Here is a 72089-nt window from a genome sequence, read left to right as displayed (position 1 = left end):
ACTAAATCTAAACAAAATAAGGCTAATTAATCAAGGGTGGCCGAAATATTGGAGGCCCAACCCATTAACAAAGCAAAAACACACAAAATAAGCTAACTAGCTTCCTTCGCGAGCGCGAGCTTCACATACGCGAGCGCGACCACACCTCGCGAGCGCGATTCTACCGTGCGCGAGCGCGAGAAGCGCAAAGGAGAGGCAGAGAGTTAGGCAGCGCAAGTCGCGAGCGCGATTCCAACATGCGCGAGCGCGAGCGACACTTCGCGAGCGCGAACCTTCACTGCGCGAGCGCGAGAAGCGCAAAGGAGAGGCAGTGAGTTAGGCAGCGCAAATCGCGAGCGCGATTCCAACATGCGCGAGCGCGAGCGACACTCGCGAGCGCGAACCTTCACTGCGCGAGCGCGAGAAGCGCAAAGGAGAGGCAGTGAGTGTCTAGGCATGCCATAGGCTGGAAATTCAGGTTCCAACTCCGCATGTGCTTCCATCAATGTGAGAAACTTAGGTGTTCCCCATGCTTCCTCGAGCTCTATGTTTGAGTGGTAGCCATTCCGTATCACCTTGCACAGGCGTGCTTCATGCAACTTGATCTTCCTCGGCAAGTCAGTGGCTTGCACGATCTGGGGCGTGCTAGTTGGCACGGGCGTGCTAACTAAGCATGGTCTAGGCATGACATATGTTGGAAATTCAGGTCCCAACTCAACATGTGCTTCCATTAATGTGAGAAACTTAGATGCCCTCCATGCTTCCTTGAGCTTTATGGTTGAGTGGTCTCGATTTCGTATCAAATACCTTGAATGGGAAAGAAAGGTAGAACAAATCTTTGAATGCCATAATTATTCTCAAGAAAAGAAATCTCACCTTGCAGCTATCAAATTCAAGGGTTATGCTATGTTTTGGTGGGAACAATTGCTATTAAACAGAAAAAGAAAAGGAATGCAACCTATACCACCATGGGAGATCATGAAGGAGTTGATGCACCAAAAATTTGTCCCTACTCATTACTTTAGGGATTTGAACAATAAGTCAGGAAGGGTGCAAGGAAGGAAAAATGTGGATTACCTCAATAGGTATTCATTCACAAAGGATGGATGGATGACTAGCCCAAGATCATGTTCCTCAAAAGAAGCGTGTGAAGACCAATATGGAAATCAAAAGATGAGTTTTGAGACTGTCAATAAAGAAAAAGAGTGTAAAAATAAAATGAGTGAAAATATACTGAGTAAAAATAAAAAGAAAGAGGGAGAAGAAAAGGAAAGACAAATTCAACCTATAATTGTACCTTTGTGCAAAGAAGTTTGTTTGACCATCAATGATCCTAACCCACCTTTGCCAAGTGTGTTTGTTGATCCTTTGCAAGAATTTGAAGATGTGTTTCCAGAAGAGGATTGCCAATCTTCAATTGAGGATAAAAAGATGGTTCTTGATCCATTATCACCTCAAGAAGTATATGAAGATCAAAGGAAGATAATTGAGAGAGAAAGAGAGGTTTCGGCTGACACGGAACCCAATGAAAATAAATTTCATGAACTCAATGACAAGTTTTGGAATAGATCAAAGATCTAGAATAAATTCCCCTCTATGGCACCCAAAGCTTAAAGAAGCAAGAACACCAATAATAGAGTAAAAGAATAAGATAAACGCCACAAAGAATTGATAAGTTTACCTTGATTCTTGATGCAATTAGAAGAATGCAATCTCACACTCTCTAAAAACATGAACACGCCTAAGCATGAAGAAATAGTCTTTAATTCATTAATTGTTGATTCTTGAAAATTACAAAATAACAAGCTATTTATACTAATCTAAGAGGTCCAGATCCTTAGAGGATTTAGAGTTAGCTAAGGAGTAGGATTTAGCAAATCTAAACCAACTAAGGAGTTGACTAAAAAAATCATAATAACTTAAGGATTTGGATATCTATTCCAAATCTACTAAAGATTGACTAAATCTAAACAAAATAAGGCTAATTAATCAAGGGTGGCCGAAATATTGGAGGCCCAACCCATTAACAAAGCAAAAACACACAAAATAAGCTAACTAGCTTCCTTCGCGAGCGCGAGCTTCACATACGCGAGCGCGACCACACCTCGCGAGCGCGATTCTACCGTGCGCGAGCGCGAGAAGCGCAAAGGAGAGGCAGAGAGTTAGGCAGCGCAAGTCGCGAGCGCGATTCCAACATGCGCGAGCGCGAGCGACACTTCGCGAGCGCGAACCTTCACTGCGCGAGCGCGAGAAGCGCAAAGGAGAGGCAGTGAGTTAGGCAGCGCAAATCGCGAGCGCGATTCCAACATGCGCGAGCGCGAGCGACACTCGCGAGCGCGAACCTTCACTGCGCGAGCGCGAGAAGCGCAAAGGAGAGGCAGTGAGTGTCTAGGCATGCCATAGGCTGGAAATTCAGGTTCCAACTCCACATGTGCTTCCATCAATGTGAAAAACTTAGGTGTTCCCCATGCTTCCTCGAGCTCTATGTTTGAGTGGTAGCCATTCCGTATCATCGGCCTTGAGGAAAAATGAGAATGAGATTTCAAAAGAACCAAACTGTGAAAAGAGTGAAGAAAAAGAGGAGGAAGAAGCCACAGAACAACAAAACAAAATGATGGCCCATTAGAGAGTGAAACTTCAAGATTGAGAGAACAAAAGAGTGAAAAGAGTAAGGAGGAAGGGAAAGAGGCCACAAAAATAACAAAACAAATTAATGGCCCAATTGTGAGTGAAAAAGAGAAACAAATTATGTATGTGAGAAAGAGAGAGATCCAAAACAGTGTGAGTAAAGGTAGACCGGTCCTAATGATTCGGTTTAAGGAGTTTTTGTGTAATTTGACTAACATTGACACTTCTTCTCCATCTTCTAGTTCTGTTTCTTTGTTGCAGGGATTCCCTAATGGTAAGAAGAAGCCTACATTGGTGAAGGAGATGCACGCTAAGGCTAGGGTTCATATGAACATGAAGAGCAAAGGCTATGCCAACCGTGCCAACAAGAGAAGAAGGCATGATGTGTTTAAACCTGGAGTTTGGGTTTGGGTACATTTTCGCAAGGAAAAGTTTTCCAACCAAGGAAAGATTAAGCTTGATGAACGTGGAGATGGACCATTCCAAGTCGTGGAGCACGTTGATGACAACACCTACAAGATAGGCTTACCAGGTGAGTATGGTGTTTCCATTACTTTCAATGTTAGTGATTTGTCTCCTTTTGACATGGATGCAGATTTGAGGACAAATCTTTTCGAGGAAAGGGGGAATGATACGAATTCGCCATCACTCATCCATGGAGCTCAAGGGAGCAAGGAGAACAACATGAAAAATCCATTAGTGCTACCTAGTGGATCAATTACAAGAAGTCATGCAAAGAAATATGGAGCAACCATGGAGATCAAGAGAGCATGGATACCTCAACTTCTAATTAAGATTCGAGGACGAATCTTTTCAAGGAAAGGGGGAATGATACGAAATCGCTACCACTCAACCATAGATCTCAAGGAAGCATGGAGAACACCTAAGTTTCTCACATTAATGGAACCACGTGTTGAGATGGAATCTGAAATTCCAGCATATGGCATGCCCTGGCCATACTAGAGCCTAACTTTGGTGTAATAAGTTAGCCCATTTTTGTTAGTTTTGAGTTATAATGCTGTTAATGGGTTGGGCCATAATAAATTGGGCCACCCTTTTATTTTTATCCTTAGTTGGTTTGGATTAATTATTCCTTATCCTAGATTTGTTTAGATTTGGTCAATCTTTAGTAGATTTGGATTAGTCATATCCTTGGTTTAGATTTGCTAAATCCTAATCCTTAGTTAACTCTAAATCCTATAAGGATCTGGACCTCTTAGATTAGTATAAATAGCTTGTTATTTTGTAATTAAAGACACATTATTCAATCAATTAATAAAGAGAGACTTTCTTCTTCATGCTTTGGCGTGTTCTTGCTTTAGAGAGAGTGTGAGATTGCATTCTTCTAATTGCATCAAGAATCAAGGTAAACTTATCAATTCTTTTGTGGCGTTTATCTTATTCTTTTTACTCTATTATTGGTGTTCATGCTTCTTTAAGCTTTGGGTGCCATAGAGGGGGAGTTTATTTAGATCTTTGATCTCTTCCAAAACTTGTGATAGAGTTCATGGAATAAATTTCCATAGGGTTCCGCGTCAATCTCCATCTCCTTGTAGTACTCTTCCACGCTCTTCCCTCCTTGCACCATTCTAGCTAATTTATTATGTAAATCCCCAAAGTAATGAGTAGGGACAAATTTTTGGTGCATTAGTTCTTTCATGATCTCCCATGGTGGTACAAGTCGCAATCCCTTCCTTCTTCTTTTCAATAACAATTGTTCCCACCAAAACATAGCATAACCTTTGAATTCAACAGCAGCAAGATGGGATTTCTTTTCTTGAGAATAGTTATGGCATTCAAAATTTTGTTCTACTTTTCTCTCCCATTCAAGGTATTCTTCAGCATTGTTGTTACCTTTGAATTCTGGAATCCTCATCTTAATTGATCCCAAGTCTCCATCAATTTTATTGAAAGTGGTCTCTGCAGTATCTTCATCATCATGAACTTGAAATCTAGCTTGTGGACGGGTTCTTGTTGCATTAGACCTTTTGGAAGCTTTTATCTCTTGCAATTCCTCCCTCATGTCTTGGAAAAGATTATTGAAGGTTCTAAACTGTCCTTGAATTGCTTCCATGAAAAGTTTCAATTGAGGATCTTTAATTTGACCTCCATCATTATCATCTCCAGATTTGCTTAAACTCATGGTTAGTATTCAAAAGAGAAAACACAAAAGATTTGAGTTATTGATAAATCACTCCCTCACGTGTTTACACTCTTTAATCACTCCTTGCAATTCTTCCAATTGAACTTCAGAATCTTAGGTCAACCAACCAACTCAAAAGCACATTTAGAATCAAGGAATAAACCCTAACAATGAAAAGCAAGCACAAGTCTAGAAAGAAGACTCAAAACGAGATGGATAGTAGCACAAGAATATAAACAATGCACTACTTTAATTATCAATTAGAGTGTAGTAAACAAGCAAACACACCCTAATAATGTAATAGAAGCAAAAGAAAGTTCAAACAAGAATAAAGAAACTAGAATTTAAAAGACAATTTCTGGATATAATGTATGAATTTAGCTCACTATAAAGCAAACCAAATATGGACCTAAATAATTCTACCCAAAACAAAGCAAGCAATAAAAGAAAATCAAAAGAAAACAATGGTCAGAATCGGGCACGGGCGTGCTAGACAGAAGCACGGGCGTGTGTGTAATGCTTAGTTCAACAAGTGAAGGTCAGGCCCTAGCACGGGTGTCCTTGAAGTGAAGCACGGGCGTGTTGAATTAAATCCTTTTTCAATGTAACCCAATTTAGGTAGGATTTTAGATTTGACAAGGATTGTAGTAGATTTGCTTAATCTCAAAAGATATGCACAACTAATTCTTGTTACAAAGTAGTTAAGATTGGATTTGATCACAAGATTATAGTGGATAAACTTAATCCCACAATATAAGGTCAAATCCCCAAGATTTAGGAACTAATCCCATAAAATATGGTCAAATTCCAAAAAATTAGGAACAAATCCCACAAAATATGGTCAAATCCCTGAGAATTAGGAACAAAATCCACACAACAATCAAGCTTCTTTTAATGGTGGACGAAAATTTTTTATACTCTTTTTTTTTTTCGCAAACCTAATTAACAAGATCTAAGATCACAACTTCTAGAATTAAAAACAAGAACGAAATTGATCAATATAATTGAAGCAAAAATGAATTTAAATCAAACAAGAAGATAAACACAAAACAAGAAGACAAACACGAAACAAGAAGAAACAAGAAAACAAATAAACACAAACCCTAGAACTAAGATAAATAAGAATTTACCTTAATCTTTGGCTCTGATACCAAACTGATGCGGAACCCTATGGAAATAAATTCCATGAACTCTATGACAAGTTTTGGAAGAGATCCAAGATCAAACTAAACCCCCCCCCCCTCTATGGCACCCAAAGCTTAAAGAAGCAAGAACACCAATAATAGAGTAAAAGAATAAGATAAATGCCACAAAAGAATTGATAAGTTTACCTTGATTCTTGATGCAATTAGAAGAATGCAATCTCACACCCTCTAAAGCAAGAACACGCCTAAGCATGAAAAGAATTCTCTCTTGATTAATTTATTGAATTCGATAAATAATTACAAAATAGCAAGCTATTTATGCTAATAAGAGATCCAGATCCTTAAAGGATTTAGATTAGTTAGTCTAAATCAGCTAAGGATAAGGATTTAGCAAATCTAAACCAACTAAAAATCTTAACAACTTAAGGATTTGGAGATCTAATCCAAATCAACTAAAGATTGACTAAATCTAAACAAAATAAGGCTAAATAATCAAGGGTGGCCGAATTATAGGAGGCCCAGCCCATTAACATAGCAAAAGCTCAAAATAAACTAACTAGCTTAATGAGAGGCGGGGGGTTGCACGGTCTAGGGCGTGCCAATGCGCACGTGCGTGCTTCAATGTAAAGCTTCCTTCGCGAGAGGCAGAAGAGTGCACGGTCTGGGGCGTGCTAGTTGGCACGGGCGTCCGCGTATGTATGAGTTTTCCTCTCGAGAGGCAGAAGAGTGCACGGCCTGGGGCGTGCTAGTTGGCACGGGCGTGTGTCGAGTTAAGTGTTGTTCCTTGAGAGGCAGAAGCTTGCACGGCCTGGGGCGTACCACCTTGCACGGGCGTGCTAACTAAGCATGGTCTAGGTATGTCATGTGTTGGAAATTCAGGTTCCAACTCAACATGTGCTTCCATTAATGTGAGAAACTTAGGTGTTCCTTCAAGTTCTTCATAGCACTTGTTGAAAGCAAGGTCATGGAGCTCTTGTGTGATTTGTTCTTGAATGTATAAGGACATGGTTGCTCCATACTTCTTCGCACGGCTCCTTGTGATTGGTCCACTAGGAAGTACTAATGGATTGCCATTGTTGTGGTCCTTGTTCCCTTGACCTCCATAGGTGGTTAGTGATAGTGGATCCGTATCACTGACAGTGGCTTTTTTTGCCACTTCAGCACTAAAATGGGGCTACCCACCCTGATTTGCCTATAAATAGGCATTGAGAGGTGTGAAATTGAGGACTCTTTTTGGAAAACAAGGGGAAGCTCTTGCATTTTAAAAACTCAACCAAAAAATCTAAAGGCAACTTGTGTTAACCTTGGATTTGTGGTGAAAATTTATTGTTAATCAATCAAAAATCCATTATAGACAATCTAGAATTCTAAAAACATAGACTCTAATCTTGAATCTCAAATTTTTGGATCAAAGAACAAGTGCTGGGTTTTCCTTCATCCATTTTTGAGCAAATCATTGAAGAAATCATAAAAGGTAATTTCTAAGAACCTTTGAATGCTTTCTCCATCTTTTTCTTTACCTTTTCGTTGTTTAAAACACCATTCTTCGGTCTGATTGTGAGGGAAACCTAGGTCAACCAAACATGGGTTTCTGCATTTCTGTGGCGCGAGGCCAATAGTAGTGGCATGCGCCACTTTCCTGTGCCTAGAAGCTCTTGTTCTTACTCAATAAACGTCCCAATTCGATGATCTGATGGTCAAGCTCCGACCTGAAAAGGTTCATGATGAGTATTAGGTCATACATGGATCAAATAAACACATAAAAAATGATTGAGTGTAATGATTGATGGACATCAAGATCATGAGCTTAAATCATGTAAAACTTTTAAATTTATGTCATTTAATTATTGTCCTTTACTTTAATAGCACTTTAACATTTATGTTCTTTATTATTTCTGTCCTTTAAATTCTTGTCATTTAGTTTAATGTTCATTATTATTGGGCTAGCCTTTTATTTGTTAATCTTGGATCATTTACATTCATCATATTCATGATGTTGGATGATTGATTATGCTATGATCTTGTACTTAATATGTAATTATGTCGATTGATACGGATCCATCACCACTTGTCGTTGAAACCCAAGGAAGCATGATGAACAACGAAGGAGATCTATTGGTGCTTCCTAATGGACCGATTACAAGGAGCCGTGCCAAACGATATGGGGCAGCCGTATCATCATTTGTTCAAGCCCAAATAACACGAGAACTTCATGATGTGGCATTTAACAAGTGTTGTGAGGAACTTGAAGGCATTCCTAGGCTTCTTATGTTGTTAGTGGCATGTGAAGTTGGTGTTCTACAGTTGCACGGCCGTGCCAACTAGCACGCCCCAGACCGTGCACTCTACTGACTCTCTAAGGTGAGAAGAGCACGCTTGCTACAGTGCCCGTGCTACTGCGCACGCCCGTGCTACTAGACCGTGCACTCTTCTGACTCTTTAAGTGGAGAATTGCTACAGTGCTACAGTGACATGCTACAGTACTACAGTACCTATGCTACTGCGCGCACGACCGTGTTACTGCGCACGCCCTGGACCGTGCAACCTACTGACTCTTTAAGTGTGCTACAGTACCATGCTACAGTACCATGCTACAGTACCATGCTACTGCGCACGCCCGTGCTACAGTGCCCGTGCTACTGCGCACGCCCGTGTTACTGCGCACGCCTTGGACCGTGCAACCTACTGACTTAGGCGTGTTTTGTGTGTTTTATGCTTTATTGAGCCTATTTCTTGTTTTAGTATAAATAGCTTGTCTTCCATGTAATAAGACAATTTTGAGATATTGATAAACAACATTTGTTCAAGCTTTGCTTGTTCTCCTTTGCTTAGAGTGATAGTGAGAGATTGCTTCCTCTAATTGCATCAAGAATTAAGGTAAACTTATCAACTCGTTTGTGGCGTTTATCTTGTTCTTTGCTTGATTATTGGTGTTACCGTTTCCTTATAAATGTGGGGTGCCATAGAGCGTTTAATCTCGATTATTGGTGTTTCCGTTTCATTATAAACGAGGGGTGCCATAGAGGCGAACTTACATCCCGTTCCTTTGATTCCCGATCCCGGATTCTTATCATTTGGTATCAGAGCCAAATCAAAGTTTTGGGGTAAGTTCTGTTATCTTAGTTTAGGAATTTGAGTTTTCTTGTTGTTGGATTCCATTGTTGTTTGTCTAAATTCTTGTTTTCATTCTAGATCTGTATTTTTCTCTTTAGATCTTGTTAGATCTAGATATTTTTCTTTTAGTTCTTGTTGGATCTAGACATTATCTCTTTAGATCATCTTGGATCTATAATTTTCTTGTTAGATCTTTTTGGATCTAGGTTTCATCTTGCTTTTCTTCTTTGTGTTTGCTTAGTGTTCGATTATCTTTTTGGATTTATTCCAAATTCTGGGTTTTTGCTTTGTTATTCATTGAGTTTTCTTCTTGTGTTCTTGATTTAAAAAAAAAAAAAAGAATTGAATTGGGAAACACAAAAACATTGTTGGACAATTAATTATTACCTACCAAATTTGAAGTGGGAGACACAAAAGCATTGTTGGACAACATAATTATTCCCTACGCAAATTGAATTGGGAGACACAAACCACCCACTTATACCTTGCTAAGGCCTTACCCTACCTAAATTGGGTCACATTTGTGGGATGAGTGAAGGTACAAGTCAAGCACGCCCGTACCTCTACTTAGCACGCCCGTGCTACAGTGACTCGTGCTACAGTACCTTATTAAAAAAAAAAAAAAAAAAAAGAATTGGGATTTTTCTTTGTTTGCTTGCAGCATTGTTTGGGTAGAATTACCTAGGTCCTTATTTGGTTTGCTTTGTAGTAAACTGAGTTCATAAATTATATTCGTAAATCGTCTTTTAAATTCTAGTTTGTTTAATTCTTATTTTGAGCTTCCTTTGCTTATATTACATTATTAGGGTGTATTTGTTTGTTCACTGCACTCTAAATTAATATAATCAAGTAGTACATAGTCTTGTCCTTGTACTACCATCCATTATCGTTTTGATTTTTCTTTCTAGATTTTGTGCTTACTTTCATTGTTAAGATTTATTTCCTTGTTTCTAAATGCACTTTTGAGTTGGTTGGTTGATCTACGATTCTGAAGTACAATTGGAGGAATTGCAAGAAGTGATTGAGGAGTGTAAACACGTGAAGGAGTGCTTTATCACTAACTCAAATCTTTTTCGTGTTTTCTATTCTTGAATACTAACCATGAGTACAGGCACATCTGGAGGTGGTAACGGAGATGGAAATCCAATTAGAGATCCTCAACTAAAATTATTCATGGAATCTATCCAAGGACAATTTAGAACCTTCAATAATCTCTTTCAAGACATGAGGGAAGAATTGCAAGAGATGAAGGCTTCACAAAGCTCTAATGCCACTAGAACCCGTCCCCAAGTTAGAACTCAAACACATGATGATGAGGAGGCTGAAGATACTAATCCTAATAAAATTGATGGAGACTTGGGAGCAATTAAGATGAGAATCCCAGAATTCAATGGCAACAACAATGTTGAAGAATACCTTGAATGGGAGAGAAAGGTAGAACAAATCTTTGAATGCCATAATTATTCCCAGGAGAAGAAATCCCATCTTGCAGCTGTGGAGTTCAAAGGATATGCTATGTTTTGATGGGAACAATTGCTACTAAAAAGAAGAAGTAGGGGGATGCGACCAGTACCACCATGGGAGATCATGAAGGAATTAATGCACCAAAAGTTTGTCCCTGCTCATTACTTTAGGGATTTACACAACAAACTAGCAAGAATGGTGCAAGGAGGGAGGAGCGTGGAAGAGTATTACAAAGAGATGGAGATTTGCATGGCAAGAGCCAAGATTGAGGAAGATGTCCAAATCACCATGTCACGATTCCTTGGAGGTTTAAATAGCGATATTGCTAATGCTTTGGAGATGTATCGCTATGATACACTAGAAGAGATGGTAGATATGGCCATGAAGCTAGAAAGGCAAAAAAAGGGAAAGTCTACAAACAAATATTCTAGCAATACTTTGGGAAACAAATGGTCCAAAGGAGGTGAGAAGAAAGAATTCAAAGGTCCTAGTTTCCAAAGAACAGAATCAGTTTCGAAAGGTAAAGAGGTTGCCCAAACTACATTCAAAGGAAACAAAGGTACTTCTAACTCTATAAACCCTGCTAGAGAGATTAAATGCTTTAAGTGTTTAGGAAAAGGGCATATTGCATCTCAATGTCCTAATAAAAGGGTTATGATTGTTAGGGAAGATGGTAATATTAGTTCTGAATCTGAATGTAGTGATTGTGATGATTTGCCTCATTTGCATGATGTTGATAATGACAAGTCAGATGAGGATGAGCATAACTTATTGTTTGCTGAACGTGGAGAATCTCTAGTTGTTAGGCGAGTTTTGAATATGCATGTTAAGGAGGAGAGCCTTGAACAACGTGAGAACATATTTCACACTAGATGCTTGATACATGGAAAAGTGTGCTTGCTTATTATTGATGGGGGTAGTTGCACTAATGTTGCTAGTGTGAGTATGGTGAATAAGTTGAATTTGGCATGTCTTAAACATCCTAAACCTTATAGATTGCAATGGTTGAATGATGGTGGAGAGGTGAAGGTGACACGCCAGGTGCTTGTGCCGTTTTCTATTGGATGGTACAAAGATGAAATTTTGTGTGATGTAGTACCAATGCAGGCAGGCCATCTATTGTTGGGAAGGCCATGGCAATATGATCGAAAGGCACTACATGATGGGTTCTTTAATCGATACTCTTTGGTTCATAAGGGGAAGAAGGTGACTCTTGTTCCATTATCACCTCAAGAAGTGTACACCGACCAGAAGAAAATACTTGAGAGAGAGAGAGAGACTTCAGCTTTGAGGGAAAATGGGAGTGAGGCTTCTAGTTCGAGAGAACAAAAGAGTGTTAAAAGAGAGGTTGAAAAGAAAGAGGCCACAAAAGATACCAAACAGATTATTGGCCCAACAGTAAGTGAAACACCGAGAGGAGAGAGAAAGAAACACACTTTTTATGCGAGAGCTAGAGAGGTTAAGTGTGCCATAGCCTTGAGGCAACCCGTGTTGCTTCTTAGGTTCAAGGAAATTTTATTTTCTAACACTGACACTAACCTTGATGGTTTACCTTCTGTGTTTGTTTCTATGTTGCAGGAATTTGCTGATGTTTTCCCAGAGGAGCTGCCTAGTGGATTACCACCTTTAAGAGGGATAGAACATCAGATTGATTTCATTCTTGGCTCCACCATTCCAAATCGACCAGCCTATAGAAGCAATCCTACGGAGACAAAGGAGTTACAGAGGCAAGTTGATGAGCTTATGGAGAAGGGATTGGTGCGAGAGAGCATGAGTCCTTGTGCCGTTCCGGTACTTCTAGTACCTAAAAAGGATGGTACATGGCGAATGTGCATTGACTGCAGGGCGGTCAACAAAATCACTGTAAAGTATAGACACCCTATACCTAGACTTGATGACATGTTAGATGAGTTGTGTGGGTCTACTTACTTTACAAAGATTGATTTAATGAGCGGTTATCATCGAATTCGAATGCAACCAACCAGGTGATGAATGGAAAACTGCTTTCAAAACTAAGTATGGCTTGTATGAATGGTTAGTTATGCCTTTTGGATTGTCTAATGCACCTAGTACTTTCATGAGGCTTATGAACCATGTTTTACGTGCTTTCTTAGGAAAATTTGTAGTTGTATATTTTGATGATATACTTGTTTATAGCAAGTCTTTGAATGATCACGTTACACATGTTAGGCTAGTATTACAAGCTTTGAGGACTGAACAATTGTATGCTAAGCTTAAAAAGTGCACATTTTGTATAGATAGACTTGTGTTCCTTGGTTTTGTTGTGAGTGCACAGGGAATAGAGGTGGATGAAGAGAAAGTGAAAGCTATCAAGGAATGGCCGACGCCGAAATCAGCTTCGGATGTACGAAGTTTCCATGGGTTGGCAAGTTTCTACCGACGGTTTGTACAAGATTTCTCTTCGATTGCCGCACCACTCACGGAGGTAATTAAAAAGGAAGTTGGGTTCAAGTGGGGCGAGGAACAGCAGAAAGCGTTTGACACGCTTAAAGGGAAGTTGACATCCGCTCCTATACTTTCTTTACCTAACTTTGAGAACACCTTTGAAATTGAGTGTGATGCTTCTGGTGTAGGAATTGGAGGAGTGCTGATGCAAGAGAAGAAGCCAATTGCCTATTTTAGTGAGAAGTTGAATGGAGCACAACTCAATTACTCGACCTATGATAAGGAGTTATATGCCTTGGTGAGAACTTTAAGTGTATGGCAACACTACTTACTACCTAAAGAGTTTGTTATTCATACTGATCACGAAGCCCTAAAACACTTGAAGGGTCAAGGTAAGCTCAACAAGCGACATGGTAAGTGGGTTGAGTTCATTGAACAATTCCCTTACGTTATCAAATACAAGCATGGAAAGGATAACGTTGTTGCTGATGCATTGTCACGGAGATATGCTTTACTTACTACTCTTAGCTCTAAACTACTAGGATTCGAGTATGTTAAAGATTTGTATGAGTCTGACTCTGATTTTGGCAATGTATATTTGGCATGTGACCAAGGAGCATTTGATAAATTTTATCGACATGAAGGATATTTGTTTAGGGGCAGTAAACTTTGTGTTCCTAAATGCTCAATGCGTGATTTGCTTGTACTTGAGTCTCATTGTGGGGGATTGATGGGACATTTTGGGGTACATAAGACTTATGACATGTTGAATGAACATTTTTATTGGCCTCATATGCATAAAGATGTCGAGAAAATTTGTGATTCTTGTCTTACTTGCAAACAGGCCAAGTCTAAGTCTATGCCTCATGGGTTGTATATGCCTTTACCAGTTCCTAGTTCACCTTGGGTTGATATATCTATGGATTTTGTACTTGGATTACCTAAGACTAGGCATGGTAGAGACAGTATATTTGTAGTAGTCGATAGGTTCAGCAAAATGGCTCATTTTATTCCTTGTCACAAAACTGATGATACTATTCATGTTGCTGAATTATTCTTTAGAGAGGTGGTACGATTACATGGAGTTCCACGGACTATCGTTTCTGATAGGGATGCTAAGTTCCTTTCACATTTTTGGAGGGTTTTATGGGGTAAGCTAGGCACAAAATTACTTTATTCTACTGCTTGTCATCCACAAACGGATGGACAAACTGAAGTTGTGAATAGGACTTTGGGAACTTTACTTCGTACTATAGTGGGTAAAAATTTGAAAACTTGGGAGGATTGTTTGCCATTTATTGAATTTGCATATAATCGAAGCATACATTCTACTTCAGGTTTTACTCCATTTGAACTTGTTTATGGATTTAACCCACTAACTGTTTTGGATCTTGTGCCTTTACCTTTACATGAGCTCTCTAGTCTAGATGGTGATAAAAAGGCTAAACTAGTGAAGTCTTTACTGAGAAGGCTCGGGCAAATATTGAAAAGAGGAACAAACAGTATGCTGACAGGGCCAATAAAGGAAGGAAGAAGCTAGTGTTTGCGCCTGGAGATTGGGTTTGGGTACACCTTCAGAAGGAGAGATTTCCCAACCAACGAAAGTCTAAGCTAGATGCACGTGGAGATGGTCCATTCCAAGTCTTAGAACGCGTCAATGACAACGCCTACAAGATAGACTTGCCCGGTGAGTATGGTGTTTCCGCTACCTTTAACGTTAGTGATTTGTCTCCTTTTGACATGGATGCAGATTTGAGGACAAATCTTTTTGAGGAAAGGGGGGATGATACGGATCCATCACCACTTGTCGTTGAAACCCAAGGAAGCATGATGAACAACGAAGGAGATCCATTGGTGCTTCCTAATGGACCGATTACAAGGAGCCGTACCAAACGATATGGGGTAGCCATATCATCATTTGTTCAAGCCCAAATAACACGAGAACTTCATGATGTGGCATTTAACAAGTGTTGTGAGGAACTTGAAGGCATTCCTAGGCTTCTTATGTTGTTAGTGGCATGTGAAGTTGGTGCTCTACAGTTGCACGGCCGTGCCAACTAGCACGCCCCAGACCGTGCACTCTACTGACTCTCTAAGGTGAGAAGAGCACGCTTGCTACAGTGCCCGTGCTACTGCGCACGCCCGTGCTACTAGACCGTGCACTCTTCTGACTCTTTAAGTGGAGAATTGCTACAGTGCTACAGTGACATGCTACAGTGCTACAGTACCTATGCTACTGCGCGCACGACCGTGTTACTGCGCACGCCCTGGACCGTGCAACCTACTGACTCTTTAAGTGTGCTACAGTACCATGCTACAGTACCATGCTACTGCGCACGCCCGTGCTACAGTGCCCGTGCTACTGCGCACGCCTGTGTTACTGCGCACGCCCTGGACCGTGCAACCTACTGACTTAGGCGTGTTTTGTGTGTTTTATGCTTTATTGAGCCTATTTCTTGTTTTAGTATAAATAGCTTGTCTTCCATGTAATAAGACAATTTTGAGATATTGATAAACAACATTTGTTCAAGCTTTGCTTGTTCTCCTTTGCTTAGAGTGATAGTGAGAGATTGCTTCCTCTAATTGCATCAAGAATTAAGGTAAACTTATCAACTCGTTTGTGGCGTTTATCTTGTTCTTTGCTTGATTATTGGTGTTACCGTTTCCTTATAAACGTGGGGTGCCATAGAGCGTTTAATCTCGATTATTGGTGTTTCCGTTTCATTATAAACGAGGGGTGCCATAGAGGCGAACTTACATCCCGTTCCTTTGATTCCCGATCCCGGATTCTTATCATCGATACTTGTTATCCATTATGATTGTTGCTTGTGGTTTGGATTTAATTTTTGATTTAATCTTCTTATTGCAGAATGTAAAAGGGTCCTTAACGAGAGTTCTATTATTACTTGATGTAATTATTATTTGGGTTTGAAAAATTTGGAGGGTTTAAGGGTAGTATGTAATACTTAGGTTGGTTTGTAACTCTATTCTCCTCACCTCCCCTTGTTTGGTTGATTTATGTTATACTGTATGGATGAGATTGAATGTATGTTTGACATGTTTTCCAAAAATGCATAAAAGGTTTTACATCTTAATTTTTAGGTAATTGCATTATTAAACTATTGTGAATTAATGGACAACTAGGAGGCTGGCTTTGTCGAGCGAGATGGGTGCCTAACAACTTCCCATCGCGTACCTAACTCCCGAACCCTATCTCTGCTTTAAAACCAGAATAGTTGATTCCAAATAATTGGTTGATTTGAGAATTTTCCCTAATAAGGGTGGCAACTCCAAAATAAAACTCTTACCAAAGTAAGAGAACCTTTTTTGAGGACTAAACAGGTTTAATAAAAAGAAAACCATTTTACTAAATAGAATAAATCAAGCCTGATACGGATCCACCATCACCAAACACCTATGGAGCTCAAGGGAATAAGGACAACAACAATGGCAATCCATTAGTACTACCTAGTGGACCAATTACAAGGAGCCGTGCAAAGAAATATGGAGTAACCATGTCCTTATACATTCAAGAACAAGTTACACAAGAGCTCCATGACCTTGCTTTCAACAAGTGCAATGAAGAACTTGAAGGCACACCTAAGTTTCTCACATTAATGGGTGTGCTTGAGGTGAAGCACGGGCGTGCTGCCTTGTTTCCTTTTTCAATGCAACCCAATTTAAGTAGGATTCTTAGATTTGACAAGGATTGTTGTAGATTTGCTTAATCTCAAAAGATATGGTCAACTAATTCTTGTTATCTTATCAACAAGAAGTTAAGATTAGGCTTTATCACAAGATTATAGTGGATAAACTAAATCCCATAAAATATGGACAAATCACTAAGGATTAGGAACAATCCCACAAAATATGGTCAAATCCCACAAAATAAGGTCAAATCCCCAAGAATTAGAAACTAATCCCACAAAATATGGTCAAATCCCTATGAATTAGGATCAAAATCCCTTCGGAAACAAGATCCACACAAGCAATTTTAATGGTGGACGAAAATTTTTATACTCTTTTTTTTTTTTTTTTTAGTCAACAAGATCTAAGATCAAAACTTCCAGATTTGAACAAGAACAAAATTAACAATTTTAATTGAAGCAAATTCGAAATTAACTAAGTAAAACAAGAAAACACAAACACAAGAAACAAGATGAAGAAGAAAACAAACACAAGAACAAGAAGAACAAGAAAACAAATAAACACAAACCCTAGAACTAAGATAAATAAGAATTTACCTTAATCTTTGGCTCTGATACCAAACTGACGCGGAACCCAATGGAAATAAATTCCATGAACTCTATGACAAGTTTTGGAAGAGATCAAAGATCTAAATAAACTCCCCTCTATGGCACCCAAAGCTTAAAGAAGCAAGAACACTAATAATAGAGTAAAAGAATAAGATAAACGCCACAAAGAATTGATAAGTTTACCTTGATTCTTGATGCAATTAGAAGAATGCAATCTCACACCCTCTAAAAACATGAACAGGCCAAAGGCATGAAAGAAGAAGATCTCTCTTTGATTAATTGATTGAATAATAATGTGAATAATTACAAAATAACAAGCTATTTATACTAATCTAAGAGGTCCAGATCCTTAAAGGATTTAGAGTTAGCTAAGGAGTAGGATTTAGCAAATCTAAACCAACTAAGGATATGACTAACTGACGCGGAACCCTATGGAAATATATTCCATGAACTCTATGACAAGTTTTGGAAGAGATCCAAGATCTAAATAAATTCCCCTCTATGGCACCCAAAGTTTAAAGAAGCAAGAACACCAATAATAGAGTAGAAGAATAAGATAAACGCCACAAAGAATTGATAAGTTTACCTTGATTCTTGATGCAATTAGAAGAATGCAATCTCACACCCTCTAAAAACATGTACACGCCAAAGGCATGGAAGAAGAAAATCTCTCTTTAATTGATTCAGTAATTGTATCTATAATTACAAAATAACAAGCTATTTATACTAATCTAAGAGGTCCAGATCCTTAAAGGATTTAGAGTTAGCTAAGGAGTAGGATTTAGCAAATCTAAACCAACTAAGGATAAGACTAACAAAATCATAACAACTTAAGGATTTGGATATCTAATCCAAATCTACTAAAGATTGACTAAATCTAAACAAAATAAGGCTAATTAATCAAGGTGGCCGAAATATAGGAGGCCCAATGATACGGATCCATTGGTGCTTCTTAATGGGACAATTACATGGAGCCATGCCAATCGATATGGGGGCAGCCATATCCTTATTTGTTCAAGCCCAAATTACACAAGAGCTTCATGATGTGGGCTTGAACGTGTTCTTATTCTTGTTGCTTGTTTTGGTCTAATTAATATGTAAGGGATATGGGCTCATAGTGTTTATTTAAGTTGTTTTGGGTTGGTTTATGATGCATACAATCTGCCCAATATCAAGTTGTTTGTTTTGGGCTGGAAATGACTTTATTTTGTGTTTTAGAGTTAAGCCCATGTGTTTTGGCCCTAGGGCAGCCTAGTTAGATGCTCTTCTTTAGGGTTATGTTTGTTTAAGGCATATAAATAGCCTCCTTAAGATGTAAAACGGGATTTTTGGGCATAATTTGAATCAAAGGCAGAATTGCTGATGCTCTTGCATGTTCTTCTTAATTAGAGTGATTGTGAGAATTTGCTATCCTCTAATTGCATCAAGAATTAAGGTAAACTTATCAATTCATTTGTGGCGTTTATCTTGTTCTTTGCTCGATTATTGGTGTTACCGTTTCATTATAAACGTGGGGTGCCATAGAGCGTTTTAATCTCGATTATTGGTGTTTTCGTTTCATTATAAACGTGGGGTGCCATAGAGGCGAACTTACATCTCATTCCTTTGATTTCCGATCCCGATTCCTTATCACCCAACCCATTAACAAAGCAAAAACTCAAAATAAGCTAACTAACTTAATGAGAGGCAGACAGTTGCACGGTCCAGGGCGTGCCAAGGCGCACGGGCGTGCTTCATTGTAAGGTTTCCTTCGCGAGAGGCAGAGGAGTGCACGGCCTGGGGCATGCTAGTTGGCACGGGCGTGCATGCATGTATGAGTTTCCCTCGCGAGAGGCAGAAGAGTGCACGGTCTGGGGCGTGCTAGTTGGCACGGGCGTGCTTTAATTCAAGTGATGTTCCTTAAGAGACAGAAGCTTGCACGGCCTGGGTTTGCCACCTTGCACAGGCGTGCTAACCAAGCATGGTCTAGGCATGTCATGTGTTGGTTCCAACTCAACATGTGCTTCCATTAATGTGAGAAACTTAGGTGTTTCTTCAAGTTCTTCATAGCACTTGTTGAAGGCAAAGCTCATGGAGCTCTTGTGTGATTTGTTCTTGAATGTATAAGGACATGGTTGCTCCATACTTCTTTGCACGGCTCCTTGTAATTGGTCCACTAGGAAGTACTAATGGATCATTGTTGTGGCCCTTGTTCCCTTGAGCTCCATAGGTGGTTGGTGGTAGTGGATCCGTATCATCCCCCCCTTCTTTAAAAAGATTTGTCCTCAAATCTGCATCCATGTCAAAGGGAGACAAATCACTAATATTAAAAGTTGCAGAAACACCATACTCACCTGGCAAGTCTATTTTGTAGGCATTGTCATTGATGCACTCTAAGACTTGGAATGGACCATCTCCACGTGCATCTAGCTTATTCTTCCTTTGGTTGGGAAATCTTTCCTTGCGAAAGTGTACCCAAACCCAATCACCTGGCATAAGCACCAACTTCTTTCTGCCCTTGTTGGCTTTATTAGCATATTGCTTGTTCCTCTTTTCTATGTTGGCTCTAGCCTTCTCATGTAAGGACTTCACCAATTCTGCCTTTTTATCACCATCTAAATTAGAAAGTTCATTCAAAGGTAAAGGAACAAGATCTAATACAGTTAGTGGATTAAAGCCATAAACAAGTTCAAATGGATTAAAACCTGACGTAGAATGTATGCTACGATTATATGCAAACTTAATGAATGGCAAACAATCTTCCCAAGTTTTTAAGTTCTTACCTACAATGGCACGAAGCAATGTTCCTAAAGTTCTATTCACAACTTCAGTTTGTCCATCTGTTTGTGGATGACAAGTTGTAGAATAAAGCAATTTAGTTCCAAGCTTACCCCGCAAAACTCTCCAAAAATGTGAAAGGAACTTTGCATCCCTATCAGAAACTATAGTTTGTGGTACCCCATGTAACCTTACCACTTCTCTAAAGAATAGATCAGCAACATTATTGACATCATCAGTTTTATGATAAGGAATAAAATGAGCCATCTTGCTAAACCTATCAACAATAACAAATATACTATCTTTACCACGCTTAGTCCTAGGTAAACCAAGTACAAAGTCCATAGATATATCAGTCCAAGGTGAACTAGGAACGGGTAAAGGCATGTATAATCCATGAGGCATAGACTTAGATTTGGCCTGTTTACAAGCAATACAAGAGTTACAAACTCTTTCTACATCTTTAATCATATGAGGCCAATAAAAGTGGTCATTCAACATGTCATAAGTCTTATGTACCCCAAAGTGTCCCATCAATCCCCCACTATGAGATTCAAGCACAAGCAATTCACGCATAGAACATTTAGGCACACAAAGTTTGCTGCCCTTAAACAAATATCCATCATGTCTATAGAACTTATCAAATGCTCCATGCTCACATGCTACATATATGTTGCCAAAGTCAGAATCATTCACATATAAGTCTTTAACATACTCAAATCCAAGCAATTTAGAACTAAGAGCAGTAATTAGAATATATCTTCTTGATAATGCATCAGCAACAACATTATCTTTTCCATGCTTGTATTTAATCACATAGGGAAATTGTTCAATAAATTCAACCCACTTACCATGCCTTTTATTAAGCTTACCTTGACCCTTCAAGTGTTTTAGGGCCTCATGGTCTGTATGTATGACAAACTCCTTAGGTAGTAAGTAGTGTTGCCAAACATTCAAAGTTCTTACCAAGGCATACAACTCTTTGTCATAGGTTGAATAGTTGAGTTGTGCTCCATTCAACTTCTCACTAAAGTAGGCAATTGGTTTCTTTTCTTGCATTAGGACAGCCCCAATTCCCATTCCAGAAGCATCACACTCAATCTCAAAAGTATTTTCAAGTTAGGTAAAGAAAGTATAGGTGCAGAAGTTAACTTCCCTTTAAGTGTGTCAAACGCCCTTTGTTGCTCTTCTTCCCACTTGAACCCAACTTCCTTTTTGATTATTTCTGTTAGTGGTGCTGCAATTGAAGAGAAATCTTTGACAAATCTTCTATAAAAGCTTGCCAACCCATGAAAACTCCTAACTTCAGAAACTGATTTGGGAGTTGGCCACTCTTTGATAGCTTTTACTTTCTCCTCATCTACTTCAATACCCTGTGCACTCACAATAAAACCAAGAAATACAAGTCTATCTATACAAAATGTGCATTTGTTAAGTTTAGCATACAACTTTTCAGATCTCAATTCTTGTAATACTATCCTAACATGCTCAATATGATCATTAAGAGACTTGCTATAGATGAGTATATCATCAAAGTATACAACCACAAACTTTCCTAAGAAGGCACGCAATACATGGTTCATAAGCCTCATGAATGTACTAGGTGCATTAGATAGTCCAAGATGATGGTTGGCTTGAAGATGCCAAAGTTACCATCACCAAGATTAAATCTCAGCCTCTTCTCCGAAAGACTCATTCCTGTCATCCTTCAGCTAAGAAGCGTCCTTTTGATGATGATAATGATGATGCTCCTCCTCCATGGATTGGCCTTCCTAAAGCCAAAAATAAACCCATGACTGAAGATCACTATCTCAAACGCTGTTTTGAGATTCTTGCTGAAGAAGGACTTCTCCAATGTCCTCCACCTCCTACTATTTGTTCTTGCTCCTTGGAAGCATATCAGACTCCCACTGCTCCAGCACCTCCCTTGTCTTGTTGCATGCTGCAACCCGAAGACTTTCCTCCTCTAGAAACAATCCGTGATTGATAAGGAACCGGGATCGGAAATCAAAGGAATGAGATGTAAGTTCGCCTCTATGGCACCCCACGTTTATAATGAAACGGAAACACCAATAATCGAGATTAAAACGCTCTATGGCACCCCACGTTTATAATGAAACGGTAACACCAATAATCGAGCAAAGAACAAGATAAACGCCACAAACAAATTGACAAGTTTACCTTAATTCTTGATGCAATTAGAGGATAGCAAATTCTCACAATCACTCTAATTAAGAAGAACATGCAAGAGCATGAGCAATTCTGCCTTTGATTCAAATTATGCCAAAAATCCCGTTTTACATCTTAAGGAGGCTATTTATATGCCTTAAACAAACATAACCCTAAAGAAGAGCATCTAACTAGGCTGCCCTAGGGCCAAAACACATGGGCTTAACTCTAAAACACAAAATAAAGTCATTTCCAGCCCAAAACAAACAACTTAATATTGGGCAGATTGCATGCATCATAAAACCAACCCAAAACAACTTAAATAAACACTATGAGCCCATATGCCTTACATATTAATTAGACCAAAACAAGCAACAAGGGATAAGAACACATCCAAGCCCACTAGGAAGCACCAATGGATCCATATCATTTCCCCTTTCCTCAAAAAGATTCGTCCTCGAATCTTAGTTAAAAGTTGAGGTATCCTTTTGCTTGCTAGGATCAGTCCACTTCTCCTTAGAATCCATGCCCTTTTCTTTACTCTTCTCCTTTTTAGACCGTATTGAACTCCATTGTTTGCTACAACCTGAATATGCCTTTGCAACACCTTTGTCTCCATTGGATTACTTCTATTGACTGGTTGATTTGGAATGGTGGAGCCAAGAATGAAATCGATTTGATGTTCTATCCCTCTCAAAGGTGGCAATCCACTAGGCAACTCTTCAAGAAAGACATCAGTGAACTCCTCTTTCTCTCTCTCAAGCAACTTTTTCTGATCAATATTCACTTCTTGAGGTGTCAATGGTGCAAGAACCACCTTTTCACCCTCACATGAAGATTGGGCAATCTCTTCTGGAACCACATGTTCAAAGTCCTGCAAAAGATCAACAAACACACTTGGCAAGGTTGGGTTAAGATCATTAGTGGCCAAATAAGCTCTCTTGCACAAAGGTACAAGTATAGGCAGATTGTTGTACAAAGCATGTTTATCCTCACTTGTCCTAGCTATCAAACTCACATTCTTTTCTTTGTCTTGTCCCTCTTTCTTTTTAAATGCACTCTGTGTATTTTCACTCATTTTATTTTCACTCTCCTTTTCTTTCTTTACAACCTCAAATCTCATAATTTCATTTTTACATTGATTTACAAATACTTCCTTTGACCAAACTGGTGTTAGAATGGTCTTCTGCTTTTCCTTTGTGGATGAATATCTATTGAGGTAATCCACATTCTTCCTTCCCTGCACCCTTCCTAACTCATTATTCAAATCCTTAAAGTAACGATCAGGATTATCGACCTTCTTCTCTTCATGAGTTTGAAATCTAGTTGGTGTACCACTAGGTCGAACTCTTCTTGTATTACAGCATTGGGCAGCTTTAAACTCCTGTAACTCCTTTCTCATATCTTGGATGGAATTGTTGAAAGTTCTAAACTGTCCTAGGATTGACTCCATTACAAGTTTCAACTGGGGATCCTCCATTTGACTTCCCTCCCCACTATTATCTCCAAATGTGCCTGCACTCATGGTTAGTGTTCAAAATAGAAAACACGAAAAAGATTTGAGTTAGTGATAAAGCACTCCCTCACGTGTTTACACTCCTCAATCACTCCCTGCAAATCCTCCAATTGTACTTCAGAATTTCAGGCCAACCAATCAATCTCAAAGCATGTTTAAGAACACAATGAAAATAAACCTTAACAAAAGAAACGTAAGCACAATTCTAGAAAGAAAACTCAAACGAAATGAATGGTAGCACAAGAACAAAACAATGTACTACTTGATTATTAATTAGAGTGTTGGAACAAGCAAATACACCCTAACAATATAAATGAGGCAAAGATAGCACAAAAACAAGAAATAGAAACTAGAATTTAAAAGACAATTTCTGGATATATTGCATGAATTTAGTTCACTACAAAGCAAACAAAATATGGACCTAATTAATTCTACCCAATCAAAGCAAGCAAACAAAGAAAACCCAAAAAAAAAAAAAAAAATTTTTTTAAAGGTACTGTAGCAAGTTTGCTTCTGAGTTCCTGTAGCAAGTTACTGTAGCACACGTTTTTGACTTATATCCTCACTTAACCTACAAATGTGACCCAATTTAGGTAGGATAAGGGCTTAACAAGGTATAAGTGGATGGTTTGTGTCTCCCAATTTCAATTTAGGTAGGTAATGAATTAATATTTAGGTTGCCCAACAATGATTTTTGTGTTTTCTCAAGATAAGATCCCAAATCAAGTCAAAATGCCTTTAGGTTGTCCAGCAATTGTGTCTTTCAATTTCAATCTAGGTAGATATTAACTTAGTTTGTAGGTTGTCCAACAATTTTTGTGTCTCCTAATTCAACTTAAGTAGGTAATGACTTTACCAAGATTTGACTTACCTCTCTTTTTTTTTTTTTTTTTTTTTTTATCAACAAGATTCAAGAAGACAAACAAATCTCCAGATTTGGTATTTAATAACTTATAAATTCTTAATAACGTAATCAATTGTTTTTTTTTTTCTTTTTAATAAACAAGCAAACAATAAGAAGATCTAAAGAGAAAACTCAGATCCAAGAACATCTAAAAGAAAAAGTCCAGATCCAAGAAGATCTAAAGAGAAAAATCTAGATCTAGAATGAAAACAAGTATTAAGATAACATCAAAGAAATTCCAGCAACCAGAAAACTCAAATTCCTAAACTAAGATAACAGAACTTACCCCAAAACTTTGATTTGGCTCTGATACCAAATGATAAGGATCCGGGATCGGGAATCAAAGGAATGGGATATAAGTTCGCCTCTATGGCACCCCACGTTTATAATGAAACGGAAACACCAATAATCGAGATTAAAACGCTCTATGGCACCCCACGTTTATAATGAAACGGTAACACCAATAATCGAGCAAAGAACAAGATAAACGCCACAAACGAATTGATAAGTTTACCTTAATTCCTGATGCAATTAGAGGATAGCAAACTCTCACAATCACTCTAATTAAGAAGAACATGCAAGAGCATGAACAATTCTGCCTTAGATTCAATTTATGCCAAAAAATCCCGTTTTACATCTTAAGGAGGCTATTTATATGCCTTAAACAAACATAACCCTAAAGAAGAGCATCTAACTAGGCTGCCCTAGGGCCAAAACACATGGGCTTAACTCTAAAACACAAAACAAAGTCATTTCCAGCCCAAAACAAACAACTTAATATTGGGCAGATTGCATGCATCATAAAACCAACCCAAAACAACTTAAATAAACACTATGAGCCCATATTACATATTAATTAGACCAAAACATGCAACAAGGGATAAGGACACGTCCAAGCCCACATCCCTTACATATTAGCATGGCTAGGGTGTGCTACACCAACAGCACATGTCTCCAACATTGTAAGAAGCCTAGGTGTGCCTTCAAGTTCCACACAACACTTGTTAAATGCCACATCATGAAGTTCTTGTGTAATTTGGGCTTGAACATATAAGGATATGGCTGCCCCATATCTCTTTGCTTGACTTCTTGTAATTGGCCCACTAGGAAACACTAATGGATCTCCCATGTTGTTCTCCTTGCTCCCTTGAGCTCCATGGTTGAGTGATGGTTGATCCATATCATTCCCCCCCTTCCTCAAAAAGATTCGTCCTCGAATCTTAGTTAAAAGTTGAGGTATCCTTTTGCTTGCTAGGATCAGTCCACTTCTCCTTAGAATCCATGCCCTTTTCTTTACTCTTCTCCTTTTTAGACCGTATTGAACTCCATTGTTTGCTACAACCTGAATATGCCTTTGCAACACCTTTGTCTCCATTGGATTACTTCTATTGACTGGTTGATTTGGAATGGTGGAGCCAAGAATGAAATCGATTTGATGTTCTATCCCTCTCAAAGGTGGCAATCCACTAGGCAACTCTTCAAGAAAGACATCAGTGAACTCCTCTTTCTCTCTCTCAAGCAACTTTTTCTGATCAATATTCACTTCTTGAGGTGTCAATGGTGCAAGAACCACCTTTTCACCCTCACATGAAGATTGGGCAATCTCTTCTGGAACCACATGTTCAAAGTCCTGCAAAAGATCAACAAACACACTTGGCAAGGTTGGGTTAAGATCATTAGTGGCCAAATAAGCTCTCTTGCACAAAGGTACAAGTATAGGCAGATTGTTGTACAAAGCATGTTTATCCTCACTTGTCCTAGCTATCAAACTCACATTCTTTTCTTTGTCTTGTGAGTTTGATAGCTAGGACAAGTGAGGATAAACATGCTTTGTACAACAATCTGCCTATACTTGTACCTTTGTGCAAGAGAGCTTATTTGGCCACTAATGATCTTAACCCAACCTTGCCAAGTGTGTTTGTTGATCTTTTGCAGGACTTTGAACATGTGGTTCCAGAAGAGATTGCCCAATCTTCATGTGAGGGTGAAAAGGTGGTTCTTGCACCATTGACACCTCAAGAAGTGAATATTGATCAGAAAAAGTTGCTTGAGAGAGAGAAAGAGGAGTTCACTGATGTCTTTCTTGAAGAGTTGCCTAGTGGATTGCCACCTTTGAGAGGGATAGAACATCAAATCGATTTCATTCTTGGCTCCACCATTCCAAATCAACCAGTCAATAGAAGTAATCCAATGGAGACAAAGGTGTTGCAAAGGCATATTCAGGTTGTAGCAAACAATGGAGTTCAATACGGTCTAAAAAGGAGAAGAGTAAAGAAAAGGGCATGGATTCTAAGGAGAAGTGGACTGATCCTAGCAAGCAAAAGGATACCTCAACTTTTAACTAAGATTCGAGGACGAATCTTTTTGAGGAAAGGGGGAATGATATGGATCCATTGGTGCTTCCTAGTGGGCTTGGATGTGTTCTTATCCCTTGTTGCTTGTTTTGGTCTAATTAATATGTAAGGCATATGGGCTCATAGTGTTTATTTAAGTTGTTTTGGGTTGGTTTTATGATGCATGCAATCTGCCCAATATTAAGTTGTTTGTTTTGGGCTGGAAATGACTTTATTTTGTGTTTTAGAGTTAAGCCCATGTGTTTTGGCCCTAGGGCAGCCTAGTTAGATGCTCTTCTTTAGGGTTATGTTTGTTTAAGGCATATAAATAGCCTCCTTAAGATGTAAAACGGGATTTTTGGCATAATTTGAATCAAAGGCAGAATTGCTCATGCTCTTGCATGTTCTTCTTAATTAGAGTGATTGTGAGAATTTGCTATCCTCTAATTGCATCAAGAATTAAGGTAAACTTATCAATTTGTTTGTGGCGTTTATCTTGTTCTTTGCTCAATTATTGGTGTTACCGTTTCATTATAAACGTGGGGTGCCATAGAGCGTTTTAATCTCGATTATTGGTGTTTCCGTTTCATTATAAACGTGGGGTGCCATAGAGGCGAACTTACATCTCATTCCTTTGATTTCCGATCCCGGTTCCTTATCAGTGATTCCACGTCAAGAGTCACAGCCAGTCCTTATGTCCGACAAACTGTTGTTCAGTCCACTGGCAACCTCCAGCCTATTTCCCCTTTAGAAGAAGTTCTCAACTGGCAAACCTCTAATGCTGTTGTCCAAAACAACTATCTCAAGAACATTGATGGCAAACTAAATCAAGCGTTGAAAAAGAATGATCATTTGGCTTCAACTGTCTCTTCCTTCCGTTTGGAAGCTCAACAAATGCATGATGATCTTCTCCGAAGAATTTCCAAGCTTGATAAAGAACTCAACTTTCTCATTGAGACTAATCCTTCCTCTCCTCTCTTTAATGAGAAAGAAAGAGAAATTCGCCAGCTTCGCCGACAAGTCGAAGAAATTGAGAGAGGTTGATACGGATCCACTATCACCAACCACCTATGGAGCTCAAGGAAACAAGGACCACAACAATGGCAATCCATTAGCACTTCCAAGTGGACCAATTACAAGGAGCCGTGCAAAGAAGTATGGAGCAACCATGTCCTTATACATTGAAGGGCAAATCACACAAGAGCTCCATGACCTTGCTTTCAACAAGTGCTATGAAAAACTTGAAGAAACACCTAAGTTTCTCACATTAATAGAAGCACATGTTGAGTTGGTAAGCACGCCCGTGCAAGGTGGCACGCCCCAGGCCGTGCAAGCTACTGCCTCTCAAGGAGCAATACATAATTTGGAGCACGCCCCAGGCCGTGCACTCTTCTGCCTCTCGCGAGGAACACTCATCCATGCGCGCACGCCCGTGCCAACTAGCACGCCCCAGGCCGTGCACTTCTCTGCCTCTCGCGAAGGAAGTCATACAATGCGCGCACGCCCGTGCGCCTTGGCACGCCCTAGACCGTGCAACTCCCTGCCTCTCATTAAACTAGTTAGCTTATTTTGTGTTTTTGCAATGCTAATGGGTTGGGCCTCCAATATTTCGTCCACCCTTGAATAATTAGCCTTATTTTGATTGGATTTAGTCAATCTTTAGTGGATTTGGATTAGATCTCCAAATCCTTAAGTTGTTATGATTTTATTAGTCTTATCCTTAGTTGGTTTAGATTTGCTAAATCCTACTCCTTAGCTAACTCTAAATCCTTTAAGGATCTGGACCTCTTAGATTAGTATAAATAGCTTGTTATTTTGTAATTATACAACAATTTATTCAATGAATTAAAGACTACTTCTTCATGCTTAGGCGTGTTCATGTTTTTAGAGAGTGTGAGATTGCATTATTCTAATTGCATCAAGAATCAAAGTAAACTTATCAATTCTTTGTGGCGTTTATCTTATTCTTTTACTCTATTATTGGTGTTCTTGCTTCTTTAAGCTTTGGGTGCCATAGAGGGGAATTTATTCTAGATCTTTGATCTCTTCCAAAACTTGTCATTGAGTTCATGAAATTTATTTTCATTGGGTTCCGTGTCAAATTCTGTCTCCTTTTCAATTGGCCCCACTTTAACAACTATTTTGAATACGCCTTCTACCTGTCTTTGGAATCATTATAAGCTTGGATGACAACATCTGAAGGTTCTAGATCAGACACTTCCAACTTGAACTTAGCTAACTCTAAATCCTTTAAGGATCTGGACCTCTTAGATTAGTATAAATAGCTTGTTATTTTGTAATTATACAACAATTTATTCAATGAATTAAAGACTACTTCTTCATGCTTAGGCGTGTTCATGTTTTTAGAGAGTGTGAGATTGCATTCTTCTAATTGCATCAAGAATCAAGGTAAACTTATCAATTCTTTGTGGCGTTTATCTTATTCTTTTACTCTATTATTGGTGTTCTTGCTTCTTTAAGCTTTGGGTGCCATAGAGGGGAATTTATTCTAGATCTTTGATCTCTTCCAAAACTTGTCATTGAGTTCATGAAATTTATTTTCATTGGGTTCCGCGTCAAATTCTGTCTCCTTTTCAATTGGCCCCACTTTAACAACTATTTTGAATACGCCTTCTACCTGTCTTTGGAATCATTATAAGCTTGGATGACAACATCTGAAGGTTCTAGATCAGACACTTCCAACTTGAACTTTGACAGAAGCTTCAATGGACAAACGTTCAAAGTTGAACCATCGTCTATCCTGACATTTCCCATTATTCTTCCTCTCACTTCTACCTTTATAAACAAAGCTTTAGTGTGATTCCTTCCTTTGAGAGGAAGTTCATCATCATAAAAGGTAACTATAAGGGGGTTATGTTGAACTAGCCCCACAAAATCAGCTGTAGAAATGGATGACGAGACTGAAATCTCGACCATAGCTTTAAGCAAAGCCTCTCGGTGTTTCTTGGAAGAGATGAGCAAGCTCACATGCTCATATTAGCATGGGTTCTTTTTAGCTGTTTTATCAGTGCATCATCTTCACACTCTTTCTTTGGCACGACCAATGGGCTAGCTTTCTCATTTTCCTCCCTCGGCTTTATCATATTTGGTTGGTACACTCAACCACTGCGGGTCATATGATTCACTGTCTTTGCTTCTTCCTCTTCCTCGCTACTCCAAACTTCGAGAGTAATGGAATTCACTATCAACTCATCCTCGCTTTCTACCCAAATGTCATTCTGACTGAACCATTCCTCATCACTGTCATCCCATACGTTCAAAACCATTACGAAGATCGCTTCCAATAGCAGTTCTCTCTCTCTCTTTCTTCCTCCTCCTTGTCAAACTCGGCCATCACCTCCTCGGGAGTCTTACCAAACTCAACCATGTAAAGATTTTTAGGAGGCGACACATTGCGAAAGTTTGGCAATGGATTAGTTCTTATGCTCGGTCTTGATTTTTCTAGATCTGTTACCTTGCCCTCGTCAATTAAATTCTGGATCTCGTGTCTCAACCGAAGGCATTGGTCGGTAGTGTGACTGTTGCCTAGGTGGAACTAATAGCAAGCATTACAGTCAATGCCCTTTGGCAAAGGTACCGGAGGGGGTCTCGGTGCTAGTGATCGCAACAAACCCATTGACTTCACCTTCTCAAACACTTTAGAGAGAGGAGTACCAAAGTTGGAGAATCTCCTCAATTGCATGTTGGTGGCCCTCACGTCTAGGGTGGTTGTTATGGTATTCTTATTTGCACTTGGGGTCTTCCCGGATGAACTCGACCCTTGGAAACCAGACTTGTTGAAATTCTCATAACGGTTCCCATATTTCTTGTCTTCTCTTATCTTATCTTTTATGGCAGTCCCAACTTTATACACTTGTGAAAATTTAGTCAAGGGCATGTAATATAGTTTGTCGCGGAAAGCTGGCAGGGTTCCCTTAATAAAGATCTTAATCTGCTCCTTGGTATTAGGTTGATTTCTCATTTGCGTGACCTTAGATCTCCATCTAGCCATATAGTCAGTAAAGGTCTCAACATTTTTCTGACCAGTAGCCTCCAAATCCCTCAAGTTGACACTCATTTGAACATTGTAAGCATATTCTTTTAAGAAAATCGCGGTGAGCTCATTCCAGTCCCTTCTCACTTTCCTTTCCAAATTATAATACCATGTCTGAGCAGACCTAGTCAAAGACATGGGGAACATCTTTAAAATCTCCCTCGATGGCAGACCCGCCAACTCCATCACATCCTTATACTGCATGACATGCACCTTGGGATCACCTATGCCATCATATTTTGCCACTTTGGGCATCTTGTAGGTCAAAGGAACGGTATTCTTCAACTCAAGCTCTTCATCATCATCATCATCATCAACGATGTCTACATATTGATCCATCCCCTTCAATTTTATGAAGACGTGAAGCTTCTCTAATTTCTTATCTACCTTCTCAAACTTTTTTGAAACAACTGGCTAGAACTCGGGCTCAGTCTTCTTTGTGGGCATTTTCTTGGCAAAGAACTTTTCATCTTGCTAAGTGTCATCCACTTGATCCTTTCTCTCTGATTCGCCCTTGACCTCATCATCTTCTATTATCACATGCTCGTTACCCTTATCCGACCATAAGAGCTTTTCAAGCTAGTTGCTACTATCTTCTCAACCATCTTCTTAATATCTGAGACAGGAATACTAGGCTCACCCCTATTATCAACAGAGGTAGAAGCTGAAATTAATGAATCGGCTTGAATTGGAAAGCTCTCAATCTTAGTATGGGAGCCAAAAAAACTCATAGGAACTGAATCAAGCAAGTCGGAGGGGGTTGAAGGTTCTTCAACTCTAACCAAGCGATTGTCTACTCTTAACCAACTGATCCCTTATGGAGCTTTCTCCCATTCGTGGCGCTATCTTGACTGCATGAATGTATGCATGGATGCGTGAATATGGTACAACTACAAAAATGCGATCATGCAATCACATTATTGTGAAATGCAACTAATGCTATATTCCATCATGGCTTTATTACGACTGCTCAAGACCAAAATTAGAGAAGGGCTCTTAAGAACTGATAGGATCAAAGCGTGCCTTTTTTTATAGCCAAATGCTTATAATGACCTTTAGCTTATTATTTTTGTATCCCTTTCTTTTTGCCTCAACTATGACAATACTTGAGCAATTATATACAATTGAGATTTTTCTTTTTTTTTTTGCATTAATAATATTTGGCTCAAAATAGACTCACTTTCATTACTTTCCAAAAGTTTAACTTTTTAACTAGGTATTTGCAATTTTTGAAAATCACAGCATAAGAGGATTGATATGGCTTAGTATCCTCTAAGGTGAGTGCCCAACTTCTACAAGGCGGTTGGCGATATTGCGCATGAGCATGAAACGTGCCTCCACACGTTGGAAGAAAGTCGTTGCCTCGAGTTGTGCTTGCTTTATTTCAAGCAAAAGTTGATGAGCCTCTTCTAATTAGTCTTCTTTAGGTGGTGTCAGAATCGGAGGAGCTTCCCTCTTAGGCATTTGAGCTTCAGCCTTGTAATCACCATTGGAAAGAGCTCCTTTGGCTCGTTTTGCTTCTAGCACTTCTCTTAAATCCTTCGCCCTTTGGCGCTTTGAACGTGGGGATCGAGCCATAATAGAATATACCTATATTGCTACAATAAAACAAGTTAAGTGATGCATGAATAAAGCATAAAACAAACATAGCAAATATATACAAACAAAGGGGAACAAGAGTTGGGAAATGCATTATCTTCACCCTTATATCTTCCACACACGTTACGAGGTCAAAGGTCTTTTTAGAACCCTAGGACATATTGGTTGGGCCCATAAACCATCATAGAATTTTAAATCGACACCTCTCACATTTATTGTGTGAATGAAACAGTCATTATTTATTAAGGTAATTCCTAAAGAAAGGAACTAGGGTCAACTACATGAGCTTTGGTCGAGTTTATTAAGTTTTTGGTTCCATAAGCAAGAATTGGTTATTTCTTCCCATTTTGCTTTAGGTCTCAGTAAATGGTGCTAGGGGATTGTACCAATTATTTCGATATATCAAAAAGTACTTGACTTATGGGTAATATATATTAATAGGGAATCCCAACAATCGAGTAGAATGAAAGGATCACAACATCTAATATCACCTTTAGAGTTTAGGATAGAAATGAGATTAAGAATAGATAAATGCATGAATGACAATTATAAGTACAAAAAGATTGTAAATGCTATCCTTATTAGGGAAAATTCTCGAATTAGTCGATTCTATGGAATCAACTAACTCGGTTCTAAACCAGAGATAAAGTCCGAGAGTTAGGTAAGATATTGAAAAGGTATTAGGCACCCATATGACCTAGTTAAACCGACCTCTTCGCTATCCATTAATTCACAATAACTCAATAATACTATTAACTAAAATTTGAGGTGTAAAACACTTTTTGATGCAATTTTGAAAAACATGTCACTCAAGCAAACAATATAAGAAATAAATTGATTTATAAATAATTTTATTTTCATGAAATTTGATTGTCAAATTATAATAACATTTTATTATTATAAATATATTATTTCCTTAAAATTTAAACCGTTCATAAGATTAAAATTTATAATAAAAAAATTATACATAAAAATTAAATTACATTTAGTCGCAACATGTAAAAATCAATAAATACAAACAACATCCAACACATGTTTGAGACAACAAACACATTTTGCTCACAAAATAGGAACCGCTCTTACAATTGTTGTACATTTGCAGAACATGAATCATAATCTTCCAAGTTAGTCGTTCAACTTGCAGATGTCGATGAACTTTTGAACTGCATTCTGGTATTGGGTTCCCTGTAAACAAAGTGGATGTTTACAAAATTACACAAAGTGCAATCCTTGACCTAGTAAACAAGAAAATAAAACACCATTTCACTAGTAGCTTAGAAATACATCTATGTTGCACACTTCTCTGAAACGATACTTTAACTAAGAGCCATGTCTGCTCTCAGGTTGGCTTTACACCACAGCAGAATAATACTAGATGCATAACCCAACAACTTTCCTAGATACTAACAAAAGGATCCTTGAAATGATGCAATTTTGTATACGTCCATTTTGATTTATCATCATTAAAAGGTTAAAAATTCTAAGGGGAAAATAAATCAAGACCTGAGTTGATAAGCATTACCTCCCAATAAAGTTGGTTGCAATCCATACACTGCCAGAACTCTAAATTTTTGTTGAACAAGCAGTCGGGAATTTTCTGAAACCCTTTTGCAGCCTCAACTGCTTCTTCTGTTGTTAGTGGCTTTTGAATAAATATCCCATTGCATTTGGTACACCTTGACATTAGTTGATCCTCGCTAATTGTTAATTGGAAAGCTTCAATTATCTGCAAAAATTAAAAAATTAAGTGGTCTAAAAATGGTTCTCTCTCCAAGCATACACAAGATAAATGTCATTCCTAATATGAGATTGCACAAGGAAATAAAAAATATATATCAAGCTTAGCATGCCCTGTCCAAATTTCACTCGTTTAAGTACTCATTTATTTACTAACCAACCAAACTTGAATCAAAATTAATATTGAAATCAGTTCAAAGAAGAATTAAATTTAACTAGTTAAATGAGTTTGAATAGTTCAATTCTGAATAATTCTTAATTGCTAGAATTTATATTTATATACTAACTTCAAAAGATATTATGAAAAAAAATATATTCATGGCATATTTGATGGACCATCAAATGAATATTTCAAAAAAGAAATTGTTACTATTTATTAAAGGAAAAAAAAAAACTCATTAGTCAATCATTATTTCATTATCTTGAAAATGTATATGATTACTTTGGACTTAATTAGTTAAAAAATCCTAACCTTTAGCATATTTTTCATTGTAACATAAACTTTTATCTTTTTTTAAGAAAATACTAGATCTAATAAATTGATTTCAATATTAGTATCCACTTTTCCTATCAATTTAAACCACAATTTGTTCAAATGGATGTTCCTTTTTTTTTCTAAATGAAAAAGATTCAGCAACGATTTCAAACCCTATCAGCTCAACAAGGTACGTTTAAAGCGCATTGTTTAGCCCCAAAATCTGAACCATAAAGATATTTGGCTGGACAAGATGATTCCTAGGACGGGAAGGGCCCACTTGTACCCAAAAACCTTGTTAAGGTTGCATTAATGAGAAAAAAAATAAAATAAAGCAAGTAATGCACATGCAACAACAACAAAAACTAAGCTTTAATTTTTTAAACTAATTGCTGTTAAGGATTAGTTGTAAATAGAACTCTATTAGGAGTTGTAAATAGAACTCTATTAGGAGTTAGATTCTTAATAGGTTTATAGTATCTTGTATGTGTATATATATGTGTCCCTATTGATGAATCAAATACAGAAAAATATTTTCCCACATTAAATCTACATGGTATCAGAGCCTTTGGCTCGTTAAACCTTTTCTTTCCCGTTTGCGTTGAAATTCCAGCGGCTGTCCAGCGGCTGTCGGTCTCGGTGACAGTTCTAGGGTCACCGTTTTGTCTCACCACCTACCTCAGAAGGTTCCCCAGCTGCCGATCGGCGTTCCCTCCAAATCCGGTCACCGGATTCCCTGCGCGTGGGCCCCACGCGCCGCTTTTGTGTTTCTGCTACAGTACCACGCGCCGGCGCGTGGCAGCCCGTCCGGCTATTTCCGGCGATCGGAAATAGTTCTCTGGCTTCGTTTCAACTTCAGCAATCTACTCAGGTGGTTGTTTTTCCGATCCGGCGAAGTTTTGGTAGGAGCGTTCTCAGTTTTTTGTCAATTTGGCGTTTTCAGGTTACTGTTTGCTCCTGTTTGCTTTTGAAAGGCTTTTTTTTTTTTCTCCATTCTGCTATGTTCATAGCTAAATCCACATTAATGTTAAGAGCACAAAAATCTTTCGCAACAACTTCCCTTCATGTGATCCTAAGTCTACCTTTTCTCCATTTAGTACCCCCACCCCCCCCCCCCCAACCCCCACAATTTTATCACACCTACGAACCAGGGCACATGCGAGTTTACATACAAGATGACCAAACCACCTTAGACGCCCTTCTCTCATTTTATCCTGTACTTATGTTGCTTGCACTTCTTATTGGATTTCTAATCTTATCCGATCCTGTGTGATCAAACATTCATCTTAACGTCCACATTTCCACAACATTCATCTTGTGAACATGTTTAGGTATTTGGTACCCAATATTCATTCCAATATAACATTGGAGGTCTCACTATCATCCCATAGAACTTGCCTTTCACTTAGTTAGATATCTTCTTATTATATAGCACACATGTAGCAATCCTTCACTACATCCATCCAATTTCAATTATATGAATTTTACATCTTCATCTATCATATCACTTCCATTCTTTTTATTAAAGCCAAACTCTCAATGCACGTATTTTGTCTTCCATCTACTTAGTCTAAAACCCTAGCTCTCAAGAATGCTCCTCCATAATTCCAACTTTTAGTTTATTCCCTCGCCAGCTTCATCGATTAAGACAAACATCTACAAATAAAAAATGCCATGGGACATCATCTTGTACACTACTAGTGAGCTCATCCATAATTAGGGTAAATAAATATGGGTTTAAAACAGATCCTTGACTCAACCCTACAGTTATGAAGAACTACTCTATCCCTTCACATAGTTCTCACATTTGTGATAGCACCTCTACACATATCCCTAATAGCATTTATATACTTGACATGAAATCTTTTTTTCTGTAATACCCACTAGAGTACTTTTCTTGGCATCCTGTCATATATTTTCTGTGGGTCAATGAACAACATCTATAGATCCTTTTTTACCCCATAAATGTCTAGCAATCTTCTTAGTAGGAAAATGACTTTTCTTGTAGATTGTTCAGGCATAAAGCCAAATTGGTCCTCTGACATCTTTGTAACGTCCCTGAACCTTTGTTCTATTACTTATTCCCAAAGCTTCATTATGTGACTCATAAGTTTGATACCATATGATATGGATCCATTGGTGCTTCCTAATGGGCTTGGATGTGTTCTTATCCCTTGTTGCTTGTTTTGGTCTAATTAATATGTAAGGGATATGGGCTCATAGTGTTTATTTAAATTGTTTTGGGTTGGTTTTATGATGCATGCAACCTGCCCAATATCTAGTTGTTTGTTTTGGGCTGGAAATGACTTTATTTTGTGTTTTAGAGTTAAGCCCATGTGTTTTGGCCCTAGGGCAGCCTAGTTAGATGCTCTTCTTTAGGGTTATGTTTGTTTAAGGCATATAAATAGCCTCCTTAAGATGTAAAACGGGATTTTTGGCATAATTTGAATCAAAGACAGATTGTTCATGCTCTTGCATGTTCTTCTTGATTAGAGAGATTGTGAGAATTTGCTATCCTCTAATTGCATCAAGAATTAAGGTAAACTTATCAACTCGTTGTGGCGTTTATCTTGTTCTTTGCTCGATTATTGGTGTTACCGTTTCCTTATAAACGTGGGGTGCCATAGAGCGTTTTAATCTCGATTATTGGTGTTTCCGTTTCCTTATAAACGTGGGGTGCCATAGAGGCGAACTTATATCACATTCCTTTGATTCCCGATCCCGGATCCTTATCATTTGGTATCAGAGCCAAATCAAAGTTTTGGGGTAAGTTCTGTTATCTTAGTTAGGAATTTGAGTTTTCTTGTTGTTGGATTCATTGTTGTTTATCTTTGTGTTTTCTTTTCATTCTGAGATCTACACATTATCTCTTTAGATCTTGTTGGATCTAGACATTATCTCTTTAGATCTTGTTGGATCTAGACAATTTCTCTTTAGATCTTGTCGGATTTAGATAATTTCTCTTTAAATCTTCTTGAATCTAGTTTTCTCTTTGTATCTTCTTATTGTTTGCATCATTTTCTAGTTACCCTTTTGACTAATTCAAGATCTATCTTTGATTATTCTTGTTGTTTGCTTGTTTCTTGATAAAAAAAAAAAAAAAAAAAAAAGATCCAGACATTGCAGCCTTAGATCTTATTAATTAGATCTTACAACACAAAAAAAAAAAAAAGGTCATTATTAAAGAAAGATAAGTCAGAAATTGTTAAGGTCATTACCTACTTAAGTTGAATTGGTAGACACAAAATTGTTGGACAACCTACATACTAAGTCAATATCTACCTAGATTGAAATTGGAAGACACAATTACTGGACAACCTAAAGGCATTTTGACTTGATTTGGGAATTTATTGATAGTCTACCTTACATTCAATTGAAGGATATCATATTTTGACTTGATTTGGGATCTTATCTTGAGAAAACACAAAAGTCATTGTTGGACAACCTAAATATTAAGTCATTACCTACCTAAATTGAAATTGGGAGACACAAACCATCCACTTATACCTTGTTAAGGCCTTACCCTACCTAAATTGGGTCACATTTGTGGGTTAAGTGAGGATACAAGTCATGCACGCCTGCTACAGTAACTTGCTAAGGAACTCAGAAGCATCCGTGCTACAGTACCTTTAAAAAAAAATTTTTTTTTTTTTGGGTTTTCTTTATTTGCTTGCTTTGATTGGGTAGAATTAATTAGGTCCATATTTGGTTTGCTTTGTAGTGAACTAAATTCATACATTATATCCAGAAATTATTTTTTAAATTCTAGTTTCTATTGCTTGTTTGTGTGCTATCTTTGCTTCATTTATATTGTTAGGGTGTATTTGTTTGTTCCAACACTCTAATTAATAATCAAGTAGTACATTGTTTTGTTCTTGTGCTACCATTCATTTTGTTTGAGTTTTCTTTCTAGAATTGTGCTTACGTTTCTTTTGTTAAGGTTTATTTTCCTTGTGTTCTAAACGTGCTTTGAGATTGATTGGTTGGTCTGAAATTCTGAAGTACAATTGGAGATTTGCATGGAGTGATTAAAGAGTGTAAACACGTGAGGGAGTGCTTTATCACTGACTCAAATGTTTTTGTGATTTCTATTTTGAACACTAACCATGAGTGCAGGCACATTTGGAGATAATAGTAGGGAGGGAAGTCAAATGGAGGATCCCCAATTGAAACTTGTAATGGAGTCAATTCTAGGACAGTTTAGAACCTTCAACAATTCTGTCCAAGATATGAGAAAGGAGTTGCAAGAGATTAAAGCTGCCCAACGCTCTAATACAACAAGAGTTCGACCTAGTACTACACCAAATAGATTTCAAACTCATGAAGAGAAGAAGGTCGATAATCCTAATCATTACTTTAGGGATTTGAACAATAAGTTAGGAAGGGTGCAAGGAAGGAAAAATGTGGATTATGTCAATAGGTATTCATTCACAAAGGATGGGTGGATGACCGATCCAAGATCATTTTCCTCAGAAGAAGAGTATAAAGACCAATGTGAAGAGAAAAGGATGACACTTGAGGCTGTAAATAAAGAAAAAGAGTGTAAAAATAAAATGAGTGAAAATATACTGAGTACAAATAAAAAGAAAGAGGGAGAAGAAAAGGAAAAACAAATTCAACCTATATTTGTACCTTTGTGCAAAGAAGTTTGTTTAACCATCAATGATCCTAACCCATCTTTGCCAAGTGTGTTTATGGATCCTTTGCAGGAATTTGAACATGTGGTTCCAGAAGAGATTGCCCAATCTTCATGTGAGGGTGAAAAGGTGGTTCTTGCACCATTGACACCTCCAGAAGTGAATATTGATCAGAAAAAGTTGCTTGAGAGAGAGAAAGAGGAGTTCACTGATGTCTTTCTTGAAGAGTTGCCTAGTGGATTGCCACCTTTGAGAGGGATAGAACATCAAATCGATTTCATTCTTGGCTCCACCATTCCAAATCAACCAGTCAATAGAAGCAATCCAATAGAGACAAAGGTGTTGCAAAGGCATATTCAGGTTGTAGCAAACAATGGAGTTCAATACGGTCTAAAAAGGAGAAAAAGAGTAAAGAAAAGGGCATGGATTCTAAGGAGAAGCGGACTGATCCTAGCAAGCAAAAGGATTCCTCAACTTTTAACTAAGATTCGAGGACGAATCTTTTTGAGGAAAGGGAGAATGATATGGATCCATTGGTGCTTCCTAATGGGCTTGGATGTGTTCTTATCCCTTGTTGCTTGTTTTGGTCTAATTAATATGTAAGGAATATGGGCTCATAGTGTTTATTTAAGTTGTTTTGGGTTGGTTTTATGATGCATGCAATCTGCCCAATATCTAGTTGTTTGTTTTGGGCTGGAAATGACTTTATTTTGTGTTTTAGAGTTAAGCCCATGTGTTTTGGCCCTAGGGCAGCCTAGTTAGATGCTCTTCTTTAGGGTTATGTTTGTTTAAGGCATATAAATAGCCTCCTTAAGATGTAAAACGGGATTTTTGGCATAATTTGAATCAAAGACAGATTGTTCATGCTCTTGCATGTTCTTCTTGATTAGAGAGATTGTGAGAATTTGCTATCCTCTAATTGCATCAAGAATTAAGGTAAACTTATCAACTCGTTGTGGCGTTTATCTTGTTCTTTGCTCGATTATTGGTGTTATCGTTTCCTTATAAACGTGGGGTGCCATAGAGCGTTTTAACCTCGATTATTGGTGTTTCCGTTTCCTTATAAACGTGGGGTGCCATAGAGGCGAACTTATATCCCATTCCTTTGATTCCCGATCCCGGATCCTTATCACCATAGTAGTTCGTATAAGTGATGCAGGCGACTCGGAGAATTTGAAATGACTACTATACCCCATCACTTAAACAAAATCAATAGCTAGCTAGGGATTTTAGTTCTTTGGGTTCTTCAACTATGTGTTACAATGCACCGGTGTTTGCTAATTGAAGTCCAGTCATCTATTCCTTGAAGCTCCAAGCTTTGCACCACCTCCAAGGCCGTATCTAAAGTAATACAGAAATGATATATATATATATACTTAGTCACTCATAGGGACTAAGCAATATCTGGGTCTGCCCTAAAACCGAACCGAACATACTCATTTCCATTTGGTTCAGTCAGATTTTAAAGAAATCAATTACCATTTGATTTCGGTTCCGATTTCGCACCCAAAATAGATGATGCAGTTTGGTTAACCGAATGCTCATCCCTACTCACTCGTACATGCATTATCTGCAACGAGTGGCCATCTATCCACACCACCACTACCTCTCTAATTTTTGTCTATCTCCATTATGGCTGCTAATGCTAATCCATGAGTATAGTTCAATCAGATCTCTTTTTCTTTTCTTTTCTTTTCTTTTCTTTTTTTTTTTTTTTTTTTTGGTTTTTTATCTTTTAAAATTAAATATTACACTTCAATTTCAAGTTCATCTTACTAATTACACATTTGAACTTCTTCTGTTATATTTTCTTCTATCCATTTCCTAGTGAAGCAAACAGATCCTATGAATTAGTGGATTCTGTGTAAAATGTACACAGAAAATTTTGTTAATACTTATTTTGGTTCCAAACATAGGCTAATAAAAGGGAATTTAGTTTGAATGATGGCATATAATAGTGATTTCAAATTCAATAAGTTGCACATTGCATGCAAGGTTTAGCATCAGAAACTTGATAAATATTTTCATGATTCAAATACTTGATTGTACTTTTTTTTCCATCCAGATAATAAAAATAGAAAAAAATTGAAAAGTTCACCCGACAATATAGGTATTCCTTTGAGTAATTAAGCCCTTTCTTTAATGGTTAAGTTCATGTTTTTTTTAGTGAATATGATAGTAAAATACATTTGTCAAGACTCTAATTTTGAAAAAATAATTTATTAGCCCTATAATTTTAACTTTATCTAACTATCAGTCCTTTTGTTAGAATTTCCATTAAATACCTTGAATTATCGATTTTACCCTTACCTACCCCATGTTTGGAACAAACAAATCCCATAAATTTTGTGGAATTCATTTGTACCTAAATTTTTGCCTTTGGGATTGAAAAATCAAAGACTTGAGTTCTACTATTTCAGTTCTACATGATTGGATATAATTAGCACAAATTCTATCAAAATCGGTAAAATTTCCAACCACAAAACTAAACAATCCAAATTTTGAGAATACCCTCACTTATTCTTCTTTTTTAATTATGTTTTTTACAATTTTTTTTTCTCCTCTCAACAGGATCATCTCTTTAGCTTCAAGATAGAGTTTAAATGATTTTTATATGTTTTTTTTATGCCTTGAGGTTTATACGTTTGTTTATATTTGAACATATAATTGCGAACAATTATTTGTATATTATGAAAAACCCAAAAATAAAATCACTATAGTGTATAACATAAATATAATTGTATTTTATTATTTGTTTTGATAAAGTTATTATGTTAAGGGTAATTTAGGAAATAAAGGCAAATATATTTTTAGTTTTAAATTTATCTTTGAATTATGTTTTGAAATATATTGTTGTAAGTTATAACACAATAAACATGAAAAACTTATCTACAAATGAATTCTACACTTTGAATTCATTTATGCCCAATGGAGTTTAATGTCTGGAATAAGTTCACGTGGAATTCATTTCATTTGCAAATGATTTCACTAAGAATAAATTATTTGTAAACAAAGTTTCATATTTGGATCAATGACAAAGTTCATTCTTAATATATAGAATTTCCATGTTTGGATCAACCCTAGAGTTCATTCTAACCATGTAACTTGCTCAACTTTTACTTTGAATTTATTAACTTTAGCAGCTTATATCCTTTCAAGTTTAGACTTTGGTAAAAGTTTTGTCAAAGCATAATCTATTTCACAGAATTAAAAATATGAAATTTCAAATGAATTTCATTTATACTAAATATGAACGAATTCTATAAAATTCTGTAGAGTTCATTTATAATAAGCCAGACCTTAACATAATTGCTAATTTTCTTTTTTTCTACCATTTGTGAATTGGACCTGTCGCTATACCTAATTTTCTCTCTTTTTCACTCCATACAATCAAATCGAACTCAATCTATTACAAATATTCATAGCCAAAAGGCGAAAAAAATTATAAAAATGTAAAAATAAAATCTCCAATTTGAATTTGGAGTAAGATAGGGGAAAGTATCTTACATAACACAATGCATTCAAACACAAACAAACATGTTTAAAAATCAACTTCTGTTTTTCTTTTTTCAAAAAAGAAAAATGTCTATTTTAATGTTAAAAAAAAAAAAGTTTCTTTATCCGTCAACTTGTGTGTGTGTCTGTGTGTGTGTACATAAATAATTTACTTCATCTTATTTTAGATTGGTTTAACTTTGGGTTTTACATTCTTTAGACATTAATGCATTATTTCTATGTAATTACTTTATATCATCTAGTGAATATGTGATGAATATGTGAATTTATATGCTTTTGTTTCAGGAAACTTTGAAACTCCAGTAGTTGAACTTGCAATTATGTGTATAGTTGAAGAATCAAGGTTAACTATGAAAACAAGAATAATTTAACAGAGAACCAGGTAATTACACAAAGTTAAAATAGAGGTGCTACTAAATTTAGTTTTTGAAAACAAAGATCCTTAGTAGTGTATTTTACTATAATGAAAGGACTTAATAATAACTCACCTTTTTTCTTTTTGTTTTTTTTTTTTTTTTTTTTTTTTTTTTTTTTTTTTTTTTTTTTTTTTTTTTTTTTTTTTTGACAGTTAAAGATAGCAAAGTAATTTTAAAATTTCTTTGAGCACAAGGTTGAACTGGAGCCATATTTGAAAATTTAAAGGAACCTAATTTAAATACCACACCACTCAACTTGGCTCATTTCATTAGCAGTAGTAATTAGATAAATATACCTCGAGAAGTTGATCATTTTTTAGTAGACTCTTCACTCGGTATATTTGATTACTTGTCAAGTATTGGTATCTCAATAGCTTGGCATCCCGTGTCAAAAGAACTCTCTGTTCTTTGATTGCTTGATCGATTAATTCTCTGAATAACAGAAAGGAATTAAGATTCACATCTCAAGGCAAAAAGATATCCAGAGACTTGATCAATTTATATGGCATATCCTTCAGAATACCTGGATTGTGGCTTTTTTGAATATGGAATTGCAGCATCTATCCCAACACATCGTAAATGTTTTGCCAAGCCTTCAACCTGAGTAAATAATTTCCCAACCTCTCATTTCCTTCCATCATAAAAAACTTCTACAGACTGACATTAAGTGAAAGTAAAAACACAATATATATATATATATATATATATATATATATATATATATATATATATATATATATTGAACAATCGACATGGAGAAGAATAAGAAGGAAAATTTTATTGTAGGTTACTTTTACCTCTTTTTTATTGATAATTAAACCTTAACACCCATCTCAATCGCATTTAATCAAATCCTACATGATCAGCAGTGGAAACTTACATCCACATAAACCCTATTAACATTATATTGCATAAAACAATAATATTATAGGAATGGGGATACTCTTAGCTCGTCATTGTTTGTTCTATTATGCACCACAACCCTCTTTTTGTTGGGTGATTTATGCATCATATGACGGCTCGGGAAGTGAAACAATACAAGTATGAGAAATAGACAGTTAATGCAACATTTTCAGAGGTTTGGAAAAGAACATAGAAAGCACAAATAAATAGGAACATGATCTCACCATAACATCACATAGGAACTTGGGGCATCCGTCACCACCTAAGGACAAAACCCAAGGTGGGGGCCCTTGCCAGTCACCAACGTTATCTAATTGCTTTTCTCTGCCGATTGCAACTGAGGACCTTTTCTTCTCTTTCTTTTTGGAGGATTTTGGTTTTCTATCGGATTCTTTCAACAAGATCTTTTCACCATATTTTCTTACTATATTCAAGATAAGTTCATCCATAGGCATAGTACTTCTGGATGAGGCGATGGAAATTATTCCCTCTCGTTTGGCTATTCGGCAGGAGTCTTCAGAAGAAACGGTAGCTTGAAGTATAGTCAAAGCTTCAGAGAACTTTGTCCTAGTGAGTATGTCACCATTATCATGTTTTCGGAAGATTTCTTTCAAGCCAAGATTAAGACTAGAAGAATGGAGTTCCATCACATTGTTATAAGATCTCTCTGCAATTAAAATAAAAGAGAGTTTTACATTTATCTCAAACAAAACTTAGACCAACAGGTCTTGATAATTTAACAGGAGTATTCAAAATTCAATTTTACCTATTACAGCCACACATAACAGCATCAACTAAAATAGAATAGATTATATTATGTGGCATACCTACCTACAATCTATCTATGAACATTGCATCTGATAACATATCAATTAATTATCACTTCAAGCTAGTGTTCACCTACTACTGTTATTTTCCTCCGAATCAACCGCCTTTCGTATGTACATAATATAAATGTAAGTGAACATTGGCCACATGGGTATTTCACAATGTGTATGTCCAGAAGGCTAAGCTAATCCTTTAGCCAGAGATGTCCATTGGCTGCAAAAGACATGGATGGCTATAGAAGCATTTCTAGCAACAACACAGGTTAACTTTTAAAGTTTAACATCTGTTTACTAACTTCAAAATATTAGTGACATTATTTAGCATACCAAAACAATGTACTATCTTACTTAATGAGCATTACAAAACATTCACCTAATCAGATCATAAATCAATTGGGAGATTCAACAGAGCTTTCTCCCGAAAGTTTACAAGGGCTTGGGTTAGCATCTGGTAAGTTTTTTGAAATATTATATCAAATATGAGAAGCGCAAGTTACAATAAGCTGCTAATTAAACAGTTTTTCTAGAATCATGAATCGGATTGTTTTAAGACAAATGATATCACAATTAACCCTGCTATGGCTGCATAATTGATACAATAGAAACAAGCTATTCTACTAGTAAAATATTATTCTAAGAAGCATGTCCTGAAGTACCAATCAATGATAAGCAACCAGATAGCATACTAAAACTAGAGCAAGACGACCTGGTAAAATGGTTTTGTTGCTCTATTGTGAGATAGAGGTCAGAAATTATGAAAACATCCTCCTTGCAACATAATGGGAAGACCATGTACACTTCCAAAAGCTTCAGAGGTTCAGCCTAATATATGTTTCTATCCTTACTATTTCAAAATTAGGCACTTTCAGTCCTATTACCATCAGCTCTGAGGGAATAAATTATGTCATAATATAACATATCAAAGTAAAGCGCAACAAATTTTAAAACTTCAAGGTCCGTGTTATCAAATTTAAAATCCAAGAACTAAAACCATAGTGAAGAAAACAGTCATCTGCATCAAGGACCAAAAATGCAGAGCTTTTAACAAACTTTAGAGACCACAGAAACTAATCTTAGAATAGTAAGGGCATATATTGGACTAAACCACGGAAATTTTTGTAAACTTTTCCCACATCTAACCGTATCTAGAGCTAACAATGTAGGATTCACCGCATAATACGATACTCTCCAACATACTGATCCTTTTTATCTGAAATCATGAATTTAAATTAGTTCTGCAAATTGTAAGTTTCAGGTACAAAATTTTCAAGCACCACAAACCTTTAAGAACATTGGCCCGGAAGACATTAAATATTTCAAGCAAGCAGTGCGCATCAATTGCTGCATATAGTTTTTGCTCTTCGGTAAGAGGACGATGTGACCAATCACTACATTGAAGTTCCTAAGGAAGACAGATTATACAAACAACTCACCATTATAAAGTGCAGTAAATGCAACTAATTCCTACAAGAACTACAGAATCCAACAAGCCAATCCTACAAGATACTGAGTTAAAATTCAAGAATGGATTAAGAAATTCAAAGAAACACAATTTTATTAACTTAAAAAATGCAAAATCAAATTTCATACAAAGGTATTCTATTGAACTCATTTATCTATGCATTGCATATTAACCTTGCGGTTGTACTTCCATTAACAATCATCTATTGTATTTTATATAAACATATATATTGAGAATCAAATTTCGTTTCAAAGTCTAAAATTGCTGCCTGAGTCATTGTTGAAAGTGAATTTATTTCTCAGGAAAAAGAAACGTGTATCCCAACATGTAGGTAGTGCCAGAGGAAGTAGGATTTCTATTTGCAACCAATGGGAAAAAAATTATATCGTCAAGCTTTACCAGCTTTGATGTTGAAGACTTGAATGATTTTCCCATTCATACAGAATATTTCTTGCTTTATACAATTTTGAGCACCAGTGAGTTAATAATTATTTATTTTTAAATTTTAATTATATACTCAAAGGGGTTTCATAAATTACATATAGAAATTTTGCCCTTAGATGCAGCTAAATTGGTGAAAGCTTGAAGGTAAAAATAAAAACATCAAAGCTGGTAAAAAAAAAAATATCCTAATAAGATAGTGGAATAAGCAGGTGCAATAGCCAATATTATGCAGCAGCCTAAATTCACAAGTACATATATATTCAAGTTTAAACTTAGGGATTAAGGTTAAACCTTTGAAAGAGAAATTCCCAGTAGTTCATTGCAGATGGTTGCCAAACTCTTGGTTTCCTTTGGTATCTTTTTTCCCCATTGCTTGTGTTGTAAAAAATGGTATATGCTGGTAATATCCAAATAGGGTTCCACCTGATTGTTAGCATCCAAAAATACAATAAATAATCAATTCTATAAGAAAAATAAAAATAAAACCTGTGGTTACAATCACTACTGAACATTCTGAAGAGAAGGCATTGTCTTCAAAAATTGCAATGAGATATTGAGTCAATGAAACAGAAAAGTTTTCTCGGTTACCAAACAGCTTGTGATGGAAAATTCCCACTTACCATATCGAACCCGGGATCACAGCCTTGAGAGCAGAAAGTTGAAGACAAGAAAACTAAATCTTGCTTAAATCTAAAACCTAATTTCAATATATCTGGAGAGATAAACACCTCTTTCAACAAATCCCATATTAAAGATAAAGTAATTGAGGAAAGGTCAAGCAAGAAAACCGGTGACTGGTCCGAGTGCCAGCCGAGTTGGCAAGCGAGTTGGAGAAGGGAGACATTGGGGAAAGCGGATTGTTTGGTCCGAATGGGTTTCCACTCGGCGTCTAGTCCGATGATTGTGGAACGGGTCAGAGCCCAGGTCAGGTGAGTAAACTCGGGCGAGTCGGCTGATGAGACTAGGTGGATTTTCAGAGGCTTTTGATTTGGAGGATCCATAGGAAAGCAAAAGAAGGTCCAGATTGGTTCCGCACCAGGAAAAAGAAAGACTTGTCTTGTGGGCTTTTGAAGTTGAAGCAAACCGACGTTGCTGCCATTTTTTTTCTGTTTAACAAAAATCAAGATCGATAAATAAATAAATAAATAAATAAATAAATATATATATATATATATATATATAAAGCAAGCATTTTTTCCTTAGAAAGTTAACACGTGGCATATCCTTTTGTCATTTTCATTTGACATGTGACATATTTTGACATGTGACATATTTCTCTAATTAGAATTTTACTTGGCATGATTTGATTTGATTATTTAATGTATTAATGTATTGGTTTGGTTTATTAATGTATTGCTTTATAATAAACATTTACTCTCAAATACTAACTGTGTCCTATCTTTAATGTATCTCTAATGTATAGTTTGATTTGATTATTTAATGTATTAATGTAATAGTTTGATGTGATTTGTTTGAATTAGTGCTTTTGGTTTGGTTTGATTTGATTATCCAATGTATTAACATATTGGTTCGGTTTAGATTTATTTTGAGTTAGTGTTTTTGATTTGGTTTGATTTGATTATTTGAAATATAAATGTAATAGTTTGGTTTGAATTCATTTTGAATTAGTGTTTTTGGTTTGATTTGATTTGGTTATTTAATGTATTAATGGCTTTAAGTAATCAATATCAATATATATATATATATATATATATAGGCAGATTTTTCCCTGGTGTTGCCACGTAGGATTCCAATTTAATGACATGTGTAATCCCTTAATTGTTTATTTTTATATTTATTTAAAAATAAATTAATTTATGATATACTGATTGAATTAAATTGTCTTAAATGTAATTGATTAATATAATGTTAGAAAATTAATAACATATTGTCACGACCCATTTCCATGGGTCGGACCGGCACTAGGGCCCAGGTAAGCTTAAGGCCCCCAAGGCCCAGGTAAGCTTAAGGCCCCCAAGGCCCATAGTAAGCCTGAAACACTAAAAATTTACTATCTCAATATAATTTTAAACATTCAACCCATATTATAAAAAAAATAAACCTCAATCCTTTTTATTAAATCTCGGCCCAAATTTATCAGCTACAACATTCCACGGTTCAGACCCAATTAATAGTACATCACATTTTTAATATGGGCTCACATAATTATATCGTCTATGTTAATACACGACTAATTGTACGCAAATTCTACAACTGCGGAGTCACTAACTAATAGATATACATAGATTTTTATACATCTAGATACATAGCAAAAAATTTATTGGTCTAGGAAAAATTTTCTTTCTAGCTCTGCGACGAAGGAACATAGCTTAACCGAATTAAAGAGAAACTTACTTCCTGAAAAATTAAACAAGATATGTGAGCTTTCTACGGAGTAACTATTATTGCACAACACACACATTCACACATATGTGTAAATATATCAATCTAGTCATCCGACTAGTTATATGCTCACGCAGCCAGTCACACAAATGACATGTCACCAGCACTCACAATCATTAACATCTTCATATAATCACATCACGTGGAAATTAGTCAGTGGAGTCACCGAACCCCCGATGAGCCGTCCTCCCACATGGCTCATCCTCTCACATGTGCACCAGGGAGCCGATCCCCCATACTGGCAGACTGGTCTAATCCTCACTTGATCAGCCCTCTCATTGTTTTTCTATCCTCTCTTTTCTTTTTCATATCAACAGGAGGCAACCCGGTCGTCTCCATCAAATCTAGATCATCAGGCGCTCACAACAGGAGGCCACCCTGTGGGCTGCGATCAAATCTAGATTATCCGGTGCGCCCAATAAAGAAGCCAACCTGTGGTTAATAGTAACGGTAACAGTAGGTGCACACGGGGGCGCCGATCTCCCATTTACCCGGCTAACAGAAACAGAATCAGGATCCATATAACAGAAATCAGAATCAGGATTCGTATAACAGAAACAGTCTCACAAACCCATGGTGACCCACTTCATCCCAACTCCACACAAACAAAGCATAGCATAAACACAACACAATTAATCAAATATTGCAATTAAGTGCAGACATATTGATCAGTTGGACAACGTAATGCAATGCACAACTAGACAACCATTCTCAAGTGCAATTAAATAAATAACAAATAATAGTAAGAATAAACAAACAATAAAATAAATTATAATAATGGAAATAAATAAATAATTGAATAATTCAATGAATAATAATGAAAATAATTAAATAATTAGAGCACTCTATTTAATATTTATTAAGTTATAGAATTAATCTAAATAAACTTATTAATTATGTCATTACTTAAAACTAGTCTAAGTTCTATCGAAATTTCGGCAGCATCTCCCCTAAAAATTGGACTATCTACCTGCTCAAATATCGCAATATTATATATATTTATCAATCAATGTACACAGCCCATCCGTCGGGCAATCAACAATTTAAGTCCCATCCTCCTTTCAGTACAAGTATGTCAACGTTCACTAAATAAATCCACAAATTATAATAACCTACAACATGTTCCAATGATTGTATTAATTGTCCTCTAACTAATTATCAAATAAATGTACACTTTATAAATAAAACTTGCGTCGATAAGTTAAATTCTAAACTAGCCACTAAAAATCAATGCTAACCTAAATAAAAATTCAATATATATATGTATATTTCTACGTTAGTATATCTAAAAGGGCACCCGTTACCCGAAATAGCTGCTGCCCACCAAGAGAAATAGCTTCAACTTGACTTAAACTTATATACAGTAAACAACTAACTCATTTCCCATCAAAATTTAAACTTAACAACAACATATAATTCATATCAAAGCAAAAACTCAAGGGAAAAGCTGAAATGGTCGCTGCCATCTAAAGTTTCCAACTTCTTTCGCCAAAACCTGCTGTAAACTAAATAATTGATTCATATAGGTAAGACTTCAGTTTATAGTTCAATTAAAGCTTCATTTTCCTCCATTTTGGCATACCTCTACCATTTCCATTTTAATTAAAGCAAATCCATGATCAAATTGTTTATTTAGAAAGAATAATATTATCGAGTACTAACTGACCTTAGCTCAAGTATTGGTAATTTAATTGTTGTAAAATTTATGCTATGCTTATACTTAGGAATTATACTAAATTTATACATTATATTATAGTTAGCAATGTCTCTTAAAAATTCTAAGTTAACATGTATAGATAATAGCTAGATTTCTCATTCCTAGACCAAAACTGTTAACCATAATAACCCACTCAACTTCATCAAGAAACTCAAATAATAATTCCTAAGTAGCTATGCTTATATAATTCCTGAGCAAAACACAGACAGTAGCTAGAAATGTACATTCTTATACCCATATTATTTAATTCATGATACCCCTTAAATAAAATTTAAAGGAACTATAAACATATTATAAATGGTTAGAATTTAATTACCTAGTTAAACAATTAGCGTCGGAAAAATGAATTTTCCGGTTAGGATGACCGGAAACAGCTCCAGCTATCTACATTTGCCCCCTGCCGGAGTTGAGGAAGACGGTAGCCGGTGGAGTAGCCAGAGGTGTTAGAAGGTGTAACCAGCCAGCCCTTGACTGGTTTCGCCGGAAATAGCAAAGAAGATCGGCGAGTCGACTGTTCCGATCGCCTAAGACTGCATCTCGCAGCTCCTTAGTTTGCTGTGCTAGCCTGAGGCAACAGAGGTGAGGGGAAAGGAGAGCGGCACGGGAACGGCAGCGGGAGGCGATGGGAATGGCGCTGGCTTCAGGTGATCGGAAAGGCAAAAGGGAAAGGGGGAGGGGGTGGAGGTCGCGCACATGGCGCTGGCGCCCGGCAGAAGAAGGAAAAAGAGAAAAGGAAGGAAAAGAAAAGAAAAAAAAAATCTTGGGGCTTCTAGACCATTCCGGTTCGATTCGAACCGGTTTGGTCTAATTCAATGTCTTGGCTCGATTTGCTTGGTTCTCGGGTTTTTCACTTGGTTTTCCAATTATTCGTGTGGTTTTCGAAAAATCAATTTGATTTCTGAATCCGGTTCAATTCATTTGATTATTTTAATTAAGTTCCGTAACATTTCCTCCTTTAACCAAAATAAAATATAAAAATAAAAATAAACTATAATTAGTAAGGAGATTTGTTTTTAGGGTAAATATATATATATTAATCGCTGGGATTTTATATTATTTCTCGAAAACTTTAACTATTTACGATTCGAAATTTTCGACATTTTATTTGGGCTTGGGCCCAACTCGTAAAACTTTGGGCTCAAATTAGAATTGCTCGATCTTTACAACCCATACTATCAAAAATTCAGATTTTTGATTTAATAAAAATTCCTAAGTTTTGAAAATAAAAATTCGGGATATTTCACATATTAACTAACAATTTATATAAATTTTAATGACACATAACTTATGAATTTAATGATACGTACATTTATTATTTTATATTAAAAATTAAAAATTATTTTTTATTAGATTAAAATATGTTTAGTATAATTGATTAATTATAATTTTTAGAGAATTAATAACATGATGATTTATACAATTTTTATTTATAAAAAAAATTATTTATTCATGAATTTTATAGCGAGTTAATTATTTTTTACATTAATTCTAAAATATATCAAATTAATGAATTTTACCACCTTTCATTTAACTTTTTTTTTTTATTTATCTCTATAAATTTCAACATTTTTAATCCATACTCCTGAACATATGTTTATCTACTAATTTTTACTCTGATAATTAAAAATCACGGCTATATATTTTTTTTTACTATTGATATATCTTAATAATATTTTGTAATAGCTTAATAAAAGAAACATCATTCAAGAATATATATATATATATATATATATATATATATATTTACTTTATTTTTTTAACCGTGCATAGCACAGGTATACTGCTAGTATATGTATAAAGCAAGCATTTTTTCCTAGAAAGTTGACATGTGGCATACCTATTTGTCATTTTAATTTGACATGTAGCATATTCCTCAAATTATGCTTCCACTTGGTTTGGTTTAATTTGATTATTTAATGTATTAATGTATTGGTTTGGTTTGAATTTATTTAGAATTAATATTTTTAGTTTGGTTTGGATTTATTTTGAATTAGTTCTTTTGGTTTCATTTGATTTAGTTATTTAATGTATAATGGCTTTAAGTAATTATTATTAATTATTAGTTTTTAAAAATGATAAAGTTTAATAACAATGAATTATTCAATGTATTAATGTATTGTTTTGTAACAAATGTTTAATCTCAAATACCAACTGCTTCCTATCTTTAATATATCTTTAACGTATGGTTTGATTTGATCATTTAATGATAAAGTTTAATATATCTTTAATGATAAAGTTTGATAATAATGAATTATTCAATGTATTAATGTATTGTTTTGTAACAAATGTTTAATCTCAAATACCAACTGTTTCCTATCTTTAATATATCTTTAACGTATGATTTGATTTGATCATTTAATGTATTAATGTATTGGTTTGATTTAGTTTGGTTTAAATTTGTTTTAAATTAGTGTTTTTGGTTTGATTTGATTATCCAATGTATCAATGGCTTTAGGTAATCAATATCTATATATATATATATATATATATATATATATATATATATATATATATATATATATATATAGTAGGTAGATTTTTCTTTGGTGTTGCCACATAGGATTCCAATTTAATGAAATGTGTAATGCCTTAATTATTTATTTTTATATTTATTTAAAAATAAATTAATTTATGATTGTTTATTGATTGAACTAAACCATCTTAAATATAATTAATTAATATAATGTTAGAAAATTAATAACATATTAAGTAACAATTCATATAAATTCTAATGACACATAATTTATGAATTTAATGATATGGACAGTTATTATTTTCTATTAAAAATTAAAAATTTATTTTTTATTAAATTAAATTATGTTAAATATAATTGATTAATTACAGTTTTAGAGAATTAATAACATGATGAATCAATGATTTATATAACTTTTAGTTATAAATAAAGTATTTATTCATAGATTTTATAGCGAGTTAATTATTTTTTACATTAATTCTAAAATATATCAAATTAATGAATTTTACCACCTTTCATTTTATTTCTTTGTTTTTATTTACTCTATAAATTTCAACATTTTTAATCTATACTCCGGAACATATATTTATCTATTAATTTTTACTCTAATAATTAAAAATTACGGCTATATATTTTTTTACTATTAATATATCTTAATAATATTTTTTAATAGCATAACAAAAGAAATTTCATTCAAGAATCTATAAATTATATATATATATATATTCTTTCAATTTTTTACTTTATTTTTTTAAACCGTCCATAACACGTGTATAGAGAGGGGAGTTGCATCGTTCATTAGTGGCCCGCCCCTTGATGGTATTGTTTTGTAGTACAAAAACTCAAATGTATGGGTTCTGGTGTAGTGGTATTTGTGGTTATTATTGAACCCAAAGGATTTGAGTTTGATTGATGTGTTTTTTATTTTTGTTTTAATTTTTTCACATATTTGTCAAAAGCTAAACACATGTTAGTCATGCATGAAGTTAGGGAGACAGATGGTCTTCATTTTTTTTTCCTTTCTTATTTGTTTCTTGCTTTTCTTCTCTTTTTGGTTTTTTGGGTTTATTTGTTTTCTCTCTTTTTTACATAAGTTTTCTTCAATTTACTCTCAATCTCATAAATGTTTTGCTTCTTTCTGCTCTCTTTTTAATTTCTCTTTTTGTCTTTGGCCTTTAATTGCATTTTCTTGGTAAGTAATTTACTGTGTACTCTCTTGATTGTTTACTTTGAATTTCATTTATCAAGGTCATAATTTGTGTTTGATTATTTGTAAATTATCATTATTTTTGGTAGGTAATTTAGAAAGTTTGGAATGTAGGATTTCATTTCTAAAGAAATTACATGTTGTTGATAGTAGAGAAAGTAAAGTCCAGCTTTTAGATGAATTATCTATTTTGAATATGAGATGTGGGCAAAATTTAATATTTAGTTCTTCATTATTCAGGTTACTTTTTCTCTGTTTTCTTGACTTGGTTAAGAAGAAGAGCTTTGCATTGTGGAGGAAAGAGGATTTTGAGAGCCCAGAGAGGTTGTCATGGCAATTATTGATTTTCTGGTCTTAATGAAAATACAATCTTCAATTACTTGACTGTAGTGTGGGAGAGGGACGATCGCAAAGCTTGAGATTTTTGTGCATTTGAGATTTTTGTGCATTTGAGAATCTTCAATTACTTGATTGTTGTGCTATGCTGACTTTTTGGAGTTTTGATTTGATTTGATTTGGATGATAGTTCAGATTTCATGGCATGAGAGTGGTGCTAATTTTGTTAATTTGTCACATTTACTACTAATTTAAAGGTTTGTCATTGATTCCTACTATATGAATTTTTGAAGTTTTCATTTAATTTGGATGATCACATTTTATAGGATAAAACTGGTGTTAATTTTGTAATCAAGTTCACTAATTTTTTTTGTCACAGGCGAAAAGCTATTGCTTATTTGAAGGTTTGGTATTGATTATTGTTTTTTCCCATGTTTATCATCCTATTATTTATTTTGTATTAATTTTACTATTTTGTGCGTTTTTTTTTTTGTGTCCATTGTTGCGTTTTCATACAATCATTTTTTCCTATTACAATAACATGATCCAAACAGGCAAATGAATAGCTCTCCAAGTTAGCAAAGTATGAGTGTTTATATTTTATTCCAAAGGTATTATTTTATTAATTTGAGAATGAGGCTTTGCTCTCAGGCAACTATTAAGTTTCAATACAATTGCTTTTTACTGTCTAATTGTTAGTGAAATCAATGATTTCATCCAAAATATATACAGAACATTACTTTAAAAAAGCTATGATGATATTCTATCATAAATTATTTATCTTGGCGAGGCAACTCTTAGAAATTATGCATGATGAGATTTTTATCTTATTTGCTCGTATCCTTATTTGCAATTATTTTAATCATTTATTGATAATTTTTATTCTGAGCCTCCTTTATAACAAGTGTATTTACTCTCTATTTGATTTTTTATTTGTATGATTGCTTCGTCATATTATTCATATAATAATACGAAGAATGAGAATTGTATTTTTAGCAGATGCTAAGAGAAAGCGAAAGACATCCTTCATCCTGTTGTTTTTATAACAATGTCAAGAATGAGCTTCCTATTTTTAGCACATGCAAAGAAGTAGAGGAAAAGAAACTTATGGAGATAAATATATCCAGGATTTATTTTTACCTATTTATATAATTAGTTACTTCATAATTTAATGTGATATAAATACATAAATATTTTGTAAAATATCACAAGTTTAATGTAAATACATACTATATAAATTGTTCTAAATTTAATGCAAATGTATAAAATTATTTATGATATAAATCAATTTACTGCAAAAAAAATTATCCGCAGCATCACGCGGGCCTAAAAAGCTAGTTAAAATATAAATGATAGCTCAATAATATTACAAGCAACCAACCATCTTCACGGATTTTTTCTTTTAAAGAAATAAAAAAAAAAGGAAACTTCAATACATTAATGAGAATCTTAAAAATAAGACAACTTTTTGAGGGATTAAACTCCACTCTTGGAAACGAAAATGACTATCGGAAGATCCAACAAGATTATAAGCTCCTAATTTTATTTCTCTTCTAACCCATCTATTAATTATATTGAATATAATATCCATCAAAATATAATCATTAATAACCAAACCAACTCAAATAACCAAACCAACTCAAAAATGTCAAGGCACACTAAAACATAGTCTAGTGGTAAATACATATACGACCTGCAATAGATTTAGATTCAAATCCTCATCCCTTATACTCAAAAAAAAAAAAAAAAAAAAAAAAAAACTCAAAAATGTCGAGAAATAGATTTTAATACAAAAGTTCGAATCCCCCATCGTTTGTACTCAAAAAAAAAAAAAAAAACTCAAAAATGTCAAGAGAAATAGATTTTAATACAAAAGTTTGTTGTGCGGTGCCCACTCAATGGGACCCACATTTGAAACAAATAAAAAAAAAAAAAGAAAACGTGGTAGGACCCACACGTAGTTGAAAATGGAAATAAGGAAATAAGAATTTTCTTCTTGGTAGGTGATCCGTTTTTCGGTGGACGCGTAATTAACGCGTCCACCTCTCCTAATCCCGCGTCCATCCCTCCTATAAATAGGAGATGGCACAACGCTTCATAACACACAGACCAAAACAGCGAAGAGAGTTTTTTTTGAGAGAATTTGAGTTTTAGAATTGGGTTCTAAAACTCGGGTCGAGAGAATAGTGAGGATAATTTGGGAAACACTGTGTGAGTGCCACTATTTTGTATTACTCTCTTTGTAAGCCTACTATTTTTAATAGTGGAAGAATTATTCGGTTTTTGTCCCGTGGACGTAGCCCTAACAGTTAAAGGGTGAACCACGTAAATATCTGTGTCATATTTTTATTTTTCGCTGTGTTATTTTTCTCGTAATCTTATTGCCGGGACCCAACAAGTGGTATCAGAGCCGAAGGTTTACCGGATCCGTGGATATATTTTAAAAATAAATATACCACGACGACGAGAAAATTACGCCGAGTCCATTAGTGCAGTCCGTTCGAAAAGACGTTGCAGAATCGACTTAGTGATGAATAGTAAAATAGTATCAAAGTTGATGGTGAACAGTACTATTGGCGTTACTGTTGCTGAGTCCGTTTCAAATAAGCCCAGCACTATTCACGCATAGTACTATTCACATATACAGTTACTATTCACGCATACAGGTACTGTTTACGTATACTGTTACTATTCAATTATACGGTCACTATTCACGTATACTACTATTCACGTATACGGTTTTGCTGGTGATAATATTCTGCACAAGTTAAAAATGGACGACAGAACAACAGGCACAATGGTTAGACTCAACTCATCAAACTATGCAGTATGGAAGATATTAATGGAAGATCTTCTATGCTGTAAAGATCTGTTTGAAACGATTGAGTTGAAGGGGGTCAGGCCAGCTTCAATAAATGAAAGCGATTGGAAGTCAATTAACAGAAAAGCAGTCGCAACTATTAGGCAGTCTGTTGAAATGAGCGTCATAAATCATATCGCTCATGAGAAAGATGCCTATTCAATTTGGAAGAAGTTGGAGGACATGTACGAGCGGAAGAATGCCCAGAACAAAGCCTTTTTAATTAAAAAGCTTGTAAATCTAAAGTACAAAGATGGCGAAAGTGCTTCAGATCACTTGGGCAAATTTCAAGAAATAGTGAACCAACTGACGACGTCAAAGATAGTATTTGACGACCAGGTGCAGGCACTATTCTTATTGAGTTCCTTGCCAGACAGTTGGGAGACACTGACTGTTACGCTCAGTAATGTGTCGGAGGGGAATCTGACCTTAACCACAGTCAAGGAAAGCATTCTGAATGAAGAAACCAGACGTAAGGAGAATGCTACGAGTAGCAACTCAGATGCACTCGTTACAGTTACAGAAAGGAGGGGGAGAAGCAGAACAAGATACCCCCAAAATCCAGACAAACGTGACAATTCACGGAGAAGATCCAAGTCAAGAAAAGGTGTCACTTGCTATCATTGTGGCAAGCCCGGTCACATCCAAAGGCATTGTAGAAAGTGGAAGAAGGAACGAGCCAAAGAAAGTGATGAAGAAAAAGACGATACGGAGGTAGCTTCAGTAGCTATTGATGCTGACGCACTTGGTGATGGTAGTGCGCTGATTTCTCATGCTGGTCTTAGTGAGTGTTCCACTAGTCGACAATCTTTATGGATTATTGACTCTGCATGTTCTTATCATATTTCTTCAAATAAGGAATATTTCTCATCACTTACCCTCGGAGATTATGGCCATGTCAAGACTTTGAATGGCACATATGTGGAAAATTGCGGCATTGGAACAGTATGCATCAAAACCAATGCTGGATATGATCTCTGGTTGGAAGATGTGAGATACACTCCTACAGCAAACTTCAATCTGATCTCAGTTCACTGTCTAGATGAATTGGGCTATACAAATCTGTTTGTCAACAGAACGTGGAAGCTTTCCAAAGGCAACTTGGTGTTCGGTCGAGGAAGAAAGTTCAACTCCCTCTACTACACCCAGGCTAAAGTTTGCACAGGAGTAGTGAATGCAGTTGAAGATTCATCTACTGAGTTATGGCACAAACGACTTGGGCATTTGAGTGAGAAAGGAATGAAGACTCTCACTAAGAAGAAAATGCTATCTTTGAAAGGTTTGCCTCTGAAAATATGCACTGATTGTTTGTCTGATAAACAACATAGAGTTTCCTTTCAAAGATCTCCTTCTCCATCTAGAAAACCTAGTATTCTAGAATTGGTACACACTGATGTTTGCTCAATGGGTGACAAATCTTTAAGTGGCTGCTTATATTATGTTAGCTTTATTGATGACCATTCTAGAAAGGTGTGGGCTTTCCCAATAAAGTCAAAAGACCAGGTGCTGGATATGTTTAAAGTCTTTCATGTCAGTGTTGAAAGACAAACGGGAAGAAAGCTAAAATGTGTTAGAGCTGATAATGGTGGTGAGTACAGAGGTCCATTTGTGAAGTATTGCTCAGAACACGGCATCAGACTTCAGAAGACAGTTCCCAAAACTCCACAGCAGAATGGAGTTGCAGAGAGAATGAACAGGACCATTGTTGAAAGGGTTCGATGCATGCTCTCTCATGCTAAACTTCCTAAAACCTTTTGGGCTGAAGCAATGAATACTGCAGTTTACTTGATCAACCTGTCACCTTCAACCTCCCTCAAAGGAGATGTTCCAGAAAAGGTGTGGTCAAGGAAAAATATTTCTTACGATCATCTTAGAATATTTGGCTGCAGGGCTTTTGCTCATGTTCCAAAAGATGAAAGATCCAAGCTTGATTCGAAGTCAAAACAGTGTATCTTCTTGGGTTATGGAAATGATGATTTTGGGTACAGATTATGGGATCCAGTTGAAAAGAAGCTCATCAGAAGCAGAGATGTAGTATTCCTGGAAGACCAAACCATTGAAGACTTTGAGAAAAATGAAAAGCCAAAGTCTATCAATGAGTTTCCTGTTAGTCTTGATGCAGAACCTCATATAGAACCACAAAATGATGAAGAAGATGATGATGAACCTGTTCAGAATGATGCTGAACCAGCTCCAATAGAAGAACTGCCTCAATTGAGAAGATCTGCGAGAGGCAGGATACCTTCCCAAAGATATTCTCCTAATGAATATGACTTGTTGACTCAAGGGGGAGAACCAGAGAACTACCAGGAGGCAATGGAAGATTGTAAAAAGAATGAGTGGCTGAAAGCCATGCAAGATGAGATGGAGTCCTTGCATGAGAACCAGACTTATGAGTTGGTGAAACTGCCTCAAGGTAAGAAAGCATTGAAGAACAAATGGGTGTTCAGGTTGAAGACTGAACAGAACAACTCACAGCCAAGGTACAAGGCGAGACTGGTTGTGAAGGGATTCGGTCAGAAGAAAGGAGTTGACTTTGAAGAAATCTTCTCACCCGTAGTCAAGATGTCTTCTATCAGAGTTGTGCTCGGTTTAGCAGCTAGCCTGAATTTGGAGATCGAGCAACTTGATGTAAAGACCGCTTTCCTCCATGGTGACTTAGAGGAGGAAATTTATATGGAGCAACCAGAAGGGTTCAGAGTCAAAGGCAAAGAACACTTGGTGTGTAAATTGCAGAAAAGCTTGTATGGCCTCAAACAAGCTCCAAGACAATGGTACAAAAAGTTTGACTCTTTCATGGTAAATCACGGGTATGAGAAAACTACTTCTGATCACTGTGTATTTGTGAAAAAGTTCATAGAAGGCGACTTTATTATTCTCTTGTTATATGTGGATGATATGCTTATTGTGGGCCAAGATGCTAAGAAAATTGAGAGCTTGAAAAAGGAACTTGGAAAATCCTTTGCCATGAAGGATTTGGGATCGGCAAAACAGATACTCGGAATGAAGATCTCCAGAGACAGGAAAAAGAGAAAGTTGTGGCTGTCTCAAGAGAAGTACATCGAGAAAGTTCTCAGCAGATTCAATATGAGCAATGCAAAACTAGTTTCTACTCCGCTTGCAGGTCATTTCAAATTAAGTCTTAGTCAATGTCCTTCAAGTGAGAAAGAAAAAGAAGAACTGAAGAAAATTCCTTATGCATCCGCCGTTGGCAGCTTGATGTACGCCATGGTATGCACAAGACCAGATATTGCTCATGCTGTTGGTGTTGTTAGCCGATTTCTTTCAAATCCAGGTAAAGAACACTGGAATGCAGTGAAGTGGATTCTCAGGTATCTTAAGGGCACTTCCAAAATGTGCTTATGTTTTGGTGATAATAGACCTGTGTTAGATGGTTACACAGATGCAGATATGGGTGGTGATGTTGATTCGCGCAAATCAACTTCTGGATATCTGATGACTTTTGCAGGAGCAGCAGTTTCTTGGCAATCAAAATTGCAAAAATGCGTTGCACTCTCATCCACTGAGGCGGAATATATCGCCATTACAGAAGCTAGCAAAGAACTCTTATGGATGAAGAAATTCCTACAAGAATTGGGTGTAGAACAAGAGAAGTACATTCTGCTATGTGATAGTCAAAGCGCGATACATCTCAGCAAGAATTCGACCTTTCATTCAAGGTCAAAGCACATTGATGTGAGGTATCATTGGATACGCGATGCGCTGGAGATGAAGTTATTTCAGATTGAAAAGATTCACACTGATGATAATGGCGCTGATGTGATGACTAAAGCTTTATCTACGGAGAAACTTGTCACTTGCAGAAAGATAGCTGGTATGGCTAACGTCCCCACTTGAGTGTGCAGGGGGAGATTTGTTGTGCGGTGCCCACTCAATGGGACCCACATTTGAAACAAATAAAAAAAAAAAAGAAAACGTGGTAGGACCCACACGTAGTTGAAAATGGAAATAAGGAAATAAGAATTTTCTTCTTGGTAGGTGATCCGTTTTTCGGTGGACGCGTAATTAACGCGTCCACCTCTCCTAATCCCGCGTCCATCCCTCCTATAAATAGGAGATGGCACAACGCTTCATAACACACAGACCAAAAGAGCGAAGAGAGTTTTTTTTGAGAGAATTTGAGTTTTAGAATTGGGTTCTAAAACTCGGGTCGAGAGAACAGTGAGGATAATTTGGGAAACACTGTGTGAGTGCCACTATTTTGTATTACTCTCTTTGTAAGCCTACTATTTTTAATAGTGGAAGAATTATTCGGTTTTTGTCCCGTGGACGTAGCCCTAACAGTTAAAGGGTGAACCACGTAAATATCTGTGTCATATTTTTATTTTTCGCTGTGTTATTTTTCTCGTAATCTTATTGCCGGGACCCAACAAAGTTTGAATCCCCCATCCCTTGTGCTCAAAAAAAAAAAAAAAAAGAAAAATGTCAAGAGAAATAGATTTTAATACAAAAGGAATGCCACCCATGGACATGGATTTATCTTGGAGCCATTTCAAGCATTTATCGAAGAGCCAAAAAGCTTTTACTAACAAAGGATTCTTTTGACAATTAAAAAATCTTGATGTAGCATTTAAAAAATTACCTTTGACATCTTCAATGAACTATCCAAAACCCGTTAAATAAAGTAAATTAAAAATTGATCAAATGCAAAAAATTCGATAACTTGAAGCACCCAATAGAAGCGATGTTCCATGCAAGTTGGGCTAGAGCATGCATCTGAAATATAACTTGTGAAGGAGAATATAAGTGAATTAAAAATCGCTCAATTGCAAAAAATTTGGTAACTTGAAGCACTCCAATAGAAGCGATGTTACATGGGAGTTGGGTTAGTGCATGCATCTGAAACTAACTTGTGAGGGAGAATCTGTCTATTGGATTTGCCATTTTTAAATCATCATAATGATACCATACAATAGCGTATCATTATCAATTTCTTGTTGTATCCATAGGCAGTGATTCCTTGTTTCCCAAAATTTTCAAATAATGACAATAACCTCCAAAACTCAAGGATGATCTTAAGAATTTAATACATGTAAGAATAATCGCTTATAAGAAATAATATATGAAGGATAACTGATCGCCACATAAAACACGCCATATATTTTCACTAACCATGAGCCGATACTCGAAAGTATATAAGATTATTGTAATATCATGTGAATGTATCAAGGTCGTCTCTTAAGGAATCAGATGTTGCAATTTGCACATTTTAATTGGAAACATATTGTTGTTGAGATAGGTGAACTCAAGACTTTCTCAATTTACAATTAAAGGGCAAACAAAGTACAAAATCAAATCACTACTTGGTGTTTATCAAGAATAAAAACATTTATAGGGATTTTTGTATTTCACTCTTTAGTTTTCGTGATTGCTTCAAGCAAATGTTAATACATGAATAATCATCACCGTGTAAACAATTTAATTCTCAATTGAAAAGGGTATCTTCTATTGGTGCATTTCAATCTAAAACTAAACCAATGTTTTTTTTTTTATTAAGTTGTTTAGATGGTCACTTTAAAAATATAACCCTTATTTGTTAAATTATTTATTAATCTTCATCCAGATCAATTCTTCAACTAATATTTCGACTCAAAGCCGAATATGACCGTTTTGTACATTGATCAATGGATTAAAGTGTTATATTGAGAGTAGGTTGAGTTTCGAATTCAAGATAAGAGAGGAAGAGAACAAGAAAAAGAAGAAGGTGATGATAATGATTTTGTAAAAACATAGGGATTAAATAATATTTTTGGTCAAATCCAATACAACCTAAAAATTAGCCCTTAATTAAATATTAAATAAATAACTTAATGCTGAAAAACATTCACTTATTTAGAACTCTTAATTTATGCAGCAAATTTGTTAAAAATATATCATTTCTTTGAGAGATTTTTTTTTAAAGATTAAGTAATTGCTTCTTAGTTATATTGGATAATTAAAAATATCCTTCAACTTTGTCTTTTTTTTTATTTATTTTAGTGTACCGGTTTTATTTTTTATGAATTAAGAATTTAAAAGGAAAAAGTATAGTATAATCCTTGTGGTCTGCGAAATACAATTAGCCCGCCCGTGTCTTTTAGAAAATAGATTAAAACGTTCTTATAGTTTACTTCTGTCAGATTACAAGGTCCTTCTGTCAAATTTTTACATTTTTTTTATTAAGTACTATATGAAATGACGAAAATATCTCTTTCATTTTTAAAAATAAAGGGATTAACATGTTGTATTTTTTAAACTATAGAGGTTGTATTGTAATTTTTTTGGTATAATTTTATTATCCCTTTTAACTTCTATATTTTTTATTGGTTTAACGAAAAAAATATAAAAATTGAACAAAAAAACCTAATAGTGTAACGGAAGCAAAATATGAGGAAAATTGATATATTTTTTAAAAAAACAGGAACAGACTAGTTATATTTCACCAACCACAGGGATCGTACCATATTTTTTCCCATTTAGAATAGTAATTTTTATAATTAAGTGTATTTGACAGAAATTTCTGAAAATTAGCTATTAATTTCATTTTTAAATTTTATTAGTTTCTCTAAATTATTATGATTTTTTAAAGATTTTTTAATTTTTTATTCTGTTTTAAAATTGAAAGAAAATTCTACAGCAAATTTTGATTTTTTTTTAAAAGAAAAAAAAATTAGAGAATAAATTTAAAAAAAATGTAAAAAAAAGAATCGAATTGATTTTTAAATTTGATATTATTTATTGAATACGACTGTTTATTTAAATTTATCGCACAACCAAATATGCTCAATTGAAAAGTTTTTAATTATTGAAATGCTTTTTTTTGAAGAATAATGGTCTTATAAATTAAAGGTGATCTTAACAATATAAATAAGTAGTGACATAATCCATTTCACTAAAATTTATCATGGAATGAGATGCCTAAATTAATACGTGAGGAAAGAAATACTTAATTGATAACAAATAAAGTTTAAATATTTAAATAAAAAAATCATAAAATTAATAAACCAAATATATAATTAACAAAGTATAAGTGACCTATTTTGAATATAAATTTTTTTTATTACCAAATTTATGTAAATAAGAAATAAGGGAAAATAGACTTGCCAGCACGCAATTTTCGCTCCAAATGAAAACAATGGCGCGAAGAACAATTTCCCGCGAAACCAAAGTACCGCGCGAAAGCCTCTTTCGTCGTCTCCAGACATAAAATGCCCAAAACAGTCACGCCAAAAAATAACAACGCATAGCTTACCTTAACCTTCTCTTTCCCTCTAATCTACAAATTCATGGCATCGTCAACAAAAACCAAAACCACAACAACAATGGCACTCAGGCGCAGAACTCAAGCTCCAAATCCTCTCTATCGCTCTCCATATGCATATGCTACAACCGAATACGATGAAGTTTGCTGCGAGGAATGTGGGTCCGGCCACTCTCCGGCAGAGCTTCTTCTTTGCGATAAGTGTGACAGAGGGTATCATCTCTTTTGCTTAAGACCCATTCTCGTTTCCGTGCCAAAAGGATCTTGGTTTTGCCGTTCTTGCTCCGATCCAAAGAAACCCAAAAGTATGTACATTTTTTTAATTTAAATTAATGGGTATTTTCTTTAATTCCTTATCAACTAATTTCTGGGATTTATGTGCTGAGAGTCGATTTATGGGTATGAATTTGACTTAATGAATTTTAGCCAATATAAGCAATTCTAAATTAGTTATTGCGTTACGTTGCAGCCTTTCCTCTGATTCAAACCAAAATTATTGATTTTTTTCGCATTCAAAGGTCCACAGCCTCGATTCAGAAGCTAAGTCAAGGTAAAAATATATGTACCTTTTTTTTTTTTTTTTTTTTTTCAGAATTGCTCTTATTTTAATTTGACTAGTTGATGCTAATTGCAATATATTTACCATATTTTAGACAGCTTGAAGAAGCGAAAGCGGTCTAGTAGCTTAGTAATGTCAAAAAAGAAAAGGAAGCTATTGCCATTCAATCCAAGTGATGATCCTGAAAGGAGATTAGAGCAAATGAGATCATTAGCCACAGCCTTAACAGCTTCAGGGACAGAATTCAGCAATGAACTCACTTACCAGCTAACAATGGCGCCGAGGTCTGCCAATTGCCCTGCTCTCGAAAAGGGGGGGATGCAGGTAAAAATTGAATAGATAAGCTATTGTCTAGATTTTGTCCAGGTTGTAACTTATATGATACTCTTGGAAAGCCCATTTGGACATAATGGAATTACTGTCTAGAACTTTAGAGCAGGTGGGGCATTTCAAATGTGGCATTACTTGAATTATTCATATGGTCAAATGTTAGTTTAGTTTTCAGTAAGATTTTAGCTAATTTTCAAAAACCGTTGTTTGATATAATTGCATTTTAAGAATAGAATTTATTTACAAGTGATAAAATTTTGTTCAGTTTTGTTAAATTTCATAAATTTTAATTTTAATGAGTGAAATGAACCTTTTCATTTATACCAAATATGAAAAATGAAATTTCAGACAAATGTCACCAAATTTTATGAAATGAAATTCATTTACACCCATCAGTCTTAGAAAATTCATGTGGAAGTTAATTGGATTCATCTAGTTAAACAAGTTTCGTTCTGTTTTTTCATGGTGCACACCACAGCTATAGGGTGATTAATGGTCCATAGTTATAAATTTGCTGTTCTTATTTCCTCATAAAGCTTGGACTGGATTAAATAGTGTCTGCACTCGATTTTGCTCTTTGAATTGCAGTTTCTAAATTTTAACTAAAACATAGTCATGGTTATGGTTGGGTTTCCAATTGGTGACTAGTATTGGATTTTGAAATAAGTTTATTGTAATTGCATTTTAGGTCTTGCCAAAGGAAGACATTGAAACCTTAAATTTGTGCAAGAGAATGATGGATAGAGGAGAATGCCCTCCCCTCATGGTTGTTTTTGATCCTCATGAAGGGTATGTACCGTACATAAAATTTATTACTATTATTTATTGTTTTTCTGGAGGTGACTTTAGAAGTCTGGATTCTTATCTCAGTACAATTGTGATTGTTGCAGGTTTACTGTAGAGGCGGATAGGTCCATAAAAGATTTAACAATTATAACAGAATATGTTGGAGACGTTGATTACTTGAAAAATAGGGAAAATGATGATGGGGATAGCATGATGACATTACTTTCAGCTGCTAATCCTTCACAAAGCCTAGTGATATGCCCAGATAAACGCGGAAACATAGCTCGATTTATTAACGGAATCAACAATTTCTCACTGTAAGTTCATCCTTAACATCAAATTTATATTAACTTCAACTTAGTCAATGCCAAAGAAATTAGCAGTTGACAGCAAAATATCGATTTGTTCCTGTCTAGTCTATTGACAAATGTTTGACACTCAAAATGGTTGAGCATTTTTTTATCAATCTATTGTGCTTAAAATTTGATTGGTAATGTGTTAGGCGGAACAAAATAGTCTTAATGAACAAAATATTTACTTGTGATTGCAGGGATGGAAAAAAGAAGCAGAACCTTAAATGTGTGAGATTCAATGTAAATGGAGAATGTCGAGTTTTGTTGATTGCAAATAGAGATATAAAGAAAGGAGAGAGACTATATTATGACTATAATGGATATGAACATGAATACCCAACAGAGCATTTTGTTTAGGTTTCTTTGTCTTCTAGGCAACTAACAAGCTAATCATATACAATGTTGTAATTGCTTCAACTCAACAGAAAGATAATCATGGAAGAAAGAAACTTTTCAAGTTGTTCAAATATTATGAAAGATCCCTTCTATCTCAATTCAATTAGAGGTGGGCATTTCGTTGGTATAATTACACTGAATTTGCATTTACTGACTTATGCTGACTAATTATATACTTACCGAATTCTCAAATTATCGATGGAATTATACCGTTATTGATTGATTTATTGAATTGATTGATGTACTATATTAGGGTTATGTGTTGATTTTTCTTGGTATTTTATTGAACCCTTAGCGTCAATCAAATCATTTTTGCCGAATAGTCTCGTTACGGCTCCGCAAATCAATTTTAACAATATTAATCCAATAAAGCTTTGGAATTGGCTACCATTTTTTTTTTAGATACAAAGGGATAAAACCCCAAAAGAAAACTAGGAGCAGCTAAAAGCTACTCTTGGCCACAGTCCCCTGCATGTCCCATGAAAGCAACTGAGCAATCTCCTTAGGGGGATGAGAACAGTCTTGTCCAAACCATTAAAAACCGCCAAATTTGCCATAACATCAGCAACCTGGTTTGCTTCCCTGTAGCAATGAACAAGAATAACCTCCCACTCCCTTCGCAAAAGAGCACGACACTGAGGAACTAGCCTGTCCAACTTCAATTCTCCCTTCTATAGTCACCGACCAATTGCTTGGAAACCAGAGAGTCCATCTCAGCTACCACACGCCTCAACCCCTTATCCCAGGCTAGCTGAAGCCCATGAAGAAGAGCATGAAGCTCTACTTCCATCGAAGTACAAACACCCAACCTCAACATAAAACCGGCTTGCCAATGACCCTGGCAGTCACGAATAACACACCCGCCTCCACCATAACTAGGATTTCCTTTAGCAGCACCATCTGAGTTAACTTTAACCCAACCTTCAGGAGGAGGGTTCCAAGAAACTCCAATAACAGACTTAGAGGGCGTAGGAGATGACACAGAGACAGAACTCCAAGCAGATGCATTATACAGCAACTTAGAACGCAACACCCTCACCTTAACATTAACATGCAGATTATGGTTTTGGAAAATAAAAGCATTGCGCCACTTCCATATCCACCAAATCCCATAACAAAGAACATGAAGGGGAGGAGATAGGGGAAACAAAGGACTAGTGAAGGAGGGAACATGAGTAAGCCAATCACTAATATGCAGACCTACAAACGAGGCCATGGAATCATGATCCCAAATTAATTCCCAAACTTGAGATGCTGAGATGCAATCTCGCAGAACATGCTCAAGAGACTCCAGAGGCCCACCACACAATGCACAGCTAGGATCCAGAGTAAAACCTGGACGGCACCGTTCCTGATTAGTCTTAATTCTCCCTTGCATAAATAGAGAAAGCAACGAAGTCGTTGTGGAAATTTCAGGCGCCACAACTTGCCCCTATACAGAATCAGAAACATACTCCTCCCTGACATACTAAACCATAAGCAGAACGAACAGTGAAAAGATCAGAATTCGTAAATTTCCAAGACGGTCAACTGCCGCAGCGTCATCAACAAGAAATATGGGCTCGAGGAGCTGACAGTCCCACTCAGGGAGCCAAATCAGAATGAGATTCCAACCAGCCCGAGGGACCCCAAAAAGCAGCAATTGGAAGGTTCAAACGATCAGGAGGAATATTCGAAGTAGCCAGCTGAACCAGAGGACACCCTCCAACCCAAGTGTCACTCCAGAAGCCGGTGATTGGCTACCATTAGCAGCATGATATGCAAGGGCATGATATAAATTAAAACTTTGTAAGGGTTAAACATAGTTCAGTAAAATTCGAACTGAACAAGTTTGATTTAGTTTTTAATAGAAAAATGGTTGAATTTACATTGTTCATTTTAATTCGGTTCTCATTAATCCTAAAAATAAATCAAAATTAGTTAAAAACTGAATTGAACCGTTTGAATTAAACTAGTTTTGTTAAGTTTTCGTTTCTTAAAAATTTTGATTTATTTGGTTTATATTGGTTTAAATTTCAGTGACTGAATCGGGTTGGATCCGTTTCCCAATTAATTTAATTCACTAAATTAAAGTTTCAGTTTTGAAAACTTTTTGGGCACAAGATAATAAAGTGATCCTTGGTTAGACAGAAATTGACCTGAGATACAAATAAAGAAATGAGTAACCTTGTCATTCACTACCTGTGGCAATTAGGTGAACTGCCAATGTATAATAAATGGCTCTATTCAATTCAACCTACTAACCTTGTAATCACTCGATATACTTGTTTTGATAGTTTTTTATAAAATGCTAAAAAGTTAAATATTACATAATTAACTTCTCATAAAACATTATCTTAACTTCTAAATTTAAATATTATATTACTGAATAATATGAAAAATAGTATTTAGCATTAAAAAGCTACTCCCTCTATCCCAAAATATTTGTCCATATTTCTATTTCTATTTTTGGGTATTTTAAAATATTTGTCTACTTGACTTAAAGAGATATTTACTTTTCCTTTATACCACTCGTTATAAATGGTTTTCAATTTTAGGAATAACCTTTTTTTTTAAAGGAGGACAATTTTGAAAAAGTATGAATATTTTGTATGACTAGACACTATAATTAATGTGTTTCTTAAACTTTGTATAAAAGTCAATGGGACAAGTATTTTGAGACGGAGAGAGTATGTAAAAGGTTATTACCGAACACAACTATAAGCATTATATGAGAAGAGTTTAATCTACCATATTTTTGCTCTAAATTGTTCTATGGGAGAGTTTTTGGACGGTAATTAGAAGATGACCTAGTAATTTGAAAATAATTGCTAGATCTTATAGATGTTTTTTTTTTCTTCAAAATTTTAGCTTAGTTTAAAATTTTGATATCCTCAATTCACCTTCCTCCTCAATAAAGCTTATTGGGAAAAATAAATAATAGGCAAAACTACAATATTTAATCCTAATTATTCTGTATTCATACAGAATAGCTAATAGCCATTGGATTTTATTATTTAAATTTTAACCATTAGATGATAAAATAAAATGGAAACCACTTACTTATTGTATAAGTAAACAACTCCTATTTAACTTAAAAATAAAAATATTCTTTTAATTTTTATTAAATGTGTTTATATAACTCCAAAACTATTCTCTTCAATTCAATTTTTTAAAAAGTTCTGCTTTACTTATACAAAAGATGAATAATATTTTATTATTACCACTACATATCATTAAATTGTTTTTTATAAACAATAAATTTCTTGTTTGTCCAAGTGTTTGTATTAATGCTTTATTTCTTAGTTATTAATTTTTTCAAAATCAATTTAAATACTTTTATTATTAATTTTAATGATTAAAAGCAAGGAAATATAAATTTATAATTAAATTTTCATAATTCTATTTAAGTAAGATTAGGACTTTTAAATTGTATGCAATTTTTATTGTAGTTTATTCACAAAATTTTTAATATATCTAGATATTCTATTGATACATTCTAAATATCCAAAATATACCAATATTTTATAATTTATATTTTTAATATTACGAAAAAATATTTATATATTTTTAATATACCTAAATAGCTAACCATTTAAAACTTAATTTTTGTGATTTTCAATACATTATTTCTAGTTAATTAGATTCTATTTGCATTAATAAAAAATTATTTGTAAAACAAATTATTTTTAATAAATTATTATGAATTTCGATTATTTCTAGATATAAAAAATAATGTGAAGAATACTTTTAATATTAATTTAAGATGAAAAATTTTTTTTCCCTAAACAAAGAATTTTTTAATTTAGACTAGAAAAAAAATAAAAAAAACTGCAATATTAACATCTTAATCACATATGTTTTTTAATATATACAAACCATTCTTGCATAATATTTTATGCCAAAAAAAGTTAATAATATTGGAAAGGAAAATTCTATATTAATGAAATTTGAATTTTAAATATGTACTCGTAAGTAATCTTGTAGTTATTACTAGACTTTAGGGATGAGAAAATAATTTTTCATTTTTAATCTTTATATTGAAGAGTTATATATTTTATATAATATATTATTTTATAAAAAAAAATAAGGGTTATAAAAAAAAGAAATAAAGAAAAGAAAAGGTAAAACTAAGAAATATGTAAAAAGAAAAGAAAAGAAATATTGTGGATAATGTAAATTGTTGCAACAAACTTACATGGACAAGTGTCAAGAAAGTTGCATTCTTTATTGATAATATACAATAAATAAAATATATAAAAGAATAATATAAAAAGATATTAGATTCCTAAATAAACTCTAACTAATAGTTAATATATGATTCTCACAATTCTTATCATAACATGATTATCCTTATCCCAGTAAATATATTCTAAATTAACTCCAGAAGAGGGCTAATTCTCAATTCTCTTAATCCTCAATTTTTAACGAGTTAATAATTGGTGCGATGAGCGTGGAAAACACCTTCAATCACCATTAATCTAAATCTTTTTCACCTTAAATACCATGGCTAATGAATCGATCAAACATCATAACATGGAGGGT

At 35.4% G+C, this 72089-nt stretch overlaps 3 protein-coding genes and 1 long non-coding RNA gene across 5 annotated transcripts; 2 read left to right on the top strand and 2 right to left on the bottom strand.

The window, feature by feature from the left end:
* Positions 1–30100: 30100 nt before the first annotated feature.
* LOC149496202 (uncharacterized) lies at positions 30101–31207 on the bottom strand. The gene is made up of 2 exons (XM_089721294.1): positions 30413–31207; positions 30101–30370 (listed from the first exon to the last, which is right to left on the bottom strand). The coding sequence occupies exons 1-2, from the start codon at positions 31205–31207 to the stop codon at positions 30101–30103; spliced, it is 1065 nt and encodes a 354-aa protein (XP_089577420.1).
* Positions 31208–33409: 2202 nt separating this feature from the next.
* Positions 33410–47987, bottom strand: LOC149496201 (3'-5' exonuclease domain-containing protein). 2 transcript variants are annotated; one of them, XM_089721635.1, is made up of 8 exons: positions 47505–47987; positions 47176–47307; positions 46260–46380; positions 44376–44818; positions 43772–43848; positions 43545–43680; positions 33990–34193; positions 33410–33702 (listed from the first exon to the last, which is right to left on the bottom strand). In XM_089721635.1, exons 1-8 carry the CDS (start codon positions 47883–47885, stop codon positions 33601–33603), a joined length of 1596 nt encoding a protein of 531 aa, XP_089577761.1. In that variant the 5' UTR covers positions 47886–47987; the 3' UTR covers positions 33410–33600. The 2 variants fall into 2 exon arrangements, with proteins under 2 accessions (XP_089577761.1, XP_089577762.1); XM_089721636.1 differs by having other exon boundaries at positions 33410–33652; positions 47505–47985.
* A 6529-nt stretch (positions 47988–54516) lies between these two features.
* On the top strand, positions 54517–55324 carry LOC149496200 (uncharacterized). Its single transcript, XR_016321018.1, has 2 exons — positions 54517–54669; positions 54925–55324. It is a non-coding gene; the product is annotated as an uncharacterized LOC149496200 (long non-coding RNA).
* Positions 55325–65095: 9771 nt separating this feature from the next.
* Positions 65096–67626, top strand: ATXR6 (TRITHORAX-RELATED PROTEIN 6). Its single transcript, XM_089721082.1, has 6 exons — positions 65096–65446; positions 65611–65691; positions 65795–66024; positions 66719–66819; positions 66921–67133; positions 67367–67626. The coding sequence occupies exons 1-6, from the start codon at positions 65167–65169 to the stop codon at positions 67524–67526; spliced, it is 1065 nt and encodes a 354-aa protein (XP_089577208.1). The 5' UTR covers positions 65096–65166; the 3' UTR covers positions 67527–67626.
* The last annotated feature ends 4463 nt before the right edge of the window (positions 67627–72089 follow it).

This window comes from Jatropha curcas, chromosome 5 (assembly GCF_041381405.1).
Source record: "Jatropha curcas cultivar XTBG-Jc1 chromosome 5, XTBG_Jcur_1.0, whole genome shotgun sequence".
In the NCBI taxonomy this organism is placed as follows: Eukaryota; Viridiplantae; Streptophyta; class Magnoliopsida; order Malpighiales; family Euphorbiaceae; genus Jatropha; species Jatropha curcas.
This window is presented reverse-complemented; position numbering and strand designations above follow the sequence as displayed.

Excerpts from the sequence above, each read along its gene's own strand:
- ATXR6 (XM_089721082.1), top strand. The coding sequence starts at position 65,167 with ATGGCATCGTCAACAAAAACCAAAACCACAACAACAATGGCACTCAGG. Across the intron at positions 66,025-66,718 it reads TCGAAAAGGGGGGGATGCAG|GTCTTGCCAAAGGAAGACAT; the intron begins GTAAAAATTGAA and ends ATTGCATTTTAG. Across the intron at positions 67,134-67,366 it reads GGAATCAACAATTTCTCACT|GGATGGAAAAAAGAAGCAGA; the intron begins GTAAGTTCATCC and ends TTGTGATTGCAG.
- LOC149496202 (XM_089721294.1), bottom strand. The coding sequence starts at position 31,207 with ATGGATCAATATGTAGACATCGTTGATGATGATGATGATGATGAAGAG. Across the intron at positions 30,371-30,412 it reads TAGCACCGAGACCCCCTCCG|TTCCACCTAGGCAACAGTCA; the intron begins GTACCTTTGCCA and ends GCTTGCTATTAG.
- LOC149496201 (XM_089721635.1), bottom strand. The coding sequence starts at position 47,885 with ATGGATCCTCCAAATCAAAAGCCTCTGAAAATCCACCTAGTCTCATCA. Across the intron at positions 44,819-46,259 it reads CCGGGCCAATGTTCTTAAAG|AGAGATCTTATAACAATGTG; the intron begins GTTTGTGGTGCT and ends TTTTAATTGCAG. Across the intron at positions 43,681-43,771 it reads TCAAAAAAGCCACAATCCAG|AGAATTAATCGATCAAGCAA; the intron begins GTATTCTGAAGG and ends TCTGTTATTCAG.